At 33.7% G+C, this 72,089-nt stretch overlaps 3 protein-coding genes across 3 annotated transcripts; all 3 read right to left on the bottom strand.

Annotated features, from left to right (window-relative positions):
* Nucleotides 1-12,458: 12,458 nt before the first annotated feature.
* LOC121410441 (metalloproteinase inhibitor 3-like) lies at nt 12,459-16,400 on the bottom strand. Its single transcript, XM_041602532.1, has 4 exons — nt 16,076-16,400; nt 14,619-14,840; nt 14,057-14,181; nt 12,459-13,203 (listed from the first exon to the last, which is right to left on the bottom strand). The coding sequence occupies exons 1-4, from the start codon at nt 16,206-16,208 to the stop codon at nt 12,934-12,936; spliced, it is 750 nt and encodes a 249-aa protein (XP_041458466.1). The 5' UTR covers nt 16,209-16,400; the 3' UTR covers nt 12,459-12,933.
* Nucleotides 16,401-35,488: 19,088 nt separating this feature from the next.
* On the bottom strand, nt 35,489-42,653 carry LOC121410440 (tissue inhibitor of metalloproteinase-like). The gene is made up of 4 exons (XM_041602531.1): nt 41,721-42,653; nt 39,820-40,041; nt 38,712-38,833; nt 35,489-38,174 (listed from the first exon to the last, which is right to left on the bottom strand). The coding sequence occupies exons 1-4, from the start codon at nt 41,848-41,850 to the stop codon at nt 37,698-37,700; spliced, it is 951 nt and encodes a 316-aa protein (XP_041458465.1). The 5' UTR covers nt 41,851-42,653; the 3' UTR covers nt 35,489-37,697.
* A 6,395-nt stretch (nt 42,654-49,048) lies between these two features.
* LOC121410438 (metalloproteinase inhibitor 1-like) lies at nt 49,049-54,211 on the bottom strand. Its single transcript, XM_041602530.1, has 4 exons — nt 52,146-54,211; nt 51,671-51,835; nt 50,506-50,630; nt 49,049-49,703 (listed from the first exon to the last, which is right to left on the bottom strand). Exons 1-4 carry the CDS (start codon nt 52,273-52,275, stop codon nt 49,272-49,274), a joined length of 852 nt encoding a protein of 283 aa, XP_041458464.1. The 5' UTR covers nt 52,276-54,211; the 3' UTR covers nt 49,049-49,271.
* Between the last annotated feature and the right edge of the window lie 17,878 nt (nt 54,212-72,089).

Raw genomic sequence — 72,089 nt, 5'->3', positions numbered from 1 at the left:
GGTCTGTGCCAAACATGAAGTAATGTTTTCCATCTCTGTCACAACCCATCAGATATAACTCCTTAAAATGGGCATCGTCAACGCGCCCACCTAGGGGTGTAAATATGCACCATTCCTTCTTTGGTTTATTTTGGATGACCGATAAAATGACCCAGATAAAAATAAAATGACAGATGGGATGAAAAACAGATCATCAGATTATATGATCTGTTTCTTTGATACTATCACTATTTTTGTCTGATTTTCTGGAACTTAAATCTGCATTATCATTTTCATTTTAAAACATTGGTAGGCCCTATATTGTTTGTTAAGCATTGATCTGTAATATATAATATAGTTATCAGTGCATTGTACATGTAGAAACAACATGAGGAGCAATTAATTAATGGCAAATTAATTTGCCTATTTGGCAATAATTCAAGAGGTATTGAATTACTATAACATTGTAAAATAAACAAATTATGTTACAGCAAAATTGCCAAACCATTTAGAATCAAATTCAAATTTCTGATCATGTGACTTTTCAAATTTCTAATCATGTGACTTTGATGTCAGGCCAGTTCTTTTGATTAATTTTAAGCTAAACTGTATTTTGAATCAGTGAAGAGTATTAGCTGTACTCTGAGACGACCTGAAGGAAATGATTAAAGTTTAATTAGTTCTTCTTCATAGACCAAGCTGAACAGGTGTTCTATTCTGGAGTGATCTCTGTTCTAACTATTTTACCAGTAATTCAGAAATAATGACAATATGCTGACAGAATGAATTGTGGATACACTTTCCATTCATAAAACAAAGTGATCAGGATAGATGGATCATTATAAAGGTACTAGTCTTTGCATCTTCCTTCTTCATTAAAGTACTTGATAGACTTCATTGAATAAGTTATTTAAAACCCGCAATCTGCCACAAGGCCTTTATGTCTGGCTATCCTCGTTCTTCCTTCATTCATTGCCCTCTCGATATTACTTTATTTAAAACTGCTTTGCATACATTTCATTTTGAAAATCTTTGTGTATGATATTTCAATTTTTTATTTATCAATTTTTTGAGTTCTCTGAGAGTGTTATTATTAACCAACGTTTTAAAGGTTTGATTTCATTTTTAAGACAAAATAGCTTTAATTAGATATTTTTGCATTGTTATAAGATAAAATTTCAACCTTTATCTTCATACTTAAATCAAGCTTCAACAAATCTTTGAAAAAAAAGAAAGTTCTATCCGGCCTTCTTGATTTTTAAACTAACAAAGTATTTTCATTGGTTTGTCAGTTGAAATAAGCATGATTTGCAGTGGTAATGCTGTCCATATGACATGTGGAATTCGATCAAACTCAATTCATGCCAGATAAGATTTCATAGAGAAACTTGAGCATTGTAATGCAATTTATCTAATTGATTATTGCAAAGTAGTATGGACTGCCTGACAAACATAATTTCTGTCAATTTGCAGAAATATTTGCCTTTTATCAAAATTTCATTTCAATATTTAATTCTGATAACATAAAGTCAGGGTCATGTACATCATATTACAATTTTTTTGTCCTGTAAACTAAACTAAAAAAAAATTATGTTTGTGTAAGGGATTTGATGATGGCTGGCCTTTGAACTTATTCCTAAATTCAATTTCTCAAAAGTCCAGTAATAGTTTACCTGCTCTTAAGCTAGAATAGCAATATTATTTGGTATCAAAGGAATTTACTCAAGAAGTCACATGACCTTCAGAGCTGATATTAAGGAGAAGGGTATACCCAGTTACCTTGGAGCCATATTTGTTTTGTGTTTTTTACCATTCCAAACAAATTGACTGTTTGTGATGACAATGGTCAAGGTATGCAACGTGTTGTCTCGAACAGCAAAGAATGCAGATATTCTTTAATAAGCATACAATTTGTCTTGTCAAAAAATATTTGTATTTCAAGTGTATCACATTGTTGAGTGACAAAATATGGACACTTAACCCATGGTATGAGTGAATTATGTTTATAACAATGGTAAGGTAAAGTTGTGATGGAGATCCCTTGACCATAGTAAAATTATGGATTTCTGAAGCATTTTCACATCTAACTTTAAAACTGTATGAAAAAAAAATGTATGAATACGTTAAAGTGTTGAGATGAGAGGAATAATTATGTCATAAAGCTTAGATTGATCAAATCAAATTTGCTGATTCTTAAAGTGATCCTTTGTCATATTTCCATTTTTCTGTCAATTCTTGTAGAGACCTAGCAACTTACGAAGTTCTTTACCTGTTCTGAAAAATAATCCAGATCAGGTAAGTCCCATTATGATGGCCCTTTTTGTCTCACTTTATTTAAGCATCTGCTCAAAGAAAATCATGAATATCATTTCAAAATTTTAATCACTGTAAAATAAATTTGTACTAAAAAAAACTTCATAAGCCTATAATGCAAACTATATAGTATTTTAGCATAATTGAAGTTATTTATCCAATAAAAATATGTTATGTTTGAAATGATGAAGAAAAACACTTCCTGATTACTCATAATATTGGGCAATGTTTTCATTGCTATCTCCCTTGTTCTCTTTCATGTTAAAAAGGAATCATGTTTGAAATACCTTCCTTGATAAATGTAAAAAAAGAATAATAACTTTGTTTGATAAATGTTTTTAAAAATATTTTTTATATGAATGTGATCAGATTTCCTCCATATTCATTTTATTTACAATCCATTCAGTTATATTATTGTTTGTTTCTTTTCTCAGTGTTTCTATTTGTGTGGTAGTCAGGGAGTAGTAAATGATAATACACATTTTTCAGAAAATGATGAGGTATGTCTGTTTTCATGACATATGGCATTGTTGGCTTACTTGATAGAGTATTGCTTGTGAAGTTATTACCTTAACCTAAGACTGAGACAGAATTAACCATTACTTGTAGCAGAAATCCTGCTCAGTATCTTTTCTGGGATCCTCTTATTCTGCTTGAAGATAAAAAAAAACAGTTTAGTAAAGTAGTGATTTATTGTTTGATAATACAGTTTTACACACATTTTTATCATCAAACATATAGAACACATTCATATAAAATCTCGGGGATATATACATATGATATATATATATATATATATATATATATATATATATATATATATATATATATATATATATGCTATTAAAGAGTTACCATCAGAAGAAAAGTCAAGTTAAAAAAAACATTTGCACATGGTCAGATTATTTTTTAATTTCTTAATTCTACATCAAAATGAAGAAAAGACCCTTCTCCTTTTCCCTTCAAAATAATACCATTTACATAATCATTCTGTGTATCTAATGTTCAAATTGTGATTTGGTATAAGCTTTCAATTATCTATCTTAGTAATTTGCAAGTCACTGTTGACTGTTGATAAATGATTTTTGGTTTAATGTCATATAGCATGAAATCATCAAGTTGTAGTTATTTCAGCATCATGATTTGCGTCTTTTACTTGTGGTATTTAGCATCATATACTGCTGTCACAGTTATTTTATAAATGCAACGAGTTATATTTAGCTGCATTCATCTCCAAATGAGGTTTTATTAAATCTGATCAATAGTTATTAACCTGTCAACACTAGAGGACTCTCACCCCACTCTTACCTATTTGATCCTGTGAATAACAGGCCAACTATGATTTATTCTGATTGTGATTTATCAAAAACATTGAAGGCTGTGAAGGGAGTGAAAAGAGCCTCATCATTCATTGATATCATAACTTTCATAGTCAGATGAGGAAGGCTAGTATAAATCCTGCCCACGTCAAATGCTGCCAGAAATTTACTTCCCGCAAGGCCAATTACAAAGCACTGGAAAGCACAAATTTAATGGAGCGCTGTGAAGCATGCGTCTGACGTCATGATCGTCATCCTACGAACAGCTTCACTTGGTAGCAAATACTCTTTGCATGCATCCATACCAAGCATTGTTTTAAGAATATACTTTTTGAAAATAATGCCATATAAGCAATTTTATGATTAAGGAAGTAAGGATCTATTTACTAAGAGAAATTGATTTTAAACCATGTATCAAAATATCTAGAAAAAATCAGGTTGCATTCTATTACTTTGTACTTTATATCTTTTTTGTGGATATATTGTTAAATATATAAACGTAAGTAAAAGAAGTGCAGTAGGTTTTGGTATCATCTTATTAAACTTCCTTTCTTACCTCTAAATTAAATCAGTAGCTTTTGCATTTTTAATGTAAATGGTACGCATTGTGAAAATTATGGCAAAGTCTGGTGAAGGAAAAATGGTATGGATGCACTCTGAGTTATCCAGCTGAGATGTGCATTAGCCACTGGTGAGCCGCCTGGCAAGGGCTATTTATATACCACAACTACTGAATGGGAGATATATATATATAACTCATCACAAACATATAGCATTGTCAATAGTCTAACAATGTTATTGTCAATAAATCTGATAATTAGAGCTGGAGTAGGCCATAAATTGATTGATAAAGTAAAGTGTAACACATACAATTTAGTGTTTGTTGGCAAGATGATATGGAAGCAAGGGGAAGCTAGAAGAATAACGAGCATGAATTTGAAACGATGTTGGAAGGGGGCACTCTAAATTATATATCGCTGTCCACCCTTGTGTGGAGTTTCTAAAATACTTTCCTGAAACATTTTTTTTTTGTCAAAGTAGTACCTTATTTATAATTCCCACATGCTTTTTTGTGTACATTTTACATCTTAAAAAGTGTAAAACCAATAAATATGCCAGCCCGCAAAGTGTAAGTTATGTGAACATGACTGTGAAACTATTCTTAGAAGAGCTGTATACCAGAATAGATCAGGTCACCCTAAGACCAAATAAATCTCATCTTGACAAACAGTAATGTCAGTGAGCAAGTATTCAGCTCTCAACTCTATCTCTCATCATTCATCATCCCACCGTATACCAGCATATGAGAAGTCTTCTTGCAGTTCCATGCTATTCACAGTGTCAGTTATTAATACAAAACCAATATATTAATTTTATTACAAGTTATAAACTCTTTGAGTATATGAAATATTCAGTAACATTGAAAATTATATCACTTAAGAAAATATAACTCATAATAGTGGGTCCTTGAAACTTAAAGGAGAATGAAACCATTGGAACAAGATAGTTTGTATGGAAACAGAAAAATTAAAGAAACAGATCAACAAAAGTTTGAGAAAAATCGGAAAAATAATGAGAAAGTTATGAGCATTTGAATATTGCGATCACTAATGCTATGGAGATAGCAAATTGGCAATGCGACAAAGATGTGTGATGTCACTTGTGAACAACTCTCCCCATTACTTTAGTATATATTTCACTTGAATTGCCTCTTTTATCACATCTATCCATAGATCATGTGTTCTTTCTCCATGAGGGCATGTAATACATATTTTTTTAAGAATACATCATGGATAAAGAGTTTGTACCATCATAAGAAAAAGCAATAAGAGACATTTTGAGGGTATTTTATAGACCACCAAAGGGAAAGTTGTTCATCAGTGACATCACACATCCTTGTCGCATTGCCAATGGGAGGATCTCCATAGCATTAGTGATTGCAATATTCAAATGCTCATAACTTTCTCATTATTTGTCTGATTTTTCTCAAACTTTCTTTATTCTTATTTTTTTATTTTTCTGTTTCTACACAAGCCTATTTGTTCCAAAGGTTTCATTCCCCTTTAAAGATTAATGGAAATGGTAATAAATCACACTTTAAGCAAGTTTTTTTATGCACTGGGAAATATTATACAGTGTTATTTCCAATTTCCTGCTATTTAAATCAACATGATTATCATAATCCAGACTGAACAAGACTATTGATTGTTTGTTCTCTAACCTTATTTGAGTTATGTTAATATTGTATTCATGAATTCCAGTAGAGTTAATCAAAGGATTACCATGTACACATTGGTAAATGTGTAACTTCAAAGAGAAATATACATGTATGTATTTCAGCTAAATTAGAAAGGAAAATGTAACACTGCACTGTTACTTTACTTCAAAAGAATAAATCATCAAGAGAGTAACTGTTTCCTATGATATGAAATACTAGAAATCATCAGTTTTTATTCTCTGTTGAAACAATTTGAGATCATGACATTGTGATCTATTTGCACACTTAAAATTGTTTTAACGTGTCTTAGATCAAATGACTGATGGTTCCTAACAAAAGAATTTCTGACCACAGACAAACAATTTAGTCACTTAACCTTACTTTCTGTTTTGATAGTAGTACATACCAGCTTTTGAACAGAAAGTAAAATGTCATAGGGAAATGTGTAAGTTCTGGGTTAAACTGGACTCAAACCACTAGAACTAAAAGAAAAGTGAAAATATAATAATTTAAAATAGTTATTACAAACACAAGAATCAGAAACATGCACAAACAATCTTGTATTTCAGGGATCTATTGAAGCCAAGAAATTAACATCAATACTGTCTACCATATCATCAGTGATTTTAAGAACTGGCTCAAACCTTATTTTCGGTCAAATTTTAGAAAAAATAAATTTTTGGCATATTCTGAAAGCCTGTGATTTACTCTATTGATTTGCCAATTTTCAGATCGAAATTCATATTATTTTAAGAATACAAGCATATAAATTTTTTTTACAAACCAGCTCAACCCTGTCTGATTTTTACAAACTGGCTTAACCCATACTTTGTGTACTATAAAAACTGGATGTATGTGCTTTGCGCAGGGTTTGCGCCTCTAAAAAATAATACGCATGGCATGATGATTTACGAACTGGCTCAAACCTCGTTTTGGGGAAAAAATTAGCAGCTTCTAAAATGCATACATGTACATTTCAAATATTGAGATAATGAATATGAATTGCAGACAAATTTCTGCATATTATAAAAGAATAGAACGTAGGCCTATGCTTTAAATTTGTATAAATAATTAATCTGGTTTCTTTCAAAGCGTGAAGTTATGAGGATCTGAAAATTATTCAAACTGTGAATGCCATTATCTCAAAATTATGTTTTGGAGACCAGCCAAGGTTTGAGCCAGTTCGTAAAATCACTGAAAATATAACATTACATTATTTATCTTTAGTCTATTTTCCTTGTATGTTGTCACAATATTTTATTGGGGGCTATGCCAACTTGATGAAATATTTCCCTTTTAAAAGAAAATTTTGTTGAGGATTATTAAAAGCATAACAAAAATCCTTATGGTTTTTCAGAAGACATTTGTTTTCTTTTGAAAATTAACTAGGAAGAAATGGATTATTCATGTCTTGACCAATATTTATATCATTTCCATGAGTCTTAACTCATCCAAAGATCAACTTCACAATTAGTTTTGAAGGCTATTGGCCCTTTTCAATGTTTTCTGAATCGTGAGTTACGTGCAGTCAATGAAATCATGCTTCCTGTTTTCTTTCATTTGAAATTAATGGCGTGTTTGAATCATCTCATAAACAACCAGCTAAAGGGAAAGTCAAATTTGATCTAAATTACAAATTAAATACATTATTTGAGTACAAGACAGATCAATGAAAAATTTAAATTTCAGATTATTAAAAGGGTTCCATTTATTGCAGTCATGTTGTATGATATTACTAAAACTTTTAGGCTTTTAGTTGTAAAACTATTTGAGATCAAAGGTTAATATCTAGGTAAAGAGGGAGTTTTGATTTTTGGAATTAAATGCCTCCCCACCTCCTGCCGACATTTTCATGTAATATGAATTCCATTCACATTATTCACAATTTTCAATTGTTCATGATGAAAGAAAATATTTTTTTCTTTTATGAAGAGGGGGGGGGGGTAGTGATGATATATTGAATGGACGTTACTAATTTTTAATTTTTCAGAGAAAATCTTATTTTGTAACATTTATTTCACTAAATATATCTAGAGGTTGTAAACATTGATGACATACAACATTGAAACTTCAGAAGTTTGTCCTTTGTATATTTCTCTTAATTTCCTGCTTTTATAAAAACCAGCTCGATGTCAGAGTAAACTTCCCTTCTTGTCATTTTCCTTTGTTATTTTTTATCAAAATCATTCTTCTAAAGATATAATGGAAGTGAATAACCCTTAGTTTTATGCATGAGAAAGTAAACCATGTTTTCTTTTCACATGAATGACGATAGGAAGGAAGTATGCTTGAGAAGTCATGTATGTTTGACTATTGATGTTGAGAAAAAGTAGTTCATTTTCAAGAGTGAATTTAATTGGTTCAATGTTCTCCCCTTTTACCAGCTCCGGGTACTCGTATAATGATTATAGAATGCCTTATAGATTTCTTTGCCAATTAGTTAGAAGTAAAATTTTCTAAAGATCCCCAAACAAGAGTACCATGTGGTGTAACAGGCTTCCTCTCAAATACAACACCTTCCTTTTGAAATGATTTACATCATTGAATTTAGGATTCTATCCGCACTAGAGAATTTAAAACCTAAACTGAAACATTCATGTTTACTACACTATGACACTCCTCCAAGCTCTTTAAATCTTCCTATTTTCTTGTCCACCTCAAAATGGTTCATCACTCTGACTTATCTACACATTCCCTTTTTTAAATTATAACTCAAGGTATTACTTTTATGGTTACTTTGATTTTGTGATTTACTTTATTTTTAATTATATGTTTTTTATTTGAATATAACATTTTGATTAAGATTTTGCACCATGTTTTTTTGTTAAGGTGTCTTCACCTACAAGACTATTCTTTGTAATGGCTACCCTTTGTGGGTTTTTTTTATATCACAATTGCAAAATGTTGTAGGTATAATCTATAGGACCTATGTGTTTTAATACAAAATCTAGGTCTTTGCTGCAAATTTTGTATTGCTAAAAAATTACTTTCCTTTTGATTCTTTCTAGGACTTAATTTTTCAAATTTTTCCTAGCATTTTTTACCTTGCTATTGACCAGTGAGTTAGAACCAGAGAAATGAACAGTGTAAAAATTACACTAAAAGCCATCAGAGATCACAGATTGTATTTTTTGAAAATATTCAGCTTAAACAGATTTTATTCACTCATTTAGTGATTTTCTGTCATTCTTTAAACCAGAGGATGTGATTGCGTGGAATAAAAGGATAATGACCCTATAGATGATTCCAGTGTGTTTGGTTTAGCTTCACCAATATGAACTTCATTAGGAAGTTATGCTACATGACCATGAAGTCAATAACATATGGTACGCACTTTACAGTCATTTACTTCTTCTTGCTTGTTATTCAAAGTACATTACAAACCAAATCTCTTTCCAACGATATATATTTTTTCTTTTCAATTTCATATTTTTCATTAACCTGATATATATAGATTTTGTTTGTCAGAATTTTAAAATATGATGGATCAATTTAATCAATATGTAATAATTTTGTTTTGTCTATTTTAATCCTTTGTTATATCCCATTAAACTTTTGTAGGCACTATCATGAGCTGATATTTTATGTTTGTTGAAAATAGCTTAACAAATGGCAAAAGTACAAGACAATTGAATGATAATACCGCCCCTTCTAAGTGTGGCTTGATATTATGTGCTTTTAAACCATATCATTCAAGCAGATATCTGTTCTCATGCTATCAAAGGTATATTTTGTTGACAAGTCTTGTTTTGAAGGAAGAATTGTTAAAATGGACTCACCTGCCAATGAACGAAAACAAGTTTTATCATAGTACAGGAGGATATCATTGTTTTGGTCAGTCAGAGGATATATTCCATTTCTTTTATTTCCACATTTTAATTAGTTTACGACATGGAGTTTGTTATTCCAATGTCAAGTGTTAATTTGCATTAGCATCGTCCATCCACCTATATAGATCTCTCAACACTTAATTTGTGACATGAGTATTTTTGATATATCCATCTAGCATTCTTTTTTTTTATCTTAGCATGGGAATAAAATCCAACAATATAATGGCAAGAATTTGACTTGAGAGGGCGGCAGATGCCATGATTTGAAGAGCTGTTCTGGAAAGTAAAAGTAAGAAAAAAAAGGTCTTTTAATAAATTTTAAGAGAACTTAAAAGATAAAAACAAAGAGGGATAGTAATTAGCAACTGATACCATAAAGTATTGTATTCACTGAAGACATTATTTGTCAGCTTACCTGTCATACAGTATGGATAAGGGTGTTGGGGTCACAGACAGACAAACTATTTTTTTATTAAAGGTCAAGCCCACCTCAGAAAAATGTTGATTTGAATCAATAGAGAAAAATCAGTTAAGCACAATGCTGAAAATTTCATCAAAATCGGATGTAAAATAAGAAAGTTATGACATTTCAAAATTTCGCTTATTTTTAACAAAATAGTTATATGAACGAGCCAGTTACATCCAAATGAGAGTCGATGATGTCACTCACTCACTATTTCTTTTGTTGTTTATTGTTTGAATTATACAATATTTCAATTTTTACAAATTTGATGATTAGAACCTCCTTGCCTGAAGCACAAAATGTTAAAATAATGGAATTGCACGTGTTCAGGGAGGAATGAAAACTTCATTTCACATGACAATGATGAGAAAATCAAAATATTTCATATTTCATATAATAAATATAAAAGAAATAATGAGTGAGTGATGTCATCAGTTCCCTCATTTGCATACCAACAGGGATGTGCATATAACTGTTTTGTGAAATGAAGCAAAACTTTAAAATGTCATAACTTTCTTATTTTACATCCGATTTTGATGAAATTTTCAGTGTTATGCTTGTTGGATTTTTCTCTTTTTATTCAAATCAAGTATTTGTTGGGGTGGACTTGTCCTTTAATGATAATTCCATTATTTTGTGTTGTCTTTCTAGCACCCTTTTTTTTCATTTGGTCCATATCTCTCTCATGCTTGCTTCTTCTCCGCTTTTTAATTTCCAAAATCCTGTTCTACACATCTCTCTCCCCTCTCAATTTCTTTATCTCTTGTTCCCTTTCTCAAATACTTCTATTATGTGTTTTTGGTCCATCTCAATTTTTTTTTTTAACATACATGGTTTTAATAAAGGTAGAAAAAAATTGGAGAAAAAATATTTTGAAAAAGTTTGATGCAAACCTATCAAATAAGAAATTTGAGATTGTGTCGTGTTCAAGCAGCTCCCCCATATATCATGTAATATGAATTCCTCAAATTCAATTTATTAAATGGAATATGATGAATATAAATAATATTTTAATGATGTATCTGAGATATCCCTTGGAGCACATATAGAATCATTTGCAATATTTTGAGAAAACGGCATTTTGGGAAATTTATATCGCTGCTCGTCTGAGATGTCACAAAAAACAAAACTTTAAAAATTCATAAGTCTATTATTCTTTGATCGATTTTCATCAAACCTTCACCAATATTTTTTTTTATTCTATCAAAACCTATCGTTACATGTCAGGGAAGACTTTCCCTTTCATCCTCCATTTCATTTCAATTTTTTTTCTTCTCGGCTCTCACTTTCTTGTCTTTCCTATCTCACACTTCAATCAATATATTCAGTTTTCTCTAGTATCATTATTTTTACTGTCACTTTATTCCTGTCAGCTTCATTTCAACATTCTTTTCTACACCTTATTACCATCAACATATCTTCCCCTTGTATTGAATCTCAATTCATTCCATTTTCATATTTCTCTTTTCACAGCCATTGAGAGCTGTCAGAAATTAACTAGTACAATTGACATAGAACAGAGAAACATTTAACTGGGTTATCATCACATGAACTATACAATTTAATTATGAAATTATCACATATAGTAATTTATCTGCTTCTGAGACTCTCTGGTGATAATGTACTGCTAGGTGTAATTTTCTATACTTTCAATATTAAACACAGCAGTTACACCAGAGATGGCGCTATTGCTCTTTTCCAACCAGAACCCTTAATTACAAATTGCACAAATTTACAGCTTGTCAATTGGTTTGTAAGGCATGGAATGGACAAAATAATCATGACCATCTATGACCATGCTACCTCCATACTATGACTTAGATGACCGTGTACTGGAATATAGGGCTCTTAATAATAATTTGATTTAAAAAATTTCAGTCATGCTTGGGTTGTTACTTGTTTGGTTTTGAGTTTTTAACCAAGCTTCTGACATGTCTGAAATAGATTTATTTATGAATAAAAAAGTGTTTTGGTTTCTTCTTATTTATCATATACCATTTACCACAAAACAGTCTGATCTAGTATTCAATTTGGTCTAACATTTAATGATACTACATATTTTCTGGATTTAACATGTTGAAAGTTAGCTTTTTAGAAGTTTAAAGATATGAAATTATTTCTTTTATTAAATTGTTTCTTTGTCTATTTTGGTTATCAAGTTTCTTTTTTATTTTTTTTTTGTTTTAAGCTTCATTAGCATATTGATATCTCTTTGACTAGAGTGCTAAATGAATAAAGCTTTTGTGTACTAACATACTTTAGAAATATATTAAATATATACATTTATATTTTTTCCTTGCAATAAATATATAAGGCAAGATATGTCATAATTTCTGAGCCTGACAAGCTCCGACTTCAATTCATATTTCAATGTTTTTCAAGGAAAATATCAGTGGAAAAAGAAACAACAAAACACAATCTCTGTACATTTGTTAAATAAACATAAACAACTAAAACATATCCAATCAAATCAACCTCTGTGTTGGTATTTAGAGTGCTTTACACACTTGTTGACTAAGGAGAACAACAGAATTCCAGACTACCCATTGCTTGTGTTCCTTCATTCCTGTTAAATCTACACTGGCATTTCCAGGTTCCCATTGGCAATGGATCCCATTGTCCATAATGCAAGAATCAACACTCTTTGTCTGCAGCCCATTGACTGCTGAATTCTGTACGTTCTCATAGACTTTGTACAGGTACTACCTAGTTCCAGTAGGCAACGGCTTAACCCCTGTTACAGATGTCAGTTCATCTTGATACAGTAGTGGTAGTTTAGTTGTCCTATTTAGCCTCCACACCATGTCGGTCTTATGTCATGACATCATCATCCATGATAGGGAAGCTTACACTCTGCATAGTCTCAACTCCTTGGTAGTAAGGTTTGTTTCTATTGATGCAGTCTTGGTAATCATTACCACGATGATACCATTGACACCCCTCTCCTTGCTGGTTGATACATGTTGCATATAGGGCTTGGCAATCCTCTACACCATCTACCATGCTAGGAGAAGGATCATAGATACATCCACCTGATGATCCTTCACCGGTCTGTCTCCATCTACCCATCGTAGACTGGATCTGGTGGAAATATGAAAGATGAAAATAAAGATTAAAACATTTGTAATATGGTATTATGAAATTGGTGTATTAAATGTGGTGCCCAAATATTCTAAGTAGACAAATGATTGGGGGTCAAATGCAGCTAGTGTCACTGAATGCAAGAAAAATAAATTAGAATAAGTGATGTGTAAATTTAATTCATAGGATGATTTTCCAATATAACAATATCATCTTAGTGCACAGTTACCATTCTAACAACACTTACATAGATGACATTTCCATATTCTCCATTATTATCGTGAAGAAGTTTTCTATTTCCATTCTCTTTACCTTAATTCCTTTTTGCGTTATATTTTCACTGTCAGTAATGCAATAAAATGCATGCACTTAACCCTTAACGTGCCATGAACATCTATGCATCCACTGGAGTGCCACAAACACATTCTTGCAATGGTCATACAGCTATTGTTATGCCTATTGCATTTTGAGGAGTGTATTGCATGGATGAGTCATTCCATTGTTCAGTTCAGCTTATGATCAAGATATTTAACATTATTGTCTCAGGAGTGATTCCCTTTTTTTATATAACTAAAACATTTAAATTTAGACTCTGAAAAAAAAATGGCATTCGCTTATTAAAGTGAATGGCACATTAAAAGTTCAATACAGAGGATTTTTCATTCTTGTATTTGTTTGCATGTACACAATAAATTATTTGACAATGAAGTGGTATGTATAAACTGTTGCATGTGGAGGAAAAGTGGACCATGACAAGATCAGAATTTTCAAAATACAGTAAATAATAAATTGTTTGTGTTTTATATTCATTACAACAAAACATTTCCAGTTGAAAAGAATATGATGTACTTACTGTGCATTGAGAGCAGTATGCATTGTAGAAATGTTTGATTCCTTTCTTCTGATGTTGTGTTATATCTCTCCATTCCTCAATCCAATCACATGAACTAATGTGAAGCTCACCATCAACAACACTACCTAAAAGACAATCAATTAAAAATGTATAGTTTATAACTTTTTGAGAAAGAAATGCATAACAGGAACTGTGGCTTAATTGATATTAAATGGTTGATTTCACATGCTTATAAATCCCTTTTTTTTTAATCATGATTCTTAAGCATGAGAATAAAAAAGTGAAGTTTCCTTGGTAATATTATTCCATGAAATAATTTTTTAGGTGAGGAAAATGATGTCTGTCCGATTTAACATGACTTGTAATATAAATATAATTAATTTTTACTGTGTTTTATGTTTTCATTTGTGTGATGAAATTTGAATTTACCAGCTAAAAGGCTGGTAAAGATCTTTTTTTTATATTTGATTCTGTTGGCTGATAAAGAGTAAAGATCTCAATATCTGAAAAATGTCTGACTGTCTACAAACAATAATGAAAATATATACATATATTTTCTTACCAGTTATAAGATACTTTGATCCTATTTTGAGTGACTTTGGACCACAAAGGCTATCTCCTGGTGATGTTAAGATTGACAGTGGAAACCCTGATGCACCTTTCCTCAGATTTTCAGTCTCCTTGAAGATCTTATCCACATTGACAACATACTCAAATTGACCAAAGCGCCCTCTCAGTTGAATATCATCTATTGGGTTCTTTTCCAATATATGTCCTGTTAACACTGTTCAAATAAGGAAAATTTGATGTCATTTGTAGTTTTGAGAATGATAATTACCTCTTGAACTAAGTATAATGTATAGGAATCTTTTTAAAAGACAAGTCTACCCCAACAAAAAGTTGATTGGAATAAAAAGAGAAAAACCAACAAGCAAAGCACTGAAAATTTCATCAAATCGGATGTAAACTAAGAATGTTAATACATTTTAAAATTTTGCTTAATTTCACAATACAGTTATGTGCACATCCTGGGAGCCGTTTCATAAAGATGTTCGTAAGTTAAGAGCGACTTTAAGAACGACTGGTAAACCTTTCTTACGCGCTTAACCATCGCCAATGAATATACCATTTTCCACAAGAAAGGATCACCAGTCGTTCTTAAAGTCGCTCTTAACTTACGAACAGCTTTATGAAACACCCACCTGGTCAGAATGCAAATGAGGAGACTGATGTCATCCACTCACTATTTCTTTTGTATTTTATAATGTGAAATATGAAATACTCTAATTTTTCCTTCATTGTTGGGAGAAACAACAATTAATTCCTCCCTGAACATGTGGAATTAGCATTGTTTATTACTTTATGGTTCAGTCAAGTTGGTCCTTATTGTCAAATCTTTAAAAAATGAAATATTGAATAATTCAAACAATAAAAACAAAATATATAGTGAATGAGGGACATCATCGACTGTCTCATTCGCATGTCACTGAGTTGTGCATATCACTGTTTTGTGAAAAATAAGCGGAACTTTAAAATGTCATACCTTTCTTATTTTACATCCGATTTTTGATGAAATTTCCAGCTTTATGCTAGTTTGAGTTTTCTCTATTTATTCAAATCAATATTTTTCTAGGGTGGACTTGACCTTTCAGGAATTTTTTTTAAGATGAAAAAGTGAAGTCCTATGTTTGAAAATGAATTTAAAGAAGTCTCAATGTACTGACACGAAATAATGTTGGGAAACCTTGCAGGTAGTTTCACAGTTGATATGCATGAAAGAAAAGTGAAATTTGTTACTTTTAGCCTGATTGAATGAGACCCTTCAATTTACTTAAAAGAATATCTAAACAAGTAAACAAATACTTCTTTCTTTGCTCTTCAAACAAATTTTGAAAGTGTACAGCTTTTCCATTTGCTGACTTTCAATCTTCGATATTTAAGTCAGTCAAATGAAAAATAGTCAAAATTATACATAATCAATATAACAAAAATGAAAGACATTTTATGATTTATTCTTACCAAAGTTTGCTTTGCAGTATCTTTGCTGAGGATGAGAAGGTTGACACATACAGGCAAAAAGAGAGTGAACCATGGTAACTAATATACAACATCTCATTATAATAGATGAGGGAGATTCCAGAAAAGATGCCATCTTGAAATCAGTTTTGGGTTATAATTTTCAAATTTTACTTTCAGCTGTAAAATTATCTTCTACTTGGAGACAGTAATTGTCCAAGTTGCCCCTTAGTGTTGATCGCTTGGTGACTTAGCAGCTAACTGACTGATTTGGGTGACTGGATAGATTTTTAAGCAGTTCTTGAAAATTCTGACTGGTTAATGTTTAACTTGTGGATGTAGTATCAATTGGCTGTTCCATTCATAGAGATATATCCCCTCCCTCATTGATTATGTAAGCTGTGTTGACACTTGCATTTCAATTTGAGTCAATGCACTTCTGCTTGGGTAAGCAGTATTAAGTTTGAAATAAGTAAGGATGTCACTTCAGAAAGATTTAGTTGAGGGAGTTAGAGAGAACAGCAGATATAATTATGACGTCAAACTTTCTGTCAGAACTCTGAGCTGGCAATCGATCTTTTTCCAAGAATGAAGGAACATCTCTTTTTCTAATCTTTCTTTTGTTGTAAAGAACTAAATCATGTGATTCACATATGTTTTTGCCATTCAAAGGCCACCTACTTTCTCTTAATGTGACAAATTGTTTCAAAATGCCATTCCAGTAGACTGGCTTCAAACCATGATCTATATATCACCTTTGCCAAAATTTCTTATATTCTGTGAAATGATAGTTCACATGACTTTAAGGGGTTCACTATCCTTTCAATATAGGGACTACTTATATTCAATTTTTACAGAGACAGATACAGATTTATTTCTTTCTTCATATCATAAGAAGATTCATTTGACTCAAAATATCTCATTCATTAATCATAAATTATCTGTTAGGATAGATCTCTTGTGAATTTTTAATCTGATATGATGGGTTTGAGCTAGGGGATATAGTACGTACCTGGATGTAAATCTCAATGTCCTCACAGTTAGGCACAATAAATGGAAGAGCCGTGCAACATTCCATTGCCTCACATCCAGTACCAACTGACCACTCAGTGTCTTTGTCCAGTAACTATTGACCAATCTGATTACAGATGACCTCATACTGATAGCACCGGATCCAAGCTGCTTCCGAAACTTTTCCCCGCCCTTGCATCAGCAGGACCACACAAAGATAAGGCAGCTAATGTAAATAGAACTGATGTGATATACTCTTTAAATTCTAAAAGTAAAATAAGAGCTCGCTTATTTCATGATAACCAAGAAGGAAGCATTGAGGACATTGGAGTTATTTTAGTCATTTAATTATAAAAGAATTCTGATTTAAGTGCAGTCAGTGAGCATTGTGGGTTTTTTTCCTGAATTTCCCCACCATGCAGCTAACCACAAAACATAATGTTAAAATGGATCTTTTTCGTGTTGTATGAAGTTTATCTGTATCCACTTAGTAAAAATGCAAAATGTAACCATTTCGTTTTATGCAGTAAGGATTGAGATTTTCTTCATTAGACATGTTCATATTTGGACCATTCCCCCACACCCCAAAAAGTAATAGTAATAATAAAGTAATTATATAAACAACTAACTAAATGAAACAAATAATGGATAAGTTAATAAATGAATTAAATAATTGATAAATAAATATAATGAAATAAACTATTCAAATAATAAAAACTCTACAAAGTTAAAAAAATATATATCTTGCTTATTTGTAGTTTCCTTATTTTAATCACAAGTCTTTTTTTGTGATTTGTATGTCCCATCTAAACTCATGTTGTGGGCTTCTTAAATTGTATGATTTACTGACAGATACACAGAAATTCAACCAAAAAAGGTCATTGACAAGTTATTGTCCTCTGTCCTACATAGGTTTTTGTGTTTTTGTTTACATCAAGCCAACAAACAAATATGCAAACAAGTCGGCATTCTCTTACATCAGTCATTGATCAAGATGTATTGTTAAGATTATTGATGATCTAAAGTAAAACATTCCTGGTTGAATGCCAATATAATTTCACGGAAAATAGTGTGACATAGCTATCAAATATCCCAGGCTGTCTTGATTATATTGATTATGCCAATGACCTGATTATATTGATTTTTGTTCATTAGTATAACGATAAAATAAATCAAACCCCCCCCAAAATTCCTTATATTCTTTGTATGCCAAACCAAGACCAGTTAATTGGTTTCATTTTTTTTACATATTTTTTTTACCTATTCATCCATATCCAGTTTAACCTTTGTGCAACCATGGACCTATTACGGATGGACATTCAACGAATCCCCTCCTTTGGGCCAAAGACGCCACTGCTAATCCTTTTATAAACAGAGCGCTGGCAGCTGACGCCCATCAAGCCGGTCGTAAAACACGCTATCACTGATGGACAGCGGAAATCAATTGTGCGCTGCTCCTACCCATTGTGATGTTGTTCGTTCACTTTATCAAAACAATGCACAGCAGCGAACGTTAGCGCTATGAAAATGATTGCAGAAACAAGAAAACAGGCGTGCATAAACATATTTTTTATGTATATCGCAAGCAACCGCACATAGAATGCATTGACATCACCTTGCAGATCAGTATATTTACGGCAAAGATGCAGTTGAAATTTGACGGAGAAATGAGTGAAAAACCGTTAAAAATGCATCTATTTCGGACAATATTGATGTCAATATTAGCGTGTACCTTCGGTCAGAAGTTGATTTTCATTTGGACGTAAAATTCCACAGGATTGATGAAATTTAATGGGATTATTTTTGATGGTCAGACGACAATCGCACATTATAGACAGCCTAAAATCATGTACTGAAAAAACGGATATGAATTGCGCATTGCATTCTAGGTAATGTAGGGACTTTCCCTTTCGGCAATCGGGGCTAAAACATGACCGTCTTTGGTCGAATGAGGGCCAGTGATCGATCGGTTACGATCATTGGCCGAAAGAAGCTTGTGTAAACAATCGCCCCGGGCGGTCATTGTAAAAACCGCGTAAAGAGAAAGCTAAGGATTAGAAAGCGATTTTGACAGCTGGAAACAGGTGGTGGTCATAAAATGCTCTCGTTGAATGTCCATCCGTAATAGGTCCATGGTGCAACAAATTCATATGTTTCACAGACGCAAGATAAGGTGATCAGAGTAATTGCTTATAGTTCACCTCCTGAATACACAGTAGGTGGCTTCAGACCACCTCTTAGTTCGTCAGTTCCAATTATTTTCTGATCAGGAAATTTGCCCTAATAAAAAAAAACAGGTAATTTTGGCAGTATGAAAGCAAATTACGCGTAACATCCCGATGGGGATTTTTCCAAGGTCGCAGGTAATTTGGCAGTGTGAACTTTCTTAGGCTACAATCACAATCCCCAAAATTAGCCTGCTTGGGGACCAGGCGGCAAGTTTGTAGCCAATTTTTTCCAGACACTGAGCAGTGGCCATTGGGCAACACTGGATTTTGGGGTATCACTTGGTTGCCGCTCAAGGTTTAGCGCAGAGTTAAAATTTTGGCAGCTCCTGCTCTCTTTTTACTTGCCATCCTAAATTTGCTTGGTGCCTGGGTGGTTGCTGACGTAATTGAACGCCGTTGAACAATTTAGTTCAAATATTAAACTCCGATCAAAGGCTGTTGAGCAGTCACCGGCCGCTGGCCGCGAATAGAGATCGGTCATTGATCTTGCGGTGAATTCAAGATTGTCCGGGCAATTACTTGAAAATAGGCCGGTGGCCAGTGAGAGTCTGTCCAGGAATCGATGGGTCGTCAGCCCATCACTAAACAGAAAAGTTCTGGCCTTAATGGGTGATTGATAGGGCACTGCTCGGCCACTGATTATGAGAACTTTTTCAGGCTAAAATTACCTGATAATTATTCCTGCATTCACACCGCCATGAAACATATCCTTTGGGGAAAAGTTCCCAAAGTTAAGAGTATGTGCAGTATGGTCTGATAAGCAGGCAAGGCATGAGATTCGAGATCGTTAGCTCAGCAGCCACCCATGGTGCCCGCGCCCAACTAGGCTTCAGTCACAACTCAGAGCAGAGCAGCGACCGACCGATTAGTAGCCTGCTCAGGCACCGCTGGAATTTAGGCATTGCCCAATGATTTTAGTAAAAGTCGAGCGGGCTGTAAAGACTTATTTACAAGGGATTCTTGTGATCTAGGCAGTTTGAAACCACCTGTAGAGCAATCAATAAAAAGTATCTTGGTTAGGATGTTGTGGTTGATTAATACAAGGACTTAGCCTGGTATTGTTGATAATCATATAATCTCTGAGAGAAAAATCCTTGATGTTAACCATTTATTTGAAACATGATGGTAGGTAATTAACAATTATTCTGTGACAAGGTAAATTGAATCGAGAAATAACTGTGATATCAGATAATTTCTGCTTATTTGGTGCAGTTTTTCACTGGTATCTGCATTCAGATTGTGTGGAAAGGAATGCCTGTCATAGCAGTCATAACCAATAACATACAAACAGGGAAATCGCTTAGATATAGTCTGAAACTCTAGTTTTCCATCTATTTGAACATTAAATGTATTCCATCCATATATTTTCAATAAAAAAATATGCAACTGTTATATTGCCCTTAATACAAATACTTCATAATTCATTGTTCTCCCATTTGCTGACTGTTCCTAAGTAAAAATGTACTTCCCTTCCAGTGAATGTAAAAAGTAAGAAAGAGTACTTTAGTCTTATACTGATTTAAATAAATGGTTCTAGTACCATCTGGGCAACATCCCATTTTCTGCAGCATCATTTCAGAATGGATATGTTTACTCATTAGCTAATCTCCCTATTATCTCTTTATATCTTTTGTTTCACATTGCACAATTTGTGGTACTAGGCATAGTATATTGTGCAAGTCATCCTGGACATTACAGACTGTCCTAAATTAAATGCTATAGGTCACAATCTCTTAATTTCAAGAAGAGCCGTCATTACTCCCTCCCCCTGACATTTGAAGGTACATTATTACAGTTTGTACCTTACATTTTGTAATCAAGTACATGTACTGAAATATAAAATCGCCAGCAAACTACATGAATACAATGCAACAAAATACCATTTTATTCAAATGAAAGTTGACAGAATTGCCGCACTTAATCTTTACTTAATTGATCTAAATTCTTTCTATTGATTTCCTTATTTTTATTTCTGTACGCAATGGAAAATGAAAATATCTATCTTTGCACTGATGGAATTAGATATATCTAATTGTAATTTACTCTTATATCTTTCAATAATAGATACATACTAAGTATGTATTTGTCACGAGATTCTTAATTTTAAGCTGAATTTCTTTTCAGAATGAAATATAAAAAAAAAAACACTGTTCAGTTTAGTTTGGCTCACATTTCCAGCCTCAGCTGACATTTATTATAAAAATCAATTTTGACGTTGACATTATTAATTTTTTATAAAACAGATTTGTCAAAAAATAATTATTTGATTAAGGACTGTTCATATTATTCAGTTTTAAGAATAATTAGATTAGACAATAATTAACTTCAAATTACCTTTTAAGTATTTCCAGAGATATTGCATATTTTTACCCTGTTCCAATGATAGCGGGGGGGGGGGTATTTTTGTAAGTCTGTTGCTATGGTCTAAGAAAAACAAAATATTTCTTCTCTCATTTTAGAGTTTTACATGAATATTTAGACAATCTCAATATTTTGCTATGTCAGCATAATCATAAATGGTCTCTTCATGATCCTTCAAGGGTACTCCATCATGAAAAAAAATCATCATATTCCAAGGTCAAGTGCATGAATTATAATTATGATATTGGATGAGCATATTGTTAGTAGAATATGTGCAAATTTTGGCACACAACTACCAGAAATATTTTTTTTTCCAAAAGGCTTATCCATTATTATCTAAGACCTATATTACACCATGTAACTGCATTTGTAATAATACTTTGATTACTATTGGAGTCTTTCTAATGACTTTGAGAGATATTTCACCAATTTGGACAAAATTTGGAGTACTTGACTTGTCTATCAAGTCCACAATCACAAAGTCTAACAAAGGATAAAAGATATATCCCCTCCTTATTAAGAAAAATCTCCTCGGTACAATTGAACTGCATTGATAAGGACACCCTTCAATGGGGTTTTATACCTTAGTCTTGTCTGCAATTTAGGAAGAAAAAACACCTGGATACTGCTGATATCTCTAGGAAACAATGTCAAACGTATCTAGTCAAACAACTCCCCTATCTAGCTGAACAACTCAAATATGTTAAATTGGCTATTGTCTGCCCGCAAAGCTACATTTCTTAGAATACCAAGGTAAAAAAATTATACAACTGTCCTTTTAAATTTTTTTAATTATGCCATTGTTAAATCATAACCTCATATGATTTTTTTCATAGTTTTCGCCCCATTAAAAATAGTTTGATTTGAATAAATAATATTAATGATGAGAGTATATTTACCCAGGGTGGCCACTTCCATTCTGAAAACTGTTCCCCCAGCGGGCCCTGCTATTATCATACCATTTAAAAAATTTATTCATACCAGTTACCCATTCTTTGGATTTTTGCAAAAAAATGTGTTCTCTCAATTATCTTTTTTTTTAATGTAACAAACTTCATTTCATGATTGACTTCTCCTTTCAGCTTTTCAGGTCACCGCTTGATTTTCTTGATATGTTTTATAGTCAGTATAACTCTAGATACTGTATCTCTATTTACACTGAAACTGTTTGATTTTAGCTCCTAAAATAGTTTCAAATTTATTTTGGGCTATGGTTGATTGCATTCCACAGTCACTTAGTGATTTTTGGACATTGTTTCCATGACATCCAAACAGTGATGTTTCTTAAAGGATGGGTTATTTGCATTTCAGTTTTGTGGTTACTTTTACAAGGACCAACCCCTGGATTATAAAGTATACTGCACAGTTGGTACTTCACCTTAAAACCTTTGGCACAGTAACAGTTACAGCCTTTCACATGAACATAGTGTCTTTATTTTAGATATAGAAGTTATAGAAAGTTTTAGAAGTATATAAATTATGCCTCATTTGTATACGATCATTCAGATTAGAGTTCAAGTTATTTCTATCATTCCATTGCATCTAAAGGGAAATGATAATTCAGTTTAGGCCTAATCCATTTCAAAATTCAGTGTTATGTTTGACTATCAATACAGAAAATGATAAAATATCACTTTGTTTAGATGAACAAAGTATTTTGTTTTCAATTTCCATGTCCATAAAGTAATGTAACAAATATCAGTGTATTAACCCTATATTTTTTTTCACTCCCCACCTCTCTTTTTCCCTATTTCTCTCTTCATTTTCCTCTCCTTTTTTCTTTCTTTCTATCCATCTTTCTTTGTTTTCTTATCATGATGGTTTCCTCTGATGTTCTTTGTCTGTGCTCATCCTTGGTTTGATGCTATAAAGGTAAGTGATAAAAAAATGTAACTCACTCATTATGAACAATATTTACTATTTTCCCTCTAAAGTATATCACTAATTTGGCTCATCTTATTAACTATATTTTCAAAAAAGTATAATATCAATTAACATTTGAGGTGATTGTGTAATATTGGATTTGAGAAATTTTTCCTTATTGTGAATAAATATATTTGTTAAGCTAATGATTTAGCATTTTTTTCTCATATCAGTTATTGTCTTTGAAGTTTCACAAATAGAAACTATACACTTCTCTGTACTTTCTATCACATCATGGCCCTGTATGACAGTCTTTACACTGGTACAATCTCTGTCAAACCACAAATTGCTCTTACGTTCCATCTTCAAATATATGATTCCGTTAAAAAAAATTCAGAAGCATACAATGATAAAGTAACTTAAAAATTTTCCTTAACATTCAAATCAACCTGAAGGTTCAGCATCTAGGGTTGTGTATAGTTTAGCCTGTTCAATTCATTTTCACAAGTCACCAGTAATCAGATATTATTTACTACTTTATGGAAATGTCTCAGCCACATTGAAGATCTCTTTCTGGTAGATTTTTTTTCTTTATTTTTCTTCAATCTATGCTTTTTAAGTAATGTTTAAAGTAAAGACTGTTTGTTGAAGGTGTATGTTACTAAATGACATTTTTGGTATGGATTAGCTAGTTTTACTAGTCTCAGTCATGGATCTCCTTGATAACTTAAAATATTCAATATCTTAAACATCTTGCATAGCGCCATCTCCAGTGTGATTTTTTGCAAAGATAATCAATAAGATTGAATCATCAACCTTTTATTCTCTCCCATCATCCATTTAAGAGTTTACACCACTAAATAAATAATCATGGGGTCCTGCTGATAGAGAAGTTTAAAGCTGATGAGCTTTCCTTTATGAAATAATTACAAGAATTATATAGATTAGACTAGAAACGGTAGATTGGAAGCACTACAAGGATTTAAAGCAAATCCACAGTTGCAGTGAATCTGAATAGTAATGAGCCAAATGTTGGATTTATCCTAATAATTCATTCTAAAAGCATACTAAAATCTTTTGGATGATAAGGTAGCTTTTGCTATTATTTTAACTCTAATTCTTCCACAGTGGATAGCAATCAACAAGATTTTAATCATTATTCACAGCCACTTTGGATTTATTTTCAATCCTTTAAAATTCTGGTTGTATCTGACAGATATGGATACTTAATACCTTGGTCACATTTGTTCTACAGCAGCCGTACGGCGAGTCGAAAAGAGTCGTTTTATTAATTTTTATTCAAACCACCTACATGTAGCTGGTACAAAAAAAAATGTTAAAACGGCTGTTTTCGACTCGCCGTTCGGCCGCCTTAGAACAAATGTGACCAAGATATTACCAGTATATTTTTTTTTAGATTTATTGATTTATTTCATTTCTTTTCTTTCCATTTTTCACATACAAGTCAAAAATACATAAATACAATTACAAAAATTAACAAAAGTAACGACCTTACATTTGCAAAGATTGGGTAATTATATGAACAAAATACGATACTTATATCATCATTTTATAAAACTTGACATTCTTAAAAGCATGAGTATTCGTGTGTATGTTAAAAAAGAAAGGGGTGAAATGAAAAGAGAGACCTTTTGAGAGCTTAGCTTGTTGGACGCTGATCTCTCAAATACGTAAATAATGTAAATAACGTAATATAATGTGAACTTGGTAAATGATCATTTGAATCAAGGGAACGTAAATAGTAGGAATATCGCTGAACATATGGAAGATAAATGCATGGTCATGGATGATAAAACAAAAACAAAAAACAAACACACAAAAAAAAAGGAACAATGGACGGGGGACAAGGAGAAAGAATAAGAAAAAAAATTAGGAAAAGACAGATAAGGAAAAGGAAGTGGGGAAAAAGGGGTCGGTGGGAGGTGGGATCTGTATGATTATCAAGTAATTGAGGTTTGTTGTGAGTGGGGGCAAGTAGTGATTTTTTAACTTTAAATTTAAATGTACCTATACTTAAGCTCTCTCTCGTATTCAGGGGAAGGGAATTCCAAAATTTGGGGGCAGTAAATATAAAAGTGTTCTGTGTAAATGCTGTACGAGTCCTTGGCAGGTGATACATCACCTGCATATGAATTGTAATGATTTTTTGATAACCCATGTTAGCATGGGATGTTTCGGGAGGGGTGGTTTTCTTCTTTTCATTTTAAATCTAGAGAGTTTTTACTTGTGTTACAAGATAAAGGGGTTCTTCTAATCACATATACCCCCTCCCCCTTGCGCATACTTTCTCCCTCTCTCTTTGTTTTCCTATAATCCCGTTTCCTTCAAGACCTCTTTTGACTATCTCCAAAAGGTGACCATGAACTTGAATCAACCAGATAATTGAAATTCCAGGGAGTCTGTCTATTTCAAACCTCTTTGACTGTTTCTATGACAACAACCCTACCATACTTCACCTGTAGAATATGCAAATCAAAGTCTGGTAGGAAGCCTATGCCTCATTCAGATTAATAGCTCATAGATCATACCTTGTATATATATATATCAGACCAATGGCATTGTCAGAGATATATTATTTAGAAGGTGTGAACTTGATTCACTTGGTAAAAGATTTGTTCAAACGGAAGTAGGAGGGGTGTCAATGTAAATCATATCTGCAATGTCATCCGATTGAAAATGTTTGAAGTTGTGCCAAGTATATTTTGCAAGTAAGAAAACATGTTGATGAAAAGTAAAATAAGACTTGCCTTTTCTCTTCAAACCACATTTGGTGCACAGATTTAACTTACTTTTTTGGGTGATTGTAAAATAACAACATTGAACTGGAGAAATAATTTAAATGATGCAATTCATTTCAATATAATGTCAACTCAATTGCTATGATCACAGTGAATTTGCAAAAATTACAATGAGCAATTAAAATTTCTCAATGCAATGTAATAGTAGCCTGTATGAATGCTTCCTATCTATGATGATTATTTTGAACTTTAATGATTCATGATCACAGATGGTAAATAGACGGGTGGTAGTTTCATGAAATGAACATTCGGTATCTGATATCACCAGGTGTTCAACATTAGATTAGTTGGTTTGTACAAATATTAACTATCAATCATTTACCCACTACTTTTGTCTCTTTATCATTATTTTTTTTTTGTTTTGGGGAGTATATTTTCAACATACTTTATTTCCTTCATCAGTCTATATATATCTTTCTCTTTCCTTGTCTCTCACTTTATGTCTGTCTGTCTCTCTCTCTCTCTGTCTCTCAATTCATGGTTTCAGTTTGATCTCTTCCCTCTTACTGGACTTGATCATTTCATCTACCTTTTTTTTTGACATTTCTATCCCATTGATTTTTGTTTTCCTTGTGAAATTCCATAATTGCTTTACTTTTTGCTTTACTTTGTTCATCTATTTGAAATCAATCTGTAATTTCAAACAAGAACAGAGTTGTGAGTCATCAATACCATGTAGACAAAAAAAACTAAAAAGCACATCCAGTCAAACCTTGAACTTGAGTTGTCATGAAGGCCATTTAATATGAGAGCGTGTAACATTTATAGTCTCACTTTCAGTTGCAACTACTCTGATTATATCTCCTATTATCTTGACTGTAACCTATGTTGCCATGACTGTAACATATGTAACATATGTTTTTTTAGTAGCAAAGTGTATATTAAGTACTTAACTTCAGTATATTCTAACTATTACTTTACATTTTGGTCACAATTGGCTTTTAATCTTTCCCTCAATATACATACCTCATGCCTCCCTGAATGCCTATTCTCTGATTTTCTATCAATACTATTTGATAAACAAAGTAACCTAATGCTTTATTTGAACCTTTAATAGGAAAACATCAAATATATATGTATACATAATCTTTGAAAGATAATGTTTATACATGTATACTTTTTCTGAAATGTACATACTTGTTGAACAAAAATAGATCTGTTTTGCAGGGTTGTTGTTTCTTGTTTTTCCTTGCAAATATGTACCAAGAAGTGCAAGGAGACCGTAGGGGTTATAATTGCAGTGTCTGCGATTCTAGTTCAGTCAGATTGCGGGTCAGTGAATGTGAACTTTTGTAAGAGTACAAAAACTGTTAGTCTGAGATGATACCCCTCCCCCACCTGCATACCTAAATACTTTCAAAGATTATCTGCTCATGGGGGAGAATGAGGTAGGAACACAGGCTCACTAGTCTTATCACAATAATATATTTTAAACAAATTAAGAAATATAGAAGGAAATGGCATGATGTAATTGCTTTTCTTGCTATCAAACAGATACTTGATTAATTTCATTAAAGGATTTGTAATACCATCGGACCTGTGAGACTGGATCTATATGAACACCCCCTTGCCACACCCCTTCCCCTTCCTCTTTGAATACCATCTCTGAATATCATGCTATGAGGTTACGTTGATCTTGCTGAGATCTTGCTGAGAGCAGGAAGATCACCTTGCAATAGTTTCAGGCCTACACGCCTCCAATCATTTAGGTTTAGATATATCACATAGTTCCATCTATCGCCTCTGATATTTCACTCCTGCTGAACTTGATTACTTCATTGGGCAGAGGTTGCATAAAGATCACCAGTACCACAGCACCAAACAGCAGGAATGATTGTAAGATTTAGATGGTTTTAGTTGTAGAACTGGAACCATCTGCTGTCCATATCCAGTATTCTTTGTCACTTTCCATAGCTCAAAATGTTCTATTGTCTTTTGTTGTCATCCTGAAAAAATACGAAATGTTCATAATACTATTTCTATAATATTAGTTTTTTTTTGCCCCCCTTTTTTTTGGGGGGGGTCTGATGGAAATGGTTTAATCCAATTGCCACATTTGCTGACAACTTGGTTTTCCAATATGATCTCACAGTACTCATAGTTAGTATCATCCCACACAAATTGTGAGTCACCGGATACCAGAATCACCCAATGTATTGGTATCAGTCAGTTCTTATTGAACTTCTAGTATGCTTTTCACACTGCACATATTTTCCTTAACCCCAGGAAATTGGTGGGGCTAAGGGGGGGGGTCTTAGCCCCACCAATTTCCTGGAGTTAAGCTTTGCCCACTTCTTTTTCACACTATGTTTAAGCAAAATGGGCTAGCATGGTAAATAGTATGGTTCTATCAGGCCCTGCAAAAAAGCATGGTTAGCCGGCTAATTGCGGTGCTAAGAGATGCTACGTGTTAGCCAATCACAGACATTAACCATTAAGGCATTAACCCTGGCTAAGCAAGTATTATGGGGTTAAGAAAGACGGTGTGAAACAACAAAAGATAGTAGGGGGTTAAAGAAATGCAGTGTGAAAAGCATATAGAAGTATATTGTGTTTGGGTTTTCCATCCACATTGAAGTGACATCACATGACAGAGTCCCATGTGTGCAAATTAATGTCATGCTTCAGTTAGCTGTCACCAAGGGTGTGTTCAACGTCGATTTTCAAATTTAAACAGCAACATGAATCATGAATGAAAACTCAATTCTGAACACAAACATGGATCAGCGGTGCACTGTTCAGCATCAAAAATATAAAGCCGTTTATATGTTGATTGTCTTTAAATTTCCCGCTTTCGTTAGCACAGCTTTAGTGCTCAGATTGACCCATTACAGAAAAGTCAGTTCTGGCACCTGTTTGTGTAGGCTTCCACTGCGAGAGCAAATTTAAAGACGTTTCAAAATGCAATTGTGTTCAATGTCGCAGGTGCGATGCTCAAGGTCGTAAATTTGAGCTGATCGCGTTTAAAAACGCATCTTTTTCGACGTTTAAATTTTCCTACCAATCGTGATTTGAAAGACGTTTACTTTTACGACCAAGAATAGTGGACATTGAGCAAACCCTTTGTTTCTTATTAAATCTGCATTTTTTTAACACGTTTTCAATCATGATTCATGTTGCCTTTTTTTTTTGAAACCGAAATTGAACACACCTCAAAGACTTATCAAACAAACCTGGAAATAACCTGTGTGAAGTGACTTGACATCTTCACCTTATTCATTTTCACCATTTTTATTTTGATATTAGAGATTTTTTCATCTTCTTATTTTCATATTTTGAATTAATTTCTTGAATTATAACATGGAAATTTTACATTTTCCTACTTGCAGTGCTGATTTTTTTAGCATGGTTTTGCATGTAGGTTCGCATTGCCATTGCAAATAGAAAAGGGATATTTTTGCAGTCTTTGTAAGAACAATTATAACAATTTGATGAATTTTTATTTGAAGATTTCTTTCAAAAAATGTGTGATACTGCCAATGAATTTAATATTTGTAAGTTCTAAAAATGCTGTCTCTTGACCAGGGCTTGTACCTGTCTAAAAAAAGTGTAGACCTGACTTTCCACAAAGCATCAAACTGTCTAGCATGTCACTCCTAATAAAAATACTCATCAAACTAATACTACTTTGCAAATTATTGATGATTCTTAACCCATTTCAGAAAGATAGGCATATAGGGCATATGCAAGTCTATAGGTTAGAGGTCATGTATTTTTTCATATTACATTTTCCTATTGATGAAGAAGATAGGGTAGGTGCAAGTGAGGAATAAGAAGGGGTAACCTGTTGAGGTATATAAAATGCTGATGTAGGGTATTCACAATAAATTGGTGCTCATAACAACAACCCCTCCCCCACCCCTTCCAAACAATCTAAGGATCCTCTTTCCTTCCTCCCTCCTCATTCTATCACAAACTGTTTATCTTCAGATCCCACTTCTTCAGCAGTTCTATAGTCCTGTGGTTTCTGATGGTCATTGCTGCCAGTAAAGGATGACATTGAGTGCCAATAAGGATGTACCTACAAGGATATCCCAATGAAAACATAGACTGTAGGGTAATGTCAAGGATTTATGATACTATCTTTTATCCTTTATTGACTCTTCCTGGTTTCCTTCTTTACCTAACAATCTCCATCCCATTTATCTAACAAATAAATCAATAATTATCCATATATTGATAAGAAAATACTACCTTGTGACCTGACAATATATCTAATTGTGAAATATGTTCAATTGCTTATTTCCATCTTTGTGGGTATGGCATCAAGTCACATTCATTGATCAATTAAATTTTATTTTCAAGTGGCAGCATACACATAATTCTGACAAAGATTTGTGAGGTTTTAAGGTGTTGTTTCTGGATAACAAAAATAATGTAAGGAGCTATCCATGGATACAACTAAACTTAAAAATGGTGTATATCTTATCCTGTGTATGAATTAACTTTTCTGTCATTTTGCAATAAAGGTAAACTAGTTCATCCTGCAGTGATGCTGGCAGGCAATGTTGTGACCATGCTGGTAATGTTTTAATCAATGTCAAGGGTACTAGGATATGCAAAGAAATACATATGGGTAAGAATTACCTGAAGATATAATAAAGTCATGCATCATGTTCTCTCTGCTTGCTCAAGGTTAGCTGTAGCTTCATTTAATAACTTTTTTCTTTTATCTTCGTTCACTTGTTAAAGGTTAACACTTAATTGAAGTATACCTTGACTTTCAAAGCTGATAGATATTGCAAGGCAGGTGATCAAGATCAAAGGCCAGTTAGGATCAATAAACATTGACCATGGTGTGCTGTCAATGTAATAAAAACTTAATCAAGGTTAAGACTGAATTTTTAAAATAATGTTCAAAGTATAAGTCCCTATTATATAAAACTTTCATGTAATGGAAATCAAGTGTTATCAAATGGATAAAAGTTATTTCAACCTTAAAAGCGAAAGGTAAATTAGTGTGGGAAAATAATGTTTTTGCCACGTATGTGCACCTGCATAAGTTAGTCAATTTAAAAAGTAGCATTACTGTCTTAGCCTTTAGAAACAAAAGTTATCTCATTCTATGAGATCAAGGAGCATCAAACTTTAAAATGAAATCAATTTATTTAGTTCCAAGACTTGTCATCACTTGAATCTAGATTTCTGCCATTGAACTATACTCATTTTGAAGAGATTTAAAGAATGTCGACAAACTTTCATGACTGGGGTACATTGAACTCATGAGAATGAGCTACAGTAGAGGTAATAGCGTGACACTTTTCACATTCATGAGATATGATCATGGTCTGTTTAAGACCAGAAACAGCAGGACATCATTTCATCCATCTTGGCTCCAGATTAAAAAATACAACCCTCTTTCTTATCCTATCACAGGTGTTGAGTTGTTTCAGTCTAGTCTCTGATATATTGTAAATCAGATCATTGTCCTCAAACTTTCTAAGGCATCATGAAAAGTAATATTTTGATGACTCATTGCATGAATCTACACCAATTGATTGTGTTAGTGCTAGAACACCCTTAACACCACACTTTCTATCAACGATGTGCACAAGACGTACTTAGCAGCATGCATAAGTGCATTGTGTAAGGGTATTTCTGCACCATTGCTAAGGGCATTCTTGCATCGACACAATAAATTTGCATTAGGCTTATAATAAAAATTTAAAAGAAAATTGATAGTTGGAGCAAATATTATAGTGTTTTATTTTGATATCAGTACATCCTATGAGAAAACAAGTGTCATGACGGTTATGTGTGTATATTTGTATGCTATTTTGAATCGATTTTGAAATTCATGAATCATGTCTTATTCATTTCTACCAGAAATATTTCAATTGAAATTAAATCTCTCACTCTCTGTGACTAGACGTCGGGTGAATCTTTCAAGGATATTGCAGTTCCTTGAATCGATCAACAGGTTGGAACCATTGTAGCATGGTGTTAGACACACCTTTGGTTTCCTGGTGACATCCTCTCCCTTTCTTTACACCAGTTCTGTCTGCTTGCACTGGCTATTTCCTTCTGTAAAGTATGTCAACCATACATCCCCTATGAATGTCCTCAACAGCTGGACTGTGAATCTACTGAATATGAATCATGTTTCAAGACATGCCAATGGCTGATGCTTCTTAGATGTCATGAATAAAGGGGGCAAAGGAATATATGGTGAAGAAAATGCTGGAAGGTGTTTCCAAATTCTAAAAAAAACATTTGTCAGTATACCGTTATTTCTGTTATTTTATTTCAAAGTTAACTCGTATTGAATGCAATTTCATAATGATCATCTTTCTTTTTCTTAAATACTAGATATCAGCTATTTTTGCAGCTATTGCATTAATGAACCTGACCAATAAAATGTCAAATTTGTTGCTGATCTAGGGTGCAGTTTAGTTGAGGTTACAGTTGCATTATAATAACAAGCCATAATATCTTGAATTATCTTTCTGATAATCTGTGGGTGAAATTTCAGTATTTGTCCATCATTTAAAAAAATGGCATTATTTGCATCCCTATCTTCATCAACCTCATCATTATGTTCACAATTGATGTTTTCATAATCATCATTATTATTACTATCATTATCACAGCCAATATCACTGTCATCAACATCGTCTTTGTCATCATTAACATCACTATCACCATGATCATCATCATAATACCTCTTAACGTGCAAAGCCAGTTAATGAGAGGTTATCTCAGGTCAGACTAGGGCTGCGTTTATGTGACCTCGACCCAGAATCATGATTTGAATCACAATTTGAATCATGATTCAAAACAGCAGCATGAATCACGATCCGAAAGAATCAGCGTTTATACGACCATCTTTCTAACGCTGTTTCTCCCTGAATTCGGGCCGATCCAGTGCGCATCACAGTGCGCAGTTTGACCCAGGAAGTATAGGTCAACATTTTCGCACGTGTTTCTAACTTCACGTCGGCTGCTAGATTTTTGCTGCCGCCGGAGCTAACGCGCGATCGTTTGTGCAAGTGCAACGCTTACTCGGCTTCCGAAAAATAAATCTTTTACTTCCAGAATTCCGTGTATTGTACCTCGTATTGTTTTTGATCGGGAACCAGAAGGGGTCATCATCCTCCCTCCCACCTCCCGATCGATTTTTCTTGTCTATGATGGTCCTGTACTGGGCACGAATTCTGTTAATTTTGTCCCGACAGGCGGTGCCACATCTTCGTTGAAATCCCTCCCTCGCAAGCGCCGCTGAAAGGGATCGTCTTATTTCTGTGAATCCCGGTAAGCTAGGGATGCTTGTGCTTCAGGCTGAGCCCAAAGCACAAGCAGAGCCCTGAGTTCATCGTTCAAGTTCAACTTGAAGAAATGATTGATGAAAACAATGAAATATACAAATGACGCTACAGTACAACCCCGGGGGTACAATACACAGAATGATAATTCCTAAATGCTGGCAATACTGCTACACGAAAATTAACCTGCACGAAACACAGCGCGCACCTTTGTGTCGAACCCGGAAGAAGCACGACACAATGACGTCATAGAATCATGATTCTAATCACGATATCGTTCATACGACCTTTTTCGTTCGTGATTCTACAGAAACGTCTTTCCAAACGCCCCTTTTTTCGTGTTTCATGTTTGTGATTCTAATCATGATTATATTCAATTTCGACTAAACGCAATCGTGATTCTGCAGAATCGTGATTTGAATCATGATTCTAGGGTAAAAAAGTGTCGAATAAACGCACCCTAACTGGACAACAACATATCCTGCCAGCGATACGTAACAGGTGTTTTACAAGGAGGGGGCCTGGTCAGGCGAATTCCTTTGCCGTGGCGGAGATATGTTGCGATGCCAAATATGGTATTTTTTCAGAATTTACGAGGAGGCGTGGCCTAAAAAATGTTGTGTTGCGAATTTTTGTATTTTTGGACATCAAAAGGAGGCGTGGGGCTAAAATATGCTACGTCCCGTTAGCTGACACGGTAATTTCGGGAGAGGGCAAAATCCAAATTCTAATAAGTTAGCATTCTTCTTTGTGGAGTCGATTGGAAAGCATCTTTCATCTCAATTCACCTGTTTTGTGCAACATACTTCCTCTATTTTTTGGTTATCGTTCTAACCCATTCATTATTTTGGCTTTATTTGACAGCATATCATTTTACATTTCGGTATACATCATTTGGAAGATGCTCTTCGGAAACAAATTTTTATCAAACTCCACGGAAACTGCATTTACTTGCCTTTCATGAATTTTGTCTGGGTTGAGATAATCATCATCATCATCACCATTATCATCATCACCATCTTCAGCATTATCACCATCATTAGCAATATCACCACTGTCATCATCACCAATATCATTATTTATCATGCTTTTATTTTCTTCACAGCATTTTTCTTGTCCAGTACTGATAAGCCCTACATCCTATTAGGCTATGAAATGTCATCAGTCTATGAATAAATCCTAGGTGAAATAGTGTTAACAAAACTAGTCCTGGAGCCTTTTGCAGAAAGAGTTGTGTTTAAACGCAAGTAAAAACATTAAGCGCAAGTCCTGAATAAGGGTGCTTCATTAGCTGAAATCACGTTGTGCAAGATTTTTTTAGTTGCGTTTGATCGCAACTCTTTCTGCACCGTGCCCCTGGACATGGATGTCATTCATGAACAGAAATATAAAACATTTTTGATAGCATTTTTTATAAATAATTTATTTACATTTATATATAACATTGAGGACTCATCTACTAATGATGCAGAATGAAACCCAATTAGAGATTTAGCTTAAATCTGACTTTGTCATCAAAATTTGAAACAAATTCTAAAATTGAGTTTTAATCTAAATCATTTGCGAATCGTTTAATTGTTTAACTAGAATATTTCTGTACACATTTTTTACTACAGTAGACATTAACACGTACACCAAACGGACAAAAAGAAATGAAAATCTGTACACTCTCGTAAAATAACCCCCAAATAAACATTCAAGTTTCACATTTCTGCAATTCCCCATCCCCCTATTTTCCACACATTTTATTTTTTGTTTTCTGAAAGATAAATAAAAAAAAACAGGTTTCAACTGATTCAAATTCAACAAATGTTTTTTCTATCTTATCTATACACACAATGCTTGAAACACTGGATTGCACTTTTTTCAGCCTCTTCTAATAGGCATATATATGTATTTGAAAAATTAACTAAGTTGCTGGCAATGCGATTGCACAGCACAGAATGATCTCCTGCTTTGCTGTTAATTCTGAATTGGTGAAATGACTTTTGAGAAGATATAGATGCTGGAGTCATAATTCTCAAATTAATTTGCAGAATGAAGCACTAAACAGGCATAAATTATTCAATTTCATATGAGAATATTATTTTCAAGCTAATGGGTGAGTGGGGGTAATATAAGATATTTTACCTGGTTGTACATTTATACAGTATATAGTGGAAATCTTGCAGTAATTACAAGTCAACTCTTTATAAAATCACTACTATGGCAGATTTCCCTTTGGAAAAAGATGTTAATGCACTATTATATATACATGTATATCTTCTAATACTACTTATACTACTTAACACCCAATTATTTTACGAAGAGTAAAGCCCTACAAATTTGTAGAAAGACCTGCAATTTGTTATGTTCCTTACTGTACTAAAATGGAACCGTGCATATTTCTAGATTATCTTAAAGATATTGTGACATAATATTGTAAAATAATCCATTTAACTTGAACATTTCATGGATTAGGATTTCTGTGATTTAGATCTGGTGATAAAATGTACGAATTTATTTCTCCTAAAATCTTTTAAGTAGATTTACAATGAATTAAATTTCTTTGTAAAAAAAAGACATTTCATCATAACCTAAATTTAAGTAGAGTTAAAATCACCATAGCATTTTAGTTTTGTTATTTTTTTCATGTAATTAAGTATGCATATTTTGTGAATATTTATGTAACCTTTATACCAAGACAGTCATAAATTTTTGACTTAGAAATGATAAATTTTGAATACTTTTTCTATGGAAGGTTTTATTCAAACATCACATTCCAGGTAAATGAAAACAGATATATGTGCCAACAAATTCTGATTTTAAGTCTATCTGATCCTTAAAAGTTTCTCAATTCACATCTTAAATTTATTACTGTAACATCAACAGATTCATTGAAAATCAAACTAAATTTGATGTAGTACTGCAAACTCATTACAATAGAATGATGGCTGAGATTATTCGGCAGTGAAATAATGATAAAGATATACAGGGTTTGTATGAAATAATACACACTTTAAATCACTGCTGAATTAAGCAGATATGATAGTTTTACACTGCCTGTCCTATTGTTCCATGCAAGCATTGCGGGTGAGTTGCAGGAAATCACCAGCAACAACAAAGTTTTGAGCATGTTCAAACATTTCTGCATACAAATTAGACTTGCGTGCACTTCTGCAGGCAACTGCATGTGAAATACATGCAAGTCAATGCGGGTGACCTACAGGCGACCTGTGGGTAGCAAAACTAGTCATCCAAAATTCACACGCAAGCCTTACAATATGACAGGGCCTTGAGAATCAAATAATTTCATTAAAATTGATTTACATTTACATAATTTTGACTTGACAAAGTATCTACTGCATTGGAAAGCATTAAGAGTTTATTTCATGAATTTTTGGAGGGTCTTTAAAGCAAAGTGAAAATATGGTGAAACTTATTATTTTTCACAACAGATAATGATAATAGTTTTAATATTGATATCCATAATTCATGCAGATTTCATTGCAACAAATATTATGTGTACACTTAGTAAGGTCTAATAATTCATTGGACTTTAAGGAAAGGGTGCTTTAATTCACATTGTAGTGGTTTATACTACTAATAATTGGAATTGACTCACATTGTTTTTCTTCATATTAATTTGATTAATTTGTAGTAATGAGTCCAAATTGAGCATTCTCAGGTATACCTTACTGTCTCCTTGATCTATTGATATGTAAATACTAAATTAACTTTGTCATTAGTTGCTCCATGTCTGTTAAATTATCTGCCCATCCAACTTTGTGATGGTAACAAAAATGAGACCTTCAGGTAATCTTTTCCAGCAACTGAATAATATTTGACATTTTGGAGAGCCAGCACATTTGAATGTTTTTTTTTTGGGGGGGGGTTACAGAAAAACCACACTATACAAGTGATGTTTATCATCATACTTATCACTCAATACACAAGATGCACTTGAATAGTATGTACACATATTTTCTTTTGAATGCTTTGAAGTTTTCATTCTTGACAAGTCTTTTCACACTGATTTATCTTAAACTACCAAATTGAAGAATGGTCAGATATAAGAAACAGTTTCATTTTTTTGTAGTAATCATCCCATTAAAGCAGTTGATGTTGTGATTGTTGAATTTGTTGTGTATCCATTAAGTAAAAGTTCAATGTATTTCACAGGTGGTCTTTTGCCTTGAGCAAGACGTCTCTTCTGCATTCTCCTCTCGTAAGCATTTGCACAGCGCCTAACAAATCTTTTTGAAGTATTCTTGCACCTTAGTCTACGTTTAGGTACATTCGCAGGTAAATACTTGTTAGTATGACGATGTCTCCACATTGCCTCACGAGCCTGGTAGCAAAGGTTGTAATCTCTTGAAGGTTCCCACAAGCAAGTATCATTGGCCCATATACAGTGACTGTACATGGTCTCACAGTCATGAGACTTGTAAAATAAAGATGCAACCGGGTTGTAACGACAACTTCCATCATCCCAAAGAGGTGATTTATCCACATAAGAAGCTGTATAACTGTCTTTAGAATGTGTGTCTATGTTGATGATTCCAATTACGCCTCTTATCTGAAACATAAGTTTAGAATATTCCAATTAGAATTGAAAGCACCTTTTGAAACAAATTTTGTTGATGCTCCATGAGTCTAGTCTTGTCAAAACCAATTCTAAGACAACAACCCTTGGAAATTATTCCAAATTATCTACAGCTCTGACCACCCCTTCTCTTCTCACAGTCAGTAATTTCAAGAAGCTCTTTTGTATCAAAACTTATGGATTGATATTCATGCTCTTTAGATAATACTTCTATTACTTGGTACCATGAACACTTGAACCCTATTAGCATGAGGTTAATAAAAAAATATATACATGTACCTGTGCAATGATTACTAATTGCTATGCGTTCACTGCTCATCAAATTAATTTCATCACACAAAAACACACTTTTATTCCATCAAAATGTTGCTAAATTATTGTAAAATTTGTCTCATCTGTATTTCAGCAGTAAGTGTTTTTTTTAAAGCCCTCATGCACCGCAAAATGTTTTTTTGTATTGATGCCATTCACTCACAGGTGCTGATCAGTTACAGGTGAAGGTCCACTTACCCTGCATTTGCAGTTATCGTTGTATATGGATGTCATGCCGTATAATTGTTCTTCTGTTAACTTATCCCATTCTGACCACATATCACAGTATGTCATATAGAAGATGTCCCTAGTATAACGACCTATTGTAAAAAAAAAAAAAAGTGAAAGAGGTGTTTATAATTAGATCAAGTAAGCATTGTTTCTTTAATTCAGAAAAAAAATAATCCTATAAAGGGTTTAATCCATCTGATATAGTTTTCTCAGGAGACCCCTTATACTTTTGTTATACTAAGTAGTTATCATATGTATTATCAAAAGATATATGATTATCCTGATAATAAAGTGCAAGCACAAAAATCAGATGATATTTTCCAGAGATCTAAGAATGATGATCTTATCAAACTTGCATTAATTTCCAACTTCAGAATCGCTAAGCTGTATTAAATCCAAAATTGTCCTATTCCATGGAAAGGATGTTATTGGAATAAATTGGAATAATGCAATGAATTTGCATTTATTTGGCTTTATGTTAGGTTTCTGGGCTTTTTGCCAAGACTCCGATTGGTGAGGATTATAATGTGGATGCGGGCAATAAAATTCATATTAGAATTACTTGTATTTTTGTTCTTAAATTTTTGATAAAGGAAATTTAACATGATTCTGGGACTGGTGATGTCTTTTTACATATTTTTAACATTTATTTGATTTATGGATTTTTTAATTACGAAAGCTTAATTTAAAGAGACAGATAAAGGAAATTAAATTTGCTTTGTATTGACTGAGAAGAGAGTTATAGGGAAGAGGATCATGTGATGACTTCCATGCAAATTAACAGTTAAAAAACATCCACTCTCAATTTGTCTGAATATTGATAATGGAGTGATCAATGATAGGAAACTAATATCAATACCAAAAAAAAATTTTTAATGCCATTCTTTGAAATATAAAGACTAGTTTTGGTAGAATCTAAAGGAAAACAACATTTAGTAGCACTTCTTGATCTTGTAACTAACAGAAGGTTATAATTGATGTCTTTTGTTCAATAACAGAGTAATTTACAGCACAGACCTCTCTTTTTTTTATAGTTTAAATATCAAATTGCAATGGATCAACCAAAGTTATTTACCTGAAAGCAGGTATTCACCATTCCTTACAAGCCCAGTAACACCACATAGTCCACCAGCATCGGGAGAGTGAATCCATTCTTCCTCTACATCACCTAAGTAATCACCTCCCTTGAATATACCAAGGATTCGTACTCGATAACCAATCAAGAAACGATAATTGATAGGACGAGATTTGTCTGGATGTTCGATTCTCTTCCTCTCTAAAACTCTCGCCTGGATCACTGTTAACAAATTATGGGTAAGAAAACAGTTTTTTTTCAGTTTATCACTTGACTCTGGGGTAAGAAACAAATTAAAAGACAAATGGAACAACATAAAAATTACTTCAACTTTTATAGTTAAATATTTAAAGGGTCAGCTGTAATTATAACAAATATCTTTTGATCAGTTATGGAAAACTATTTTGTTTTCATAACAATGTAATTTGCCCATGGAAAGAATATTTTACATGACAAGGGATTTATCCCCAAAATCTCCATTCAGTTTGTATTCAACTATACATGTATATGTTTTGTTATCATAAGGCATGAATTTGATAGAGTAAGAAATGTCAATCTCAGCAAAAGTCTCTTCAGAGTCTGAAGATTCAACTGAGTAAAGTCAGCATGTGATCTCTTTGTAGTATCTCTCTTATTGAATGTTAAGGTGGTGTCACACCTTGGCGTTTTAGACAGCGTATGCCCGACGTATCAAAATTTCTCTAAAACGTCGGCATACGCTGAAGTTTGATTTTTTTTTCAACTCTGGGCGTATACTTAGCGTATTCATAACGAGTTCGACGTATACATAACGTATTAGTAACTTATATCGAACGCTTCGTTAACTTATAAGTAACGTATTCCAACGAATGCTTAGCGTATTGCTGGCGTACACAACTTATGCCCTACGATAGCCTAACTTACGCATAGCGCGCGGCAGCGTATCGCTGACGAACACGTGTCGTAGCCTATAAAAAGGCTGCCCTCGACTATTCAAATCATAACCGCATGATACATCACCGTATCAAGACCACCGCCATGCCGAAGAAAACTCCTGTGAACCTCACCTTTATATACCAATTCCTATAAACGTTGTCAATACGCCATTATACGGTAGCTGTAAGTTATAAACACGTTCAGTAAGTTTTGTGGTCGTCCGGAGCACGTCTTCATACGTCAATATACGTTGGAGTTAAGTTACACATACGTTCAAAGCACGTTACCCATAGGTTAGAAGTAAGTTTAAGGGTACGCTGCACATTATCTCGACGTACATCGACTTATGAGTAACTTACGAGTAACGTGTGTCAACGTGTATCAACGATCGCATAACTTGCCTACAACTTATGGCCCGCGTATGCGGGACGTATGAGCCATACGCTGGCATACGTCGAAAAATTTTGTGCTTGCACAAAATTTTTCGACGACTTCGCCGTTTGACGACGTATACCAGCATGTTTTAGCGTACTCTTAACGTATGCAAAACTTACCCGTAACGTATTCGACGTACGCCAACGTATTCGCCAAATTTCTCATACGTCGGGCATACGCTGTCTAAAACGCCAAGGTGCATGCATGTGACAGCGCCTTTACTAAGGAAAGCTATAATCTAATTTTGTTAGTTTGTCTGAAATAGAATTCTGTCTCATTGTCAATTCAGTCCATTCTCAAACTGTTCTCAACTGATCATGTATTCCCCTGTCAATAAAAGTTTAGATAATAAAAGAGGCAACCATTTTTCAAGAAAAATCCTGTCTGCACTTATCAAGAATCATTCTGTTAATTTCTTAATTCCTGTATTGATCTGATTTAATAAGATGTATATGTTTGGGGATGATTTACAAGACAATTGTGAATTGATAAAGCTATGGATTAAAAATAAATTGCAAGTACTGGTTAAAAGAGAGTTGGTGGATACTTACCAAAGTCTGAGAAACAATATTTAGTTTGTGGGTGATTTACAAGGCAATTACAGGCCTCACTCCATGGCAAAAACTGAAGAAAACAACTAAGAACTACACCACAACGCAAAATAAATTGTCTGAATTCCATCGCAAAATCAATTTAGATAAAATGTGTGAATTTAAGAATATTGATATCCTGATTGGAATGTATCCTATGGTTAATGACACCTGATGTCAATCAAGAAGACATTCCCAGTACAGATATTGCTGATGATACCACTAAATATCCTGACACTGACAAAACTGCAACCCCAACAGCTCTTTTTATATACCATTAACCGATGGAGTATCCAACCTCCCCCACCATCCCCTAATTAATACCCAACATGATTCCAAAACTTTTTTTCTTCTCATGATGTGGGGGTGGGGTTTGAGACTGTTGGCACGAGCAAGGAGATGTCTACTTTAGATTTACAAGAAAGTAAGAGGTAGACAAAAAGTGGAATGGGAGGGAAACAGTGTCTTTGGAAAGACTGTGTTCTACAACCAATCACAGTTTCGTTTTAACAATAATGTAGTCTATCCAGACACACAACTTACAGAAAATATGTTTTATAGAGTAGTAACTGTGCCTGGCTGTTGAGATCTATATGAATAGGAATTCCTTTGATATTAAAGTGTAAAACACTCACTGGTGGATAACAATTTGAAGCCATAAATGAATCAGTGAATTAGGGATTTTTAAGTATACTATGTTTTGTTTAAAGACTAGTTACCTTCCTAGTAAGGTATGCAACATGCTGTTTGTCTGTGATTGCTTCCTGGCATTTACTTTTCACTTTTTCTTTAGTAACTCTGTATTTCAAGAGATCGTATTGAGTCTACACTCAAGTTAAGCAGATTACATGCTTTCTGATTATTTATAAGTCTTAGTTGTGATTAGGAATGAATATTAATAGCTTTAATTTTCCTTCACTTTTTTCTTCTCTTGTCCATGCTTCCATTTCCCTCGCTCTCTCATATGTTATTTTTCTAATGGCTAACAGATTTTCCTTAGTTTTCTTTCCATGTATTGTAGCAAAAAGTTCTTTTGACCAATGTTTATTCACTCTTGTTCTTGGATATGTCTGGCTCAAGTTTGAACAAGTGCAGTGTTTATAAAGGTCATATAGGTTTATATAGGTTATTGGACTTATGGCTATTTATGAAAAGATGGATTCAGACAATATTTCATCATAATATGACCATGATGTTTCTTCCATAAATAGATTTTTTCTTTAAATGACAAAGAGTAATACATATGAAACTAATTCCAAGAATATATGCTGCTGTAATATATCTTTGATCTTGGCCGGCTTCATGAAAGAATCAGAATTTTTAAAATAAAACCTAAAAAAAGCTGAAAATTAAAAGTTTGTCATGAATGAGAATTTTGTAAAAATCTGTTATTACTTTTGTACCATATTAAGATAATAAGCAGCTTTGATATTTTTTATATACCTATCCCACGTCAATAATCACCAGAATAAATCATAAATCTTAATGTATTAATATAGGGTTAAGAAAATACATATATTGATTCCAAATAATTCATGTATTGTTACATACCGACCTGTGTGCACAGTATCTAAGTTGTTGATAATCAGAGGAAACAAGCAGGCTTAATGTAAAGGAACGAAGTCATTCTGGGGAAAATTATAATTATAGCAAGGTTAGAAGGGTCATTCCAAGGAGATGTAAAATCAAGTTCAAGAATATTGAGTGGGTGACTAATACCATGTTTACACATTGACTCGGCTCGCGTGTTGAATCTGCGAGCCGGGTTGAAGACTGCGAAGAAGGGATCAGAGATCGCGTTCATACGTACATATGAAAAGGCGAGTTCAACACGGCTCGCGGATCTCGAACGGAAGAAGAATTATGACGTCGCAAATTAAAGGCGGGAAATTCACCGCCGGAATCGAATCTTGTCCGTGCGAACAACAACAATGCCAAAAGTGAAAGCGCGCGCAGTGACCTAGGTCAAGAGAGTTCGACACGGCTTTCTGTTTACACACGAAAAAATTGCCGAGTCTGACTCGGGTCGCGGGTTGAAACCTTCGATTTTGTAGGATCGATAAAGCCGTGTTCGACACGGCTCGCGGATCACTCTGATCGCGTTTACACAGCATAAAATTGCCGTGTTGAGCATGGCTCTCGTGTTCAACCCCCGAGCCGAGTCAATGTGTAAACACGGTATAAACTGAGAACAACATCTTGCTTGAAAATTGATTGTACAGATGCTGTTTCCAAATGTTAAGTGCCAATTTCTAAATACCAATTTGATTTATTGCTTGAAACAAAGACTCACAAGCAATGGATTTATATCACGGGGAAATCCATCAGTCAGGGAGATTTACCCCCCCCCCCCCAATGAAAACGTAGATGTTGTAAATTACTTTGAGTTCAATAACAAATGGCTCCAATACGCAGTGATTAAAACATTTGTAAGTGCTATATTGATTTTGCATAGTCATTAGCATTGTGAATATTAAGGATTAGTTTGTATTTATAATTAGAATCTTAATAGTTTTCAGCATCAATCAAAAATGGCCCAGTTGAAACTTAAGTTTCTAGAGATTCTTTATATTGAATGATGTTTATGACAATGATGCATGAACATTTAAACTGTATATAAGTATTTAACTTGAACCTTTTACCTTTATCTTTTACTTATCCTTACTTATACATCATAACAATCAAACATGATTGCAAATGCGATTGAACTCTAAGATCATGGAATTCAGATAGTTCTTGAAAGAAGAGTCATACTTCTCAAGAATTGTAGTAGACTGTGACCCCCTCCATTGGCTTTTTCCTCTTAGCCCTGCCCTGATTGAGTAGACATAGCTACACCCTTCATCTGGGAGCAGAGTATCTCAAGATTCTGCTTGCTCCTCTCCCCTTTCTCACTCTTTATCTCACCCTCACTTCTCCTTCTCCCTCTCTTAAAATTTATCCTGCTTTTGACCTGCTAATAGGTTTGATTTAAGCCAGAGTTACACCAGAACTACTTTCTCATGAATGAATTAAGATTCTGCCTGAATACGGCCAAATTCAGATTTGTCTGTTCTTCAGGGAGCTCCAAGAATTGATTACGGTTTTCAACATTTCAAAATGAGCCAAATTCCTCCGCCAATGTTCCACAGTCCCTGTCAAATTTTCTCGCATTCGCAGAGGGAGACAGAATACTCCCAATTCCACCCACCCGAATATGTGTATTTGGATGGATTCGCAGCTTTCCAGTGTATCCCAGGCTTCGATGACAGAACAAGACAATTCTTCCCAGCACACAAGTTGATTGCAGTATCAAATTTGCACATTTTCTTTATTCAATAAATGATTATTTTTGCCCTTATCTAAGAACATCTAACAAACATCTACAGAGATTATGTGGGGAATAAAAATAATACTTATATAATATTGGATGGCCTTGAGGTTAATACAAGGAGATATTGGACGAGTCGAAGACGAGTCCAATATTTTGCAAAGCGAGTCCTATATTTCCTTGTATTGACCGAAAAATGGGACATCCAGTATTATGATTATTATTCATACAGAGAATTTTAGCAAATAATTTTTAACTTACCCTCCCGCCCTAAGTCTCTGACTCTGCTGTATGATGGGGGGACCTAAAGCTACGCACTTTGTTTTCAAACAATAAAAACTGTCCCAATTTTAATATTTCAACAAATTATATTTCACTAATTTGTGGCAAACATTCTAAAGATCATTAACCAAGCAGAAAATATCACAAAACTCACTAATACGAAAATCCCATCGTGTTTTTCGAAAACCTCTTAATTTCGCCGCCAGATGTAGAAGAGGTCCTAAAGCTACACACTCGATTTATCATGCAAAAAAATAGTATTTCCTGTGCCTCAGTTTCTAAAATATATTCAAATTATTATAGGATAAAATGAAATTAAAGCGAATATAACTCCAAACTTCCTAACAGTTGTTGGTTTTCTCTGCATTTAGAGATTTACTGCAGCCTCTGTAGAAAAAATTTAATAGGAATTGTTCATCACTCTGCAGTCACAGTTCCACACACAGTGCGCATTTGCCACTGAAAACTGCATGCGCACGCAATGAGTGGTGCGTACACTTCGGGAATTTCCCTTCCGTAGTCGTCCAATATTTTCAATATTGTGTCACCTCGGAAAAAATATTAGGCGAGTTCAACAAACTTTTTAAGTGGGTCGAGTGCACCAACAAAATAACACTTGTATTTGGGCTCTAAAATTGTCTGTATGAATAACAATTGTAAATATCAGTTGAGGATTATTGTTACCAGCAAACTGTAATCCAAACGTAAAATATTCATATGACACATCTTTTATACAAGTATGGGTTCTGCCTTTGGTATTGAATTGATTCAATGTGTGTGGTTGGAGCATTGCGTGATACAGACACTTGTTATGAGTTCATTGAGGGCAAGATTGGGGAAATAATTAATTAATGGGCAATAATGTGGGAGGCATTTGGCTTGTTTTGACCCTCATTTCTGGCTATACATTATCAGGAGGTGTGAAAGAAACACCCCCATTCTGTGGCTACATCTGGTTAGAGCTGCATTCAGAATTTTGGTCAGGAGGAGTAATAGTGAAGACTTACTAAATCTGTCAAGCAAAAGAGAAAGTGATAAAATTCAGGGGGTCTGTGGCTAATTTACTAAAGATCATCATGTCAAGCATGAAATATGAAACAGAGTTACAGTTTTGAAAAATTATGGTTAGATATTCCCCTGAGAGCCTGTATTAAGATCTGCTGAATAAAGATCATTTGTTTTGAAAGCTTAAATGCATCGTGGGATAAAGTGAGAGAATACAGTATATCATTCACCATTTATACTATTTTCACATTATTACAAATTAATACCACTATATAATTGTCAAGGGGGTAGTTTATTTAGATGGTCTAAAATGAAAATCAGAGTCATATTGAGAATTATTGTAACACTATTTCATTTTTTTATATAATAAAAAGGCATGGTCACACCGCCCGTGTGTTGTTGGAGCGGTCGTGGAGCGGAGAGAAAATATCATCACCGCCCACTACGGTTCACCATTTTTTTTTTTTTTTTTTTCCCGATTTTTTCCCCTATTTTGTGAGCGAAATTCTACCCTCTTTCCCTTCCGCTCCACGACCGCTCCAACAACCTCCGGGCGGTGTGACCATGCCTTAACACTTGATGTTATACTTTCCTCGCATTGTGTTGTTTCATTCTGATTGTGATGTCTAGTTTTAAAAACTGTTAAAAAATCTAACACACTGGTATCAAGATAAACCAAATTGATTTTCCAATATTCTTGTCCTTTTTCTTACCATAAAGCACCCCTATATTCTTAATTTGAATCAGTCCAAATCCTCTTCTTCTGACTGGTTGAGGGGAAATTCACTTTCCTCCTCATGTCCAAATATGGTTATAGTGCTCAAGCTAATATGGTTGTAACAGATGTATACATTGTACTGAGCCTATGTAAACACTGCCTACACACAAGCATACACACACTCACACAGCATAATGTAGAATAATGGCATTCCTACTAAAATGGGCAGGGCTTAAAAGTTATAGGATCTGTAAATGAAACTTGACTGGTTGGATAAATCATAATGATAGATGTATTATTCATGAGGTGAGTTGGAGGAGTGTCATTGGACATGAGTTTTACCACTGTGAATATATGTATGATAGTGATAATGTCTGCTATATATTGAATTGAATTGAATTGGTTATGCTTGTTACAGTTGGGGTATTTTTTTTCTAAATAATACTCCCTATTTATTGATTGATTTATTTTTTTTATATATCTTGCTTCATGTTTTTTTTTCTAACTTAATTATTGATTGAATTATATGAATTCAAAGATTATTTTATGATATTACTCTCTTATCATTTTACTCTCAAGTTCTCTCCATTTCTTCCATCCACATCTCTACATTACCCTCAACTCTCTCTCACTCTTTCTTCCTTTTATTTTGTGTTAATTATCTTGATACTTTCTTTTGGTTATATTCTAAAAGCTTGTTTTCAAATTATTCATTCTGTCTGTCTTTCAGTCTCTCTTCCTCTCTGCCCCCTTTCTCTGTTTGTCCATCTCTTTCTGTTTCTCTATCTGTTTCTCTCTCTGTCCGTCTCTTTTTCTCTGTTTGTCTATCTCTTTATCCATCTCCTTACTTAAATTCCAGCATCACAATTGAAAACATCACTGATCATCAGTCAAGTTTATTTTACATAGTTATGAAAAATCTATACAAAACAAGGCATTTTCAAAGACCGATTAAGATAAAATCTGGGTAGAAAAGTTAAACCATCAAAACAATCCCATTGTATATTAACTTGAAATTATTTCATTATTTTTATTTCATATTCTTTTATAATATAACTGTTCCATGTCTGCACGCCCCCCCCCAAAAAAAAAAAAAAATTATGTCAAGACACTTACAAATAAGTACATAAATACACATCCATCACAACACAACACGTTCTAGAAAACACTATATGACAAGTATAACAAACACCAACATAATCACAGCATCTTATGGACCCTTCCAGTTATGTGTTTTTAATGCAAATCTGCATTTATATCTTTCCATTTCTGTATCTCTATCTCACAAGAGAGAGAAAAGAATGTCTAGTTTAAATTATATTAATTATTAGAATTTGTGGCCTCTCATTTGTTTTCATTTGTCACCATTTTTTTTTACTCTTAACTCTTAACATGCCACGCACACTATACTAACCCAATGCCACAGTGCTAATCCGATGCTAATCCCCTGTGCCAACCACTAAACCCCCCTGTGCCACATTGATTTTGGGATCGCGAGTCGTATTCACTCCTTTCAATAGTCATGATTACAATTACTTGTAACTCTCTAACGATTAGTTTATCAACAAAATATTGTGTAGTAAAGTTGTAGGAAATTTCATACCCCTTATAATGGTGTCCTCATTATATGAATTGGTTATTATCTTTACCGCTAAAATATGAGTTGTATCAAGTAGTTCCATTTTGTGGAGTGTTTTGTATGGATAAAAAAAAAACCCAGGTCTCTTCCCTCTCAGAGGCGGAGCCATATCTTGTAAAAAATGTAGAAATACTCGAAAAAGTTGAATGTAAACCGCGTAAGTTGATCTGTCAGAAAGCAGAGTTCGCACTTCACACAATAGAGCTAATTACGGCATGCATGCGATGCGCAATACAATGCAAAACGGCGTAACAATGATTGTAATTCCGAATGTGCGCAGTCATGCACGAAGCAGGCGAGGGTAGGAAACAATGCAAGCACAAAGCAATCAATAGTAGGCGTGCGAGCACGAGTGTGGCATGTTATAGTAGGATACGTAGCGTGCATGAAGCACTCAATGAGTTAATGCTTTTAACACCCAAATTATATTATTCTTTTCTTGATATTGCAACCAATAAGCTCTCTCATTCTGAAAGAAAACACAAATTATATTGCACCAATTCTTACTCGTAAATATTACACTAAACAAAATTCAAGGTAATGGAACATTAATCACAGTTAAAAATTATTTTCAAGAACATTTGGGATAGGTCTTTGCTGTATACTTGTTGGACATTTGATACCCGCTGTAGCTTGCAAACACATCTCACGTAGACAGTCTTCCTGGATGTCATCACAATTCTCAGGACAGGTCCATCCTGGTAGAAAAGCATATGCCCCTCCCATCTGAAGACAGGCACTATTCTTACGCCTCTTAGAGCAGTAGATATACTTCTCAGACTGTAGCCATGAGCAGCGCCCTGTACCATCCATGTTAGGTACACAAACACTGTACATTGTCTCACAGTCATCTACCATGTACTGACGAGATGCTAGTGGGTTATAGAAACAATCGTCTGTCCTCCAAAGGGTATCGGCACCACTCTGGATCTCATTCTCTTCAAGGAAGGGGTCAATGTGGGGCCTGATTACCGAGTGGGTCTCATTCACCTGAAGAAAAAAAAAATTGAGATTATTATAAAATGCTATAAAGCATTGTAAATATAATAAAATGATCGATTTTATTGAGAAAGTACTTTTCTGTTAATTTCTGTCCTTTATTTTCATTGTGGGATTTTCAAGTTGGGGCAACATCAGTACAGTAAATTTTGAATGAAAACCTCAGATTTTTAAATAATTTTACCAGTGTATTCTGTGAAAAGAATTCGTATCTACTAAGAAAATACAGATCACATTCAATTAAAACTTCTGACACACTTCATGGAAAGTAGTTAGATAAAATATGTGACAGTTATGTCTTTGGTAGCATCTCAAAAACAAATTGTCTATTTGCTTAAAAGGTCGTCAATCATGAAGCAAACTCCATGTACATATTTTTAATGCCAGTCATTTTATTATTCTTCGCTTGGTATTTGGAATGGCTCCTCATTTTGAAGATAGAGGGCAGTATACTTTTTTTAGAACCTTTGTAATATTGAGTCACTCTACATTGCAGGAAATTGACTTGTACTTTTATGAATATACAATTGTAAGAGATGTCGAGTCAAGATAATATTTGTAAAGTAGAATGTTAAGAACATTTGTGTGGCATGTATAGTACATTTAATTTACAACTAACATCAGTGGCTACAAACAGTCTACTGCTAGAGTACAATGAATACAATATACATTTAGATATTTGATTTTGATTTGATATAAAGATGATGGATTAGTACACTACCAAACCTCATTTTTTTATATCACTTTCATTAACTTAAGAAAGGTTAACTTTACAAGCTATACATGTATTTACCCTGCATTCATCACAGAAAAGTCCATAAACACTTTCTACTCCTTGTCTCTGTACAGATTTAAGATTAGACCATAGTATGACTGCATCACATGATCCAATATGTAGAACATTACCATGTGAACTTCCTGCCAATGGATAAAAAATACATGAGAGATTTTATTGATTATTCATATTTTTATAATGCCAAAATTAAATAATAGTACTTGTTAGTACTTGTAACAATTTTCTAATTACATACCCTCAATCATGTTCACTCTATCAACTTGCATGTATATTCAATGTATTTTTATAAATCATTACCCCCCCCCCAGCCAAGGCATTCCATAATGAGGGAATGGTGTACTTTTTAACCCTCAGTTCTGCGCTGATGTTGCAATCTTGCACATTCGTACAATTCAACAATCATAATAATTTGTTTTCTCCCCTACCTTCAAATTAGATAAGTTATTAAAAGGCAATAGTTCCTGGACAACATCTAAATAATAACAATGTATATCAATAGTGCAATATGGAAATAATTATCATGGAAACAATTGTTATTATCATAACCCAAAATTAATTCAGCGTGCAAAGAGTTAAAGCAATTTGCCGTCAACAATTTTTTAAATTTGATTTATCAAATTCAAACTTCAATGATCTTTTTATCGTTCTTTTGTTAGATGTTTTAACCAATAGGGAATATAGTGAACTATTTAAAATACACTGTTTGCCTTGTTTGCACACTTATGTAAATATGTTTACATGTATATTTATACATCTCTACATAGTTCAGTTATTTACATTCTCTCCTATATTCAATGTTTTTACTTTGTTAACTTCTGGGGGTTTTATACTATTATGTCTCATCATTTTCTTCCCAAAATCTTATAACCAATATGATGATTATAAAATTCCCACATGAAATTTCTTTAGATGTTTCTTTAGATGTATTTAGTTTGACCCTATAGATATTTACATCGTACCCAGTCTTTATCACGACTGTGTGATATTATAACACATCCACTCTCTGTGATTACAGAACATTCACAAATTGAAACAACTAAATTGACATAATGTAACCAGGTGCCATTTTTACACTTACTATTTTACACTTATCTATTGACTACATCTCAATTCATGTTTTTTATCCTCTCGCTCTCTCTCTCTTACATATAAATTTACTTACCCATGATAAGATAAGTTGCCCCTGGTTTAAGATGAGACTCTCTACAGCTTGGTCTGTCAAAGGTAACAGTTATACCCCTTCGCTTCATAGCATTGAAAGAACTTGGTGACTTGAAGAAACTCACCACTTTCACAGTCATATCATCTTTAACTCGTCCTCGTAATACTGAAAATAAAATTGATATTAATTTTCATTTTCATTATTTGTTCTGTTCACTATTAATGATTAAACGATAAATGATTATGATCAGATGATAAATACTCAGTTTATTTTCATTTAGTTTTACTTATTGTTCAAGTTTTTTATTCTTCAAGCCATTTTCAATGCATATTACCTAATTTAGACATGATTCTATTTTGTTTACATTATAATTTTTGAAATTTGTAAACCACTAAATTATCTTTACTTGTTTTGTCAAAAATTTAAATTTTTTTTGATAAATATAGAAATACAGTGAATAAAATAAATAACTCACCGATTTCTGCATCACAAAATTGCTGCTGAAGATGCTTAGCTGGGCATGATGAACAAATTGATGATGAAGATGATGATGTTGTCATCAAGACCAGCATTAATGCTGTCAGTATGACCTCAACAAAAGCCATGAGTGCTTGCTAATTTTTGGTTTTCTCTTGATCTTCTTTGAAACAGATTTTTTTCCTTCAGTATAATGATAATCAATCTATTAAGTAGTCTATCTAGATATTCCTGTGAAATAAAAGGATAGCAGATTTTCCTGAATCCTTAAGATGTTCAACTTGATGGAGGAGTGAGGATGATGAATATATAATTGTCAAAGTGTTCCTGAAGCTAACTATCAAATGACATCAATCTTGAGAATGAGTGATGATTTATACAGCTCTCACTGTCTACGTTTTGATTACATCACGATATGCAGTTACTGATCCACATCTTGCTAATGAAACCCTATTTAATGAGTTACCACTCAAGTATGTCCTTTGTCTTAAAAATAGCTCCCAGTCCCCGCCTTCCGGCGATATGAATTCCAAATAAACAAACAAACAGTGTGAGATATGAAAAAATGATATTTGTGACTTTTTTTTCAAGATAGTAACCAAAACACACGTTCTTGAGGTTTGATGTGTGGCTGAGGAGACGTCAAGAAATATTAGTTCTCTGCTTGAGGTCTTGCAGTTCTGTGATTGGATGATGAGGTCATCTTACTACCACTCTAGAGATTCTACAAGCTCCTCTTATTCTTCCGCTTATTTTCTTCCTACCACAACAGCGATTCATATTAGTGTGTCAATCAAGAATATATCAATATATCTGAACCGATGCACATATTGTGTTTATCTTTCTAATTATATTTTTAAACTCTTGTAAGAGAAAAAAACACCTTTAATATTGCTTTAAAGGTGAAATTATCTCATATACCTCCAACAAGTTAATTTAAAACATTGAAAATAGTATGGAAAGTAGAGAAATGCAAAAGGCGTTTTCAAATTGCACTTCTTGAAAGCAGTTGCAGGAATGAATGTGATACAAAATCAAACAAAGGAAATTCTGTTCATTTCTACAATTCCTTTCAAGAAGTGGAAGTTGGTCAGCTTTGAGCTTGTCTTTACTCAGCACTGTCTTTAGATTTAGAGGAATCAATCTATCTTTTTTTTTGTAAGCACTTGCTCATTATAAGTAAAGAAAAGTTCTGAAATGATGGCTATAAATGGCTATAAATTGTAAATTACCACCCATCTTTACACTTTATTTTCCATCTACCATTGAAAGAATATGTAATAGTCACTTCACTTGTCTTAGATTTGATCTTAGATTTCCATCATGTACCACAATAACCTTGTATAAGCTTTGACATTTTTCTTTATAAAAATGGTATTTGATTCACGTGAGCCATACTATAAGTTTCCTTTTCCATTCATTCTATTTCAAGGATGCTTTCAATAATTGAGTGGAACCATCTTGTAATATACTTTTAAGTTAATAGGCAATCAACACATTAGAAGAAAAAATAGATGCCATCTTAGATTGCCATACAGTCAGACAAGCCACAAATTCAAATATTTCAGTTATGTTTTTGTGAGCCCAAGTGAGAGTCTCTCCTTACAGCGAGGAATGATGCGGTTTCATTTCTTTTTTGTTTCATGCCAACCACAATCACTCAAGGAATGGCGAGTATCAAAGGGTCACATAATGTTTACATTTTTCATTATCAAGCTGGCATACCACAAAGATGAAAATGAATTGTAAGTCTTAGGGTCCATTTGTGATGGAATTTTCATATCTTCCATTTCATTTATATTTTCCTTTGAAACAAGTTGATGAAAAGAATGTTCTAACACCTGTATCAATTATTATATACTATTTGTTGTCATTTATGTTAGATTATGATTTCCTCGGCATTTTAGGTATTTTGATGTATCTTGACGCTAACTCAATACATTCTTTCGATGTGCAACCAAATTCTTTCCGTCCTGTAAACTAAAAATGACCTATTTTGTTTTGATGTGATATGTTTCATGAGTTTGTTTTTTTTTACACAGAATTACAAGAAAGAAAATCATCTATAACCATAAAATAAGAAAACAAATGGGGGGGTCGATGGTGATGATAATTTTCATCATAAATTTTGAAAGAATAAATTGTTACTGTATTTAAAATGTACATGAAATAGAAGAGAGACCAAAAATTAAAAGTTGATGCAATCTTTATGCAGATATTTCAATATTGTCTAATAGAGTTATAAATAATAATGAAAATAAGAACGTAATAATAGATATTTGACTGACAATAAGTAACCCATTCATAATCTTAGATTGTGTTTTCTCCTTTCTGATCTACTCCCACATTGGATTTAGTTTAGCTTAAATGATCATGAGATAAGGAAGAAATTGACTTGCTTTTTCCTAAAAGATCATTCATTGATGACGTTCTAAGAAGGTAAGATGATAATTAGAGGGTCAAGTTACATTGATCTTCTCAAGCAGAACCTCTTCTTTTCTCCTATCACAGTATGAATTGAAGCAGACCATTGCTCATGGTTCTCTCTCTATTATCCCCCTTTTAGAGTATCCATCAACAATGGGATGATTTCTATTAACAGGTTTCTTTCCTGATTCGTACAGTAAACATGTACAAACAAATAAAAATTACCATCTTATTGACTGTTGGATAATCACCCCCTCCCCCTCCACTTTCAAAATCATTTCATGGCCTCAGTTGGACATGCTCAAAATACTGGAGTATTCCAATAAAAGTAGATTGACCCCATTCTCCTATATATTTGTGCTAGTAAATAGGCATAAGTGTAATAAGTCTAAAAATTGACTCAATTGCACAGATAAACTCTGACATAATGATGTCATCTTGATGTGATTTTTGATATTGTATGCTTGAAAACAGAAATATTTGAAAACAAAATATTTGCTTCATTTATTTATGCCTTACATCCCTGCATACAAATATGTTTCTTAGATTTGTTGTGTCATAAAAGTATGAACAAGCCTTAGAACTGTCTACAGTTTTCAATTAATTTTGCAACAATCGTCTCATGTCATTAGGCACCGATTGTCAAATTTAGATGTATCTGCAGGAACTATGGTCAAGTAATCTTGTCGGATAGCTGCTCAAGAAACAGGATATTAATACTGCATGTCCATATATCTTTCTCGTTCCCTCTCTTTTTCTGTGACCTATTTCCTAAAATCATTAGTATTGGAAATGATTGTAATTACAGAGTGATTTTAAACATATTTTAGGCCAATTCAGGTACTATTTAATGTGTGGCTGAGCATGAAGAAACATCTCAATGGAACAAATATCAGGAGACATTTTTTTATTTCCATCTTGAAAAATTTCAATACCTTCTTCTTGTAGAGACACATAAATTCCATACAAGCTGATACTGTTAAAAATTGCATGATGTGTTCATGACTTCCACTTCCTTCCCTGGGATATTCAGTACACTTTATAATCATTTTTTTTTTGGTTCAAATTTTACATTTAATACACTTGCAGAATATATGTAGAACTTTTGGTACTTAATTGGATTGAAATGAGACACCACTTCCGGAAATTCATGAATGTTGAATTGATTATTCTAGCCATTAGTCCACCATGTCAGTTTCAGCTCGTTACCCCCCACTGCCCCTCACTACCCATGCTTTGAATTCAAGTTCAATTGTTATAAACTCACTCATAAGGTGGTTTCAAACCGCCTCGATCATAAAAATCCCTGTTGAATTATGAGAACTTTTTAAGGCTAAAAAGTAACCCTTTAATTATTCCTGCATTCACACCGCCCCGAAACATACCCTTTGGAATAAGTTCCTGAAGTTACGAGCATGCGCAGTATGGTTCAATAAGCAGGCAAGGCGTGAAATTCAAAATCACTTGCCCAGCAGCCACCCACGGTGCCGCGCCCAACGACACGCTGGGCTAAAAGTTCCCGTAAATTGCTTTCACATTGCCAAAATACCTGCGACCTTGGAAAAATCCCTGCGAAAGGTCTTGTAATTTCGCCAAGTACCTACTATTTAGCGGGTATTTTCTTTCGGGGAAATTACGCGTAGTTTGCTTTCACATAACCAAAATACCTGGTATTTTTTTGATCGTAGTAAATTTCCCGATCAGAGAATACCTGGAACTGACAAACTTCGAGGCGGTCTGAAACCACCTATAGATATTCAGTCTTGCACCAATAGTGGATCTGTTCCTATCTGTCTATTGGAATTAAATAGCGCCATCTTTATGTATTTGATAAACTGAAATAGATCAGTTATCACTATTCCATCTTCACGCACCTGTAATGGCACCACTAAGTAGGATCAAATCGCTTTGTGCTTTAGTTCCTTCCCACCGTCGTGCGATCCGGTAAGATTGGCTTTTCTTAGCTGATTGCAAAATTTTGGAGCCCAGCAATATTTTTTCTTCAATACAAATGATCGCCATGAGTGACCTCAACATCTGAAAAGGTCTGACTCGATCACTACGATTATTCCAAGATTTAGGCCACGGTTTTAAACAACTATAACACTGAAAATTTTCATCAAAATCCTTTATGTGAAATAAGAAAAAGCATTGTAGCTTACATACAGTAACATGCATAACATTGATAAAATGCAAAAATGTAACCAATAACATTGCACATTCACTTGTTATTTAAGAACATGCGTAAAAACGATTATTCTCACTTATGATGATCTATTCAAGAGCATCTTTTCTTAAAAAAAAACATGAGAAATAGTGGTTATCATCTCCCCTCTCATTTGTGTGATAAACTTGATATGCGTAAAACTATTATGAAAAAATATGAAGCAAATTTTCAAAGTGCCATAACTTTCTTAATTTACATCCACATTTGATGAAAGCATGTCTTGTTTCATTTTCTCTATTATGTATATCTCAAAATCAACTTGCTTGTTGGATTGACAAACAAGGAAAATTCATCCTGATATTTAGTTGTTATTTAAAAAGAAAAAAACTGAGAAAAATATTGATGAATATTTTTATTGACAGATATTTTTGGCAGAGTGAACTTCCCCTTTAATTTTGATAGGCATATGATTAAACATATATATATTTCAATCAACAATTCAAGTATACAAATACTGATGCAATGCTGGTTTCCGTATAAAAAGGTCTTGACAAAGGTTCTGTAAAGTGAATTAGTGTGAACAATTATTATTGTGTTGATTTTTAGTGTATCTAGTTTTATTTAGTAATTCAATTTAAAACTTCAATTTCACCATTGATAAGAATCAGTATTATCTCTGTGTATTATCAGTTTTGTATCATCCACATTTATCTTTATTCACAGCAAACAATTCTTTGAAAGTTTTAAAAGGGAGAATTGTCATTTTATGAGTTTACATTGAACACAAACTTACATAGATGTAGTCTGTGATATGAAAGTTTTATTAAAAGATTAAATATACAATTTTTGGTCAGATAATATTATCATCTCTGTGTTATGTTATCATTTTTAGAAATTAATTAAATTGGTCACCTATATGTTTCTGGGCAAAAGTTAATATTTGAGATCTTTTGAGTGAAGTGACATAAGCAATTTATGTATAATATCCAGATTAACACCCATTGTTTAATTGACTTTTGCATTTTCACTAGATTGAGTCTATATAAATGGAGATGGTTAAACCTATGAAATGCATTGGTTCTTAAACTGAATTTACTAACTAGGGTTTCACATTCTACCTGAAAATTGAAAACTGTTAGTATGTTGCAGAATTGAAATCGGATGTAGGGCTTGATGGCCTTGATCTCATGGGGTTTCTTTTGATTAACAATCCAGGAAAAATACAACCTAGCTCATGAAAGGATGGGAAAATATCCAATATCCCTGCACATTGTTAATTTTGATTGGACTTTTCAGACCACATTTCAACTTTGAATGATGGGAAACTCCCAAATGTTTGCCTTGATTTATGTCATGTTATCCTCTTCTTGACGTCTAATTATTCTTACAGGATAAACATTGATCACCAATTATGTCTTTCAGACACAGGTATATCACATGTCTGTTCTCATGATTTTCTTTCCTTCAATCATGCTTCATGGCAGATTTAGAGGAACAGGTTTGTTAATATGATATTATTTCTGCTACCACATTTTGGTTAGTATTTTATGATTGAAATTTTAGATTTTACCCATTATGAAGGATGATGTTTTTATGTCCATCACAGTAATACCATATTTCATGAGAAAAATGGGTATGGCATGCTACCCCTGTATCTTGTTTTAATGTATATCTTTAAAATGATATTAGAGTAAATCAAAATTGATGTGAAACATAATTTTTGTATTTGCTGAAGCCATCCCTGTGTCTTAATATAATGGTTTTTTTAGGATTTATGACTTATTATTTCCTCTGAACTTACTTTAGCCATTTCTCCAATTACTTGCAGATGTGTTAAATGATGTGTAATCAAGAAGCAGATCTTTGAACAATGACTTGGCCTGATAATTTATACACATGTGGATGAAAGCTTGTCCAGTAAATCTTCTTGATATAGAAGCACTTTTAAAAGTAACAAAAATTTACTATGCCGTCTTATCTCATTTTTGCATCTGATACAACTCGATGGTTAAGTACATGTGTATAATATGATGAAGTAAAATTGATTTTGAGAAAGGCCTATATGTCAGTTTAGAAAAGAGGTAATTAAGTCAGTTTGAATTTAATACCCTTTTAATTGCAAGATGTTTAGGGTTTTGAATATTTGTTTTAAAGAAACAAGTTTAATTATCATCTTGTCATGAGTTGTTTCAATTCATGCATAAAAAAGAAAAATATTGAAGTTTTGATAAAAATTCATCAAAGAATTGATTTTGTCTTGCCTATATAGCAGAGTGAGATTATAGGTGCTGTTTTTCCGACGGCAGCAGAGATAACATTGAAATCTTAATCTAAGGTTAAGTTTTTGAAAGTTCACGAAACTTTGACATAAGTATTATTGAAAATCCTGCATGACCAAAGTCAAAGGTCATTTAGGGGCAATGAACTTAGACCTTTTTTGGGGGGGGGGAATCAGCATCAAAATCTTGATATAAGGTTAAGTTTTTAAAATATCAAAACTTAGAAAGGATATAAACCTAGTTCATGAAACTTATCAATGATCATCTGGCACAAGTCTTAGGTCACATGATCAAGGTCAAATGTCATTAAGGGTCAAGAAACATAGTATTATATTATTATATGAATGTCGTTTTTTGTGAATAATTATTTCATAGTTGCTTCCAAAGTCAGCAGTGCTGCTGCTATATTGAATCACGTAATGCGGGTGAGATCAAATGCCAGAGGTGCTCCACTTGTTAAGATTTTGATTTTATGACGTGATATGTATTCTCAAAAAAACATTCTCAGAAATATTAAATGTGAATTTATCTGTGCTTTATTTATACATGTATCATCAGACACATCATTCTGTACCCCTTCTATTAAAGAAATATTCATATCTAACATATTCCATTAAAAAGTGGAAGTGTATGGAATTTCTGTTACATGATAGAGGGGAAATGCTTGCATTCTTGTTATTCTTTGCTGGTTTTGAATCAAACTGTCAGCCAATAATTTTCCTGCTTATATTTAACTCTTCATGCGTTCACCTGTAAACCCCCTGTGTGTTGCATTATTTTAGCAGTGATCCCGTCTACGCAGTATAATACACTCTGTTATTTAGAGTGCCATAACTTTTTATCTGATCATTTTGAAAGAAAATGTTGTGTAGCAAACTTGTAGAGTATTTCCTGGGCTTTCTTATCGTATATAAATTTATTGGATAAATTATGGAAAAGTGTATAGTAAATTACATTTTCTAAATGCTTTCTCCTAATACTTTCAACAAAATTTAGTCCCCCTTTTACTTTGGTTCTTGTGGCATGATTTTTATTCATCCACTTGGACTGTTCATTACATAAGCTTTGTATTGATACCAAATCATGATAATCTGATAAAAATGCCCATATGTAGTGGAAAATAAAAGAGAGTTAATTTTTGCCTGGTCAAGGTACTCTATTCCATTGAAAGGGTCTCATTCACATTCGTGCCATTAATGACATACTCCTAACAATAAACCTGGCCGTGGTATTGTTTGTGAGGAGGGTTTTATTGATTTTCTCTTCTCCTTTTTCAATGAACTTCCTGGCTGTGGTCAGGATGTATTGATTTTTTTAGGGAAAATAAACGCGATATAAGTACTAATTTTCAAGGAAAACTCAATGATTCTGTAATTTACAAACTGCGATAATCCGTTGAACGCTAAACTAATGTCGCACGCGCGATCGATCGGTAGGGGAAGGCGGGGTAAGTTGTGACACTTTTTTCGCATTTTGCATGTTAGAATTAATATGACTAGTAATATTGTAGAAATAAGTACTTTGCCTTTAAATTTGATTCTTGGGAAATCTTTTTCACCAATATATAACTTTCTACCCCCACACTGAAAGTCACCGTGACCTTCGAAAAAAAAACGATGTCAAATGGCTCAACTTGCCCCATCTGTGGGGTAAGTTGTGCCACCGTCTGGGGTAAGTTGAGCCACAAAAACTATACAAAATGTATGCGGGAAGAACCAGGATGTCAATTTTTCATTTAAAGTCTTTTCACTTGCTAATTCTCTATAAGTACTAACATCTTCGAAAAGTAAAAGAACTGTCATGTGAATTTGCTCATTTCTGCCTGCATATCAATGGTTTTTTACAATGTTTAATTTTTTTATTATACATCAATATAAGAATTACCATGGCTCAACTTGCCCCATGTTGATTTGGCTTAAATTACCCCAGTCCAAACTTATTGCGATATTTTCACATCCACACATTTCTTATGCATTCATCATGTAAAATAGTATGACAAGAATGAGAATCCATACCTGGGACTAACAATATTGCTGTTATTTCTATAATAGTGTAGCGCCTGAAGGTTCTAACGTAGAGGGCGCAGGGGAGAAGAGAAGAACGAACGGAAAACAGATAGAAGATCGGGGGAGATACAAGAATAGTAATCCTTATTAATCGGTAAATTGACCTATATAATCAGTTATTATTGTTCATGATTGGATTATGGAATACTTACTAAATAAATTGTGTTAATGTGAATGAAAACTGATGACAGAAGGATTCTTATTTTAGCGTGAATCAATGGTGTGTGATTGACGTATACGTGAGTTCAGTGAGAGCTACATTGGAGCACACGGAGAAGATTGATTTGGCGAGATTTGAGAGTGGGGAGCGTTACAATATATTTAAAGACGTGTGTGGGTAAAAAGCACTTATCTATTTTACACCCTTTTTTACTTTTTTGGCTGAAATTTGTATTCTCCCCTCTAAAAAGTACTTTTTGTTTCAAAGTTGAAAACAAAGTGGTGGGGTTAAGGGTTATGCAATGGGTCATCAATACATGACACCACCACAACGTCTGACTCATTCATTATTAGCCTGGGGGTGGTGGCTCAACTTGCCCCTATGCTCAACTTACCCCGCCTTCCTCTACACATGTACGGTATGCACAAACGCCAGGTTGTTCATTGTAGCTAGGCACGCTCCGGGGCATGCAATTGTTCGAAAAACAATGGGTCAAGGGACGTCTATGGGAAATGTGTGGTTGTGCAAAAATGCGAACGAAACACGCCTACGGATGTGCAATAATGTGAACGTAAGGCATGAAGAGTTAAACCAACTTTCCATCATGGTGAACTTTCCCTTTAAGAGCAAACTATCTAAATGACAGCAGAGCATTACAATAGAAAACCTGTGAGAGCTAAGGGTGTGTCTTCTGATTGATAGTTATTTCTTATTTAAATATTTATGAGAATTATACTATGATTCTGAATTCAACTGAGGCAAAGTTGCGATCTGCAGCTGGTTTCGCATTTTTATTAAGCAGGAAAGTATTTCTAAAGTTCTTTTTCCCCGAATGTTATGGTTAACTATCATTTCAAATTCAACAACTTTCGATCTTTTAGTAATCTCACCGCAGCTATTTGAGGTAGACATGGAATTTCCACCATGATGAGGTTAATAGTAAGACAAAAGTACATAAAATAATAAAAACATCAATCACAGTTTTTGTATATGCTTTCTGGGGCTTCTGGATCAGCGATCAATCATAACTCATGTTCTGTTTTTTTTTGTGTGATTTTCATCACACCGGAAGCATGTACAAAATGATGTCATTTATGATCATGGCATGTTTATACTTCCTCAGAAACCCTGATTCTGTAGAAACGTTTTGACACATACCTTTTTATGTAAGTTTGCGATCGGGGTTCTGAAACGTGTAAATGAAAATAAGTTTAGACAAAACCATGTTTTGGACTAATCACATATGAAAATGCTGATTCCGGTCTGAAAAGTGGAAGCATAAGTACATTAGTTTAGAATGCTTCATCAATTTGAGAAAGGTTCAACTTGAAATTCAATTTGGCTAAAATTAAGACCTTTGATATATTGAAGGGAAATGTTTGGTTTGCAACACACAAAATGACTTTACGTTAATATTACAGTAAGTTTTGTTGGAAATGTACGATTTAAATGAGACTTTTTTGTTTTCTTTTGAGAATTACAACAAAGATAAAGGAAGACGCTGTAGAGGGGAACCAATGAATAATTGAAGTTTGTTCAGACAAGAATGATCTGTCGTTATATCTATCCATCAATCAATCTTTCACATACATCAACAGGATCTTTTTAGAATGCATCTCATGTTTTTTTTGCATTTTTGTTTAAACATTTTTTTACCTCCATACTAATAAACAAAAGATGAATTATTTAACTTTGGAAAAAAAGAATATATTTGTGATCATTGAAACATCCATGCAGCCACATCCACACTTCTAACAAAACATAATGTACCACTGCAAACTTGTATGAAGAAAAAAGTCAAATGTTTTATTAAAGTTTGGCATCACAACCATACATACTATACAGTACCTGAGAACGAGAGGGCAACAAAATATACAGTCCAATTGAAAATTGCGTGGACACAAATCTATTGCATTTCTACTTCAATCCGTGAGAAAGTCAAAGTTAAAATTGACAATTCAAATCTTTTCTCTCTCCATTGTTGTCCTTGTTTTTCCCAGACAAGTAGTAATAACAATTAGTACCAAATTGTATAGAATTCTGTGAGTGGAATTATTTTGTAGTCAAACAATCTGCCAAGAAGTATGGAACAATTCACACCATATACCCCAAGTATAGAAAGGACAATATACAATGACATGAAGGACAAGGTCCTTGATGTATAACCTAAACTATTCAGAGCCTTGATGAATAAATCTCACCATATCAGAACGTAATGTCAGGAGAATACCAATGTGAGAATTTGTATTAAGCATTTTGAGCAATGAAATGTACCTTATTAATAGTAGTATAAATATACTCCCTACGAACAACATTGGCTCAGGTAATATAAACCACTCAAACAGTTCATGGTTCTTTACCCACAATGCAATATTTTCATTATGTAGTCTTGAAAAATGCTCACTAGAATAGTTTCTAATAAATTTCACTACTTCCATTACATCTAGACTCCACCACAATAATTTGTGAAGGAAGAGAATGATTCCACTTAGCTTCTTAAAGTGATTGGTTAACATTGGTTTGACTTGAAAAATCTGAGCTAGAAGGTCACACTTGTCACCTGTGTCTGTGATATGTTCCAAAAATGAAGCCCAGAAAAATTTGCGTTCGAAGAAAATTATTTAGTGCTTCAAAAAGTGAAATATAAAGTGACCGGAAACACCATCTTAATTTCATCCCATAAACTTATGTGTACTATTTAGGCATCTATAAGACGCCTATTTACAAAATCGGGGTTTGTCTGGTAGTTTTAGCTTTTCATTCTCAATAATGGTTGTTTTCAGGGTTTATTAGTTCTAATACATGCACTTGTACACATGTTTCATCTTGGTTTGAGAATTTTTTAATTCGGCTGCTCACAAAGTTAAACAATACCTTTAATATTGTTTTCAATAAGGCTCAAATGGCCATGTAATTTATTGCCCAAAATATATCACCACATGGTGATTAGTGAAATTGATCTTAGTTCAGTAAAGTGAAAGGAGAAAAAATCTGAAGTGCTTTTTTTTTTAATTTGGCTGTCAATTTTATAGCATTTCTGTCTGAGAGGACAGTGATTGATGTTTGGCATGTGTAATCATTGTACTGTGGATGAACTACTAATAAACCCTAAATGCTGATCATAGGGACTTCTAGTGATTAAGAAGCATTTCAGACCAACCTCTACAGACTTTTACATTAGCAGCGAGCATAACCGCGTATCTCTAGTTTCTTAGGCCGTGTTTATGCTTCCACTTTTCAGGCCAGAATCAGCGTTTCCAAACGTGGTTAGTCGAAAACACGGTTGCGTCCATGCTTACTTTCATTTAAACGCTGTTTCAAAACGCCGATCGTTAACTCACAAAAAGGTGCGTTTGTAAACGTCGTTTGACCAGAATCAGGCTTTCTGGGAAAGCATAAACAGAACAACGATCGTAAACGTGTTTAAATGACGTCGTTTGGTACATGCTTCCGGTGAGATGAAAATCCGCGGGCAAATACAGTCGTATTGCTCCATGTTATCTCTACGTAATAACAACAATCGGAAAAAAAACTTTCGAAAAAAGGCGCGCCCAATTTGACCTCGCTTTACGATGCGAAGCCAGCTGGAGATCATGATTTGCTCTGAAAAGTGAAGCATAAACAGCACTCCCAGAACTACGTTTACGATCGGCGTTTTGAATCAACGTTTGAAATCGCTGATTCTGTCCTCGCAATGGAAGCATAAACACACCCTTAGTAGCTCTGAAACACTTCCATCTCAATAGCTTAGTATCTTGACTTGCACATTGAGACCGACAGGTAAAGGCTGGTTGACTCTTCTCTTTGGCAACCCATATCCCTTCTCTGTTGGTGAAGCAGTCATCATAGTCCACAGTACCTTCCCATTCACAGACACCGGTATCTGGACGGGGCTTACAGAAGGAATATAGGGTCTCACAATCCACACCACCATATTTCTTTGAAGGGATAGGATTGAAGAAACATTCTTCAGAACTCCATAGCCCAGATTATACATCACCCGATTCAGTCATGTTAACATTGACATGTTTGGCAGTATCAGCCCCTTGGATCTGAAAAAGATTGATATCATCATTATTAGAAAACATACTTTTATGTGGAAAGGTTTCTTTCATTGCATAAAAATTAGTATTATACTATAAAACCAGACTAAGATCTTGGTTATGAGTGGATTATGATATTCTGAAATTTTCAGCCAATTCCATGCATGGGAAGGGTTTTATATAAAGAAGACCAAAATATGCTGATAATTGTATGTAGAATTTATGAATTTATCCAGAAACACTTTTGTCCATTTTAAATCCTTCACATCATAACAGAGCAAACACATTCTTAAATCTAATATTGTAAACCATATTGGAGGTGCATTTTGTAAAAGCAGCAGTGGAATAAACAACACTCACTTCCACAGTCTCATCCATTGTAATGAATACTGAATTTAGCATTTATTAATTAAACCAGAAGAAGAAGTACATATATGTAAAAATGTAATTTATTGTTTGTACTTAATGCTCCTACAACTGCATTACACACCTGTCTGTATAGACAAATATTTTACTTCAATCATACATTCATACTTAATTCTGATTCCTTGAATAAACCCGAAAATGAAGAATTCATAGTTTTGAATTTGAATAAATCTCATCAGCAATTTATTATGGCTGATGCAGAAAAGCTGTGCTTACCGTACAGAAATCACATTGTTGGCGATACCCATGCTTGAATCCTTTTCGCTGATGTTCTGTTAAGTTATCAAACTTGATGGCTATACCATCACATGAGCTAACAAACAGCCTGTTGTCAATGAACTTTCCTAAAAGAAATCAAACAAACAGAATTGATATAAAAAAGCATGTCCACATTTTTTTAAAAGTATTTATTAGAGATAAATTTGTAGCCAAATGGAATGTATCCCCAAGTGTAGAACTTGAATTTTTTACCCCTTTTCCTTTTCTTTCCTTCTCCTCTTTTATTTTTCTTGGTGATAAAAGCCCCCCCCCCCTCCCTCCCCATCTGTATGCAAGTGTTTTGGGTCATACATGCTTCGTAGGGTACCAAATTAATAAATTCTCCTATTCACTCCATTTTCTTTATTTACGTGTTAGAAATAAATACTTGATTCAAGAAAGTTACCGTTTTTGGTTGGTTTCTTTTTTCCATTATTATTCCTTCTAAATTTTATTTGTTATCAAGTTTGAATAATAGCAGTTGAGATAAATATTTGTATTGTCACTTAGGTTTTGTTGTAATGTCAAGCTTGTATTGTTATCTGGGATATATACAAGTATTTTTATTTACATTATAAATTACTTTTCTTTGATGAAGCTGCATTATTTGTAGTGATAAACAGATGAAATTCAAAGTAAAAGAGACAATGAGTTCAACTTACCACCTATGACATAGATCTCTGATGGTTTAAGATCTGGTATATTGCAGTTGGCATTTGGAGAGTAGAAGACAACAGGATCACCAACCATTGCAAAGTTGTAAGAGTCCTTGTATCTACGAAGGACCTGTGCTTCATAAACAGCATTGATGCTATGAGCATGGAACACTATCTTATACCCTTTTTACACAGGATTTTCTTAACCCTGGACTATCGCTAACCCCGTACTATCCTTAACCCTGTACTATTTTTTTTCCTTTTCACACATGCCAGATTGTTATTGCTAACCCTGGATAAGGAATGTTTGCTTTTTACACACGAAACTCGCTAACCCCGGACTAGTGGTTTTGTCGATCATTCGTAGTACAAGTACTTCACTCGTACACTTTTTACACACGCTAAAATTCCCTTAACCCCTATAGTACGGGGTTAAGCTTAGCCCACTTTCGTTTTACACTAGCGATCTTAACCCCGTACTATCGCTCTTAGCACCGCAATTTGCTGGGATAACTCTGCTTTTTTGCAGGGCCAAATAATCCCATACTAAAGGTGGGGTTAGCCCACTTTGCAAAAATGCTGTGTAAAACGAAAGTGGGCTAAGCTCAACCCCGTACTATAGGTGGGGCTAAATGGCAATTTAGCCCCACCTATAGTACGGGGTTAAGGAAATTTTAGGTTGTGTAAAAAGGGTTTTATATGCCGAGTTCACAAAATACCGGGATATGATTTTCACCTTCAGAACTAGTAGATGGAGAAAAAAAATTAACTTGGTTGGTTTTGTATTGCAAGGAGGGTTTGTTTGTTATATAAATCTGTTTTGCAGAATTATTGCAAATGTTATCAAAATAAATTGACAAAGATTTGTAACATTAAATAATAATGAAACCCTTGAGGTAACATATATATATATATATATATATATATATATATATATATATATATATATATATATATATATATATATATATATAAATGAAAAGAGGATAGATAGAAAATTTGAAGAAAAATTCCTTCAACATTAGTTAGTTATTGGAATGATATTAAACATAAAAAATATGTTATGAATAAATTTAGGAGTTATTGGGATCTCTGAAGAAAAATAATGAAGGCTTTATTGTTTGATCAAACATCCTCTTGAAACTCTTTTTATCATCTCTATTAGTAATGAACATTGGTTAAATGTGATCAACTCTTGACATCATATAGGCCTATATGTTTTTATTCATTCAACCTTACATGCTTAAGCTTAACCCTAATTCTCCCGGGGGGGGGGGGCATAATGGCCCCCCCTCAACAATTTTCGCGATATATCTGCTGCGCGAAATTTTTTCACCTCGCAGCTCACTGACTTTTTACATTCAAGTCTCACGCAAATTTTGAGACCAAAGTTGTGACGACCGGGTACGCGGTTACGACATTACGCAATATTATGCAAGTGCATGTCAGACCCAAAATTGCTCATTAACGTGATTTCATGTACAAATCCAATGCAAATTGCGTATTTAGCCAAAATTCATAAATGTTTCATTATTTCTACTTTTACTGATTAAACTTAATTAATTTTTCCTTGTTTATGATCAGAATTATGTCTGGAACAATTTCCATTGAAAAAACAATAAAAAACAAAAAGTAAAAAAACATAGAAATACATAAGAAATTCATAAAACAATAAAATACATAAGAAATTTATTTCCAAACCAAAGTTTTTTTGAATTACAATTGTTAAGAATGCTACAAAGAAAATTTTTACCAAAAATTAGCATTCTAGGAGCTTTATTTAGTGAATTAGAGCAAAAAGTATGATTTATGCATAAATCAGCATAATTAATTCATATAAAATAAAATCTCATTATTTTGGAAAATTTTACCATACAGCCTTGTAGATTACATCGCACACTACCAGCGTGCAAATTTTTGCGTCGCTCGCACGATCGGCGGCCGAGATCTTAAGGGGGGCCATAATGGCCCCCCCCCCCCCCGGGAATGACAAGAATCAAAATACTCCGGGAGATTTAGGGTTAAGGAGCTATGGAAAGCCAGTGTGTTACTAAATCTTGATGACATCCCAAAGGTGAAGACCCCTGGGAATCAATATATTTGTTTTAAATGGTTGTATTCTGCAAATTAAAAAAAAATATCATTTAGAACAATCATTCAAAGACCACAGTGTTGAATTTTGCAGATTTCAGTGAGGTACTGTCTTAAAGGGGAATCCAACCCAAATAAAAACTTGTTTTTATAAGGAAAAGAAAAATCAGACAAGATGATAGGTGAAAGTTTGAACAATATTGGACAAACAAAAAGAAAGATATGAATTTTTAAAAGTTGTAAATATTGGTAATCACTATACCCATGGAGACTTCAAATTGGCCGCATATGGGATGTCATAGTGATGTAAGGCAAGGACTACTCTTCCATGTACTCCAATACATATTATGGCTAAAATGTCATTTTTCCCAAAAGTTTTATTTCAAATTAAATTTTTCTTTCATGAGGACATAAAACAATATACTACATGGGTTATATTTAGATTACTGCCCCAGGGGAATGGGTACTTAGGAGAAAACCACAAATCCCTGATAATAAAGTACGTGGCCTATGGGAAAGTTGTCCTTGCCTCTTGTCATAATTTACTTACCCAGTTGCCAATTTGAAATCTACATAGTATTAGTGATCTCAATTTTAAAGCAGCTATAACTTTCTTATTGCTTGTCCAATTTCTTTCAAACTTTCACCATTCTGTTTAATTTATTTTTCTCCTTCCCAACACAACATTTTATGGCCAAGGCTGGATTCCCCTTTAATCAAGACCTTTGAAAGAACAACCTGTTGTGAGACTGTTAGAGACATGCAACTCTAAGAATACAGAATGCCCATTTTCCTGAAAAAATTGACTAAAAACTGTAATGAATCACTTAGCCCTAATTATTTGCTGGAAAATTTACAGATATGTCACTAAGGAATCATAAACAACCATAGAATTTTACAGAATGGTAATTGTAGTAGTATATTGGAAAGACATCTTTCATTAATTTTACAGTGATGGCTTTTCAGACAAATTGTAAGGAAATCATAGAATTTTGTAGTCAAATAGTAAAGAGTGATTTTGTGCTCTGGAATTAAACTCGCCAATATCATCATCGCAGAAGCTTTGTTGAGGATGCATTATCGGGCAGTCTTCTTGACAAACAAGATCTGAAGCCATTATTAGTGTCTGCCAAAGACCCAGGATGAACATGATAGGTATTGCACCTACGATTCGGATTGCCATGGTGTTGGTGAGATGTTATCAAGATTAGCAAGATGAGAGAAAATGATCAATTTTTTTTTGTCCTTGCCCTTTATACCCAAAATAAACAAGATATATACTATTTCATGACATTGGTAGATATTTCTATAATGCGAGACCTGGCATTATTGATTGCCATCATTAATTATTATTTAAGTTATTAATCGAGACCTGGTGGAAGTTGGTCTGGGAATAATGTTCATTATTTGTGTAACAAGGGAAAGTGGTATCTGATACCTTGGTCACATTTGCTCTACGGCCGCAGCATGGCGAGTCGAAAACAACCGTTTTATTTATTTTAATTCAAACCACCTGTATGGAGTTGGACAAAAAATGTTAAAATGGCTGTTTTCAACTCGACGTACGGCCGCCATAGAGCAAATGTGACCAAGGTATAAATGAAGCATCTATCAACTCAAGTCCAGTATAAAATATTTATTGATATAGAAAATACCATCCAATATTATCCAAAACAAAGTGAAATGTTATTAAGAACTTTTTAATGATCTTTGATCTGATTTATACCAACTATTTGTTAAAGATTTATATGATTTGGTGACAATTATGAAAGGTTCATTGCCATTTGATAAGGTCAATGTATCAACATATCAAATTAATTTATTGATACCAATCTATATGACAATCAAAGATTGTAAAATTTGGCTATCATTGAGGAAAAGGCATTGAGGCATTACAGAGTTATGTGAACTAGACTGTTCTTTTGATATTCTTCTTTATTTCTCCTCTCCATTCCTCCTCTCCACCTCCAACTCACAAACATTGTCATCACAAGGACTGCTAGTTGTATATATTATACGATTCATACTAGCCTCTGTAGTCATGATAAAAAGTGAAAATTGGGAGGTCATTTTGATGTCATCAAGAATTGCTTGTAAATACCACCCAAGTATAACATTTGATGATTGACTATTGTGGCTAGAGTCCCCAGTTTTTTTTTTTTTTGGGGGGGCCACTTCCATTCACGAGTGGATACCATGCGCGACCATGGGGTCTCAAAACGCACCCTAAACATGTAATTTCCATATACTGAAAATGCACCCCTTAACAAGTATTGGCGTGTGAAACCCTACCCTTAAAAAGTATTGGAAGAAAAGAACCCCTAAACAAGTACAGGAATGTTTTATTGTTACGGGTCCTTCGGTCGTCTGCTTTACCTTATTTGTTTAGTAGGCGACCCCACCTTCTACACCTCGCGTAAATCGGACTATAAACACGAAGTGTTGGGGCAAAAAGGACATCCTTAACATTTTAATTTTGTTTTATCATCCCCGCAAAGTCAACCCTAAACACGTATTTTTCATTATTTTTGTGTTTTTGACACCCTTATCACGTTACGTACGTAATGTGCCCTATCGTGAAAAATACATCCTTTTTACGTGTTTTTTGGTCGCGCATGGTATCCACTCGTCAATGTAAGTGGCCCCCCCCCGGGCTGTGACATGAAAACATTTTTGTCTTGCCCACCAGAGGTGAATGCGAGACTTAGGGATCCAAATGTCGTCCGTCCGTCACAAATCTAATGACACATAACTCCACAGCCGTAAGTTGCTTTTCAACCAAACTTGGATGGTAGATGGACTTGGGGGACCTGCATGCTATGCTGAAGTCGGAGGTCACATGGTAAGGTCAAAGGTCAATTTTAGGTCAACGTTAAGGTTTACATGCAAGACTCTTATGACACCTAACTCCACACCGTAAGTAGCTTTTCAACCAAACTCATGTTATGCTGTAGTCGGAGGTCACATGATTATGTCAAAGGTCATTTTCAGGTCAACATTAAAATTTACGTGCAAGGCTCTTAAGGCAAGTGTTATTCCATCCCAGTCATATTACAATGAAGTTCCGATACAATTCTGTTACATGCCCTCGCGAAATTGTAGCAATCTCTTTTTATTTTATTGCACAAAATTGATTATCATTTAAATTTATTTCCTCATAGATATCACAATAATTAGAGACCACTTTATGTGCATCATGCAATACAGGACATACCACATCCACACAGTCAATTCACAGCTAAAGAGCACTTATCAAATAAACAATCCTCTACGAAATATGATCTGAAAGAAAAAAATTAAGGCTTTTAATAACAGTTATTGACAATTTAGTACCCAAGATGCACACAAGAAACTTCAGAATACATGTTT

This window comes from Lytechinus variegatus, chromosome 3, assembly GCF_018143015.1.
Source record: "Lytechinus variegatus isolate NC3 chromosome 3, Lvar_3.0, whole genome shotgun sequence".
In the NCBI taxonomy this organism is placed as follows: Eukaryota; Metazoa; Echinodermata; class Echinoidea; order Temnopleuroida; family Toxopneustidae; genus Lytechinus; species Lytechinus variegatus.
The sequence above is the reverse complement of the archived record's forward strand: the minus strand, read 5'-3'. Positions and strand labels throughout refer to the sequence as shown.

Bases quoted from the DNA above. Each gene is read 5' to 3' on its own strand.
- LOC121410441 (XM_041602532.1), bottom strand. From the start codon at position 16,208: ATGGCATCTTTTCTGGAATCTCCCTCATCTATTATAATGAGATGTTGT. The intron at 14,182-14,618 runs GTAAGAAAATAT...ATTGTCTTTTAG, and splicing joins ATCAAAGTATCTTATAACTG to GTAGTGTTGTTGATGGTGAG. The intron at 13,204-14,056 runs GTAAGTACATCA...TATTTCCACCAG, and splicing joins CATACTGCTCTCAATGCACA to ATCCAGTCTACGATGGGTAG.
- LOC121410440 (XM_041602531.1), bottom strand. From the start codon at position 41,850: ATGGAATTCAGACAATTTATTTTGCGTTGTGGTGTAGTTCTTAGTTGT. The intron at 40,042-41,720 runs GTAAGTATCCAC...ATTTGTTAACAG, and splicing joins ATATTGTTTCTCAGACTTTG to TGATCCAGGCGAGAGTTTTA. The intron at 38,834-39,819 runs GTAAATAACTTT...TTTTTACAATAG, and splicing joins TGGTGAATACCTGCTTTCAG to GTCGTTATACTAGGGACATC.
- LOC121410438 (XM_041602530.1), bottom strand. From the start codon at position 52,275: ATGGCTTTTGTTGAGGTCATACTGACAGCATTAATGCTGGTCTTGATG. The intron at 51,836-52,145 runs GTGAGTTATTTA...TTTTATTTTCAG, and splicing joins ATTTTGTGATGCAGAAATCG to TATTACGAGGACGAGTTAAA. The intron at 50,631-51,670 runs GTAAGTAAATTT...ATCCATTGGCAG, and splicing joins GGCAACTTATCTTATCATGG to GAAGTTCACATGGTAATGTT.